At 40.1% G+C, this 72,089-nt stretch overlaps 2 protein-coding genes across 2 annotated transcripts; one reads left to right on the top strand and one right to left on the bottom strand.

Annotated features, from left to right (window-relative positions):
* The first annotated feature begins 26,043 nt into the window (after positions 1 to 26,043).
* LOC141623615 (uncharacterized) lies at positions 26,044 to 46,518 on the top strand. Its single transcript, XM_074439727.1, has 10 exons — positions 26,044 to 26,131; positions 26,497 to 26,684; positions 27,809 to 28,437; positions 43,415 to 43,483; positions 43,573 to 43,780; positions 44,067 to 44,295; positions 44,819 to 44,940; positions 45,049 to 45,108; positions 45,863 to 45,926; positions 46,064 to 46,518. Exons 6-10 carry the CDS (start codon positions 44,070 to 44,072, stop codon positions 46,264 to 46,266), a joined length of 675 nt encoding a protein of 224 aa, XP_074295828.1. The 5' UTR covers positions 26,044 to 26,131; positions 26,497 to 26,684; positions 27,809 to 28,437; positions 43,415 to 43,483; positions 43,573 to 43,780; positions 44,067 to 44,069; the 3' UTR covers positions 46,267 to 46,518.
* Positions 46,519 to 48,663: 2,145 nt separating this feature from the next.
* LOC141623614 (uncharacterized) lies at positions 48,664 to 51,919 on the bottom strand. Its single transcript, XM_074439726.1, has one exon. The coding sequence runs from the start codon at positions 51,622 to 51,624 to the stop codon at positions 48,952 to 48,954; it is 2,673 nt and encodes an 890-aa protein (XP_074295827.1). The 5' UTR covers positions 51,625 to 51,919; the 3' UTR covers positions 48,664 to 48,951.
* Positions 51,920 to 72,089: the final 20,170 nt, after the last annotated feature.

The following is a 72,089-nucleotide window of genomic DNA, read 5'->3' as shown; positions in this document are numbered from 1 at the left end:
TGCGGTAAAGGAATGGGAGGTACTGTCTTTATCTTCTGCTCGCAAAGATGGGTCAGCTTCATAATTGCTATCAAAATCCATGGTACTAACAGAACTAATCTCATCTCCTCGATGAGTATCAACAACCGCATTGCTAAGCATTGTCACATTACTACAAGATGCTATTTCACACTTGTCAACCGCAACAGCACTAAAAAGAGGTTTCTTACCTTTATTAGCAGTGTTCAACGGGTCAAAAACTGAAGCAACGCGATTTCCGTTAGGGTACACTACCAATCTGTCAACCACGGCAAGAAGCTCACGATTTGCTTCTTTATTGTTCGGGTTAAGACGAACAGCCTGCTCAAAGTCCTTCATAGCCTTCTTAAGGAAATTCGACTGTTTATAAGCAAAGCCTCTTCGATAATAAGCTTTAACATTGCAGGGATCAAATTTTAAGACAAAGTTGCAGTAAGAACATGCTTGATTATAATGAGAGAGTTTCAATTCGCAAGCTGCAAGATTAAGAATAAGAGAAAGGGCTAGGGAAGAGGTAGTATGTTGATCATGAAAAGGCGAAAAGCCAAGAAAACATAAAAGGTTAAGGGCTTGTTTGTAAAGGCTGACTGCTAGGGAGAAATTATATTCCTTGAACAGAGAATTGCCCCTATCTTTCATCATTTGAATACTGTATATAGATGGCTCCCCCATACTCATAATCCACCTAATTAAGTCCTCATCCTCCACATCATTGTCATCAAAAATAAACAACTCACTAAGATTGAGAAGAAACGATTGATAATCCATAGAAGCAAGAGCTTGAGAACAAGTACACAGAAGTGAACAAGGGATGACCAAACAGGCGAGAAACTAAAACGATAGCAGAAATTGACGAAAAGGACTACTACAACCAAACCAGTGCCACCACTACAAGGCCTGGCCAACCACCCAAAAGATGCTCGATCACGGGACCAAAGCTCAAACTAACAGCCACAACCAGAGAAACGAACCCTCTAACCTCCAGACAAGGATCAGAATTAGGCAGGAAAAACCCCAACCCAAAGATAAAAAACCAACAACCTCCTTGAACTACAGATAACAAACAGTCAACCGAACACTTGAGCCACTCAAAAATGAAAAGGATGGCCATTAAATCAACAACGAGAAAAGACCATGCCAACAAATCAGGCGAAGCCCAGAACATGAACAAAAAACTTGGACTCAGTCTGAACACACAGATTCATAAGAGCCCAAAAACATCCATCCCACTCAACTAGTTCATGAATCATCTAGTTCATGAATCAAAAACAAGCTTGAATTGAAATTATGAGCAAACAGAAAACCATTAACGGATAAAGATAAATCCAATTAGGTACATACCAACAAAGATCAGCGGACCCGAGACGATGGGGACCAACTGAAAATGGAGGCTGAGGTTGGGGCGGAGGCAGAAGGAGTCATAGACAGAGGTAAAAGGAGGAAATATAGTAGCTCCGATCAAATTAAAATTTTAAATGGAGATCGAGCGATGGAAACCGCCAGAGACCGGCTGTGAACAGCTAAACCCCTGGCGGAACCCGTATAGAAGGCAAGTATGGTAGGGGGCGGCGGTGGTAGCAGTTCAGATCCTTAGGGGTGAAGGAAAAAAAGAGAGAGAAAGAAGGAACGAGAAAGCGGTGATAAGATTGGTACGTGTGTACTGGTTTGGAGTTAATTAATATATATATTCACATTCCACAAAAAAACTTCCATTACATTTAAGAAAATAGACATGTAATTTTTAGCCTAATTAGTAAAACGGAAGTAAGTTGTATTTTAACAGAGCACTTTATACGTATTATTCATATCATCTCTAATTGACTAAAGGCAATATATAAAATTCAGTGATAAAATATTATTACTATGCATTCATTTAGAGACTTTACATGTTTTCATTATTTTATCTTTCTTTTCACTAGAAAGAGTTATGTATTAAGGAATAGATTTAGATGTCCACTATTTTATTCTTTTGCCCGATAAAAATAGGGTCAAGACATTTAGAACACACCAAAACAACACAAAATCTCATTGAAGACGGCGATATCCGTCACAAGCTTGTGACGGATACCATTTCCTCTTACAAAATACCCATGAGAGATGAGTGGGGAAGCACATGGGGGGTGCCCCACCTTGTCCCCTCTCCCTTTTTGTGAGAGGTCTTCAGCTTGTGACGGGATTAGCCCGTCACAAGCAAGACGCTTTGCCAAAACAATAACAAAAATAATACACAAATTGTTATATAAGACCATTTTATGTGTAAGACAAGTCTAATTACAAAAAGCCCAATAAAATTCTTTAATAAATTAGTAAAAAAATATTTTATTTTGATAATCTAATGTTTTATATTGATAACTTACTTATTTAAATGTGTCAATATTACTCATAAAATATCGAGTTATTAAAATAAAATTAAAATACAAATATAATCTAATGATAAGTTTGGGCTTTTCTCCTATTGGGCCAGTCCTATGCTATAGAACGGTCCTATAGGAGAGTTGCTGTAATAATAAATCAAATACTGAAATGTTGTGAAATAAAGGGAAGAGAGAAGCTAGAGAGTATAGAAGAGAGACAAACTGTATATTATTCCATTATGAGGGGGTATATATACACATGCAATGAGGGTAGGGTTTCCATAAGATAATACACTCTAGAATATTCTAAGATATGGACATCCATATAATATTATACTATAATATTTTATAACACTCCCCCTTGGATGTCCATCACTGAACAAGATGCCTCGTTAAAAACCTTCCTAGAAAACCTCGTGGGAAAAATACTAGTGAAGAAAAAGAGTAAACTAATCTTCAAACACGCATAACAAGCTGCCTCGTTAAAACCTTTCCATGGAAAACCCAGTGGGACAAAACCATGGCTAAGGAAAAAGAGTACAGCGCGTGTCAACTCCCCCTTATGATTACATAACTCGATGTATCTTGAAATGATCCATGCTTTGACATTGCTTCTTAATGGTCGTAGTAAAACTTGAATCTTCACTCAATAGAAATCCTTGACAGCTTCGATATCATATTTATTTGAGATTTCACAGTCTGGATATAATCATTTCATAATCTCTTGGATCTTCATTTCAATTGATACTTCCGCAATAGTGATATAGTTTCTCCTCAATAAACGACATAACATTATATGTCAAACAATTTGTCATCTCAATCAATAATGGCGCTCATGACTATAGCCTAATAATGCGCTTATAGTGCTACCTCGTTAAAAACCTTGCTAGGAAAAAACTCGTTGGGACAAAAAAAAACCTAGGTGAAGGGAAAAAGAGTGTAGCCGGCCATCATTCCTTAATCCTTGTCTTAAGAAAAATCAATCCAATAATTATTGAATAAATCATCCAATACCTTTGAGCGATTTTCTTTGTTAAACCATATATGTATGGATTAACATTTTCCATTGTAGATTTTCACTACATTATTCTAATCGTTATGGTGCTTCTGGACCATAAAATAATCTCACATGCTTAGCAAAAAACTCATTCAATATGCTCAAACTTTAGGTTTAGACAATAACTTCTCAAATAAACTCTATAGGAGTTTTGATGTTCCATTTTGGAACTAATCACGATATCTTTCAATCATATAGTAAAGGTTTATATGTCATGAGTTTTCAATAACTTAATTGATCAACCATTAATAATTGATGATCATGTACAAGAGGCTTCTACAGGGAGCTATCCTCATAGGAGTAAAATATATTTCTCCTTTCCATCATTATCCATTTAAAATTATATATTATGAAACATGTGCATGCATATGATATGAAACTAAGTTCTAAATAACATATTCTAATAACAATGCAATAATAATGTATATATTAAAATTTAAAACTAAGATGAAATGATGAACTTACTCTCTATATGCACATGATGATAACTCAAAATGCAAACTGATCAGTTTTCTACCCATTCATAATTTGGATTGACTTCAGGTCAATAAATGGATTTCTAGTCCATGCATTTATAATCATTGATTATATGTCGACAACCAAAATGGACTTAATTAAATTTACGATCCCCATTATAAAGTCCATAAAATATCGCGCGCAAATGTATGTAGGTTCCATAAATATATCGATATAATTTCATCACGTTTTGATGATATCAGTACTGTTTAATGATATCTGAATCTGAATATGTATGTGGTACCATTATATTCATTTAAGCCATCTATTATCCTTCATATATCGTGTCACTTCAGAAACACTTCAAATATAGCAATTATATGTCATACCAACTGCTTGAACTTGCTATTTCACATTCATTAGAACCGTCAATTCATCTTGACTTTTATTATAATACACTTCAAGTGTATATACTTGTGTTAATCTGGTAAAACATATGGTTATATCAAATTCAAAAACCTCTACTAAATGAATTTAACGTATAACCTTTTGAACTTTTGGTTCAGTATGGGAACAATTTTGTTTTTACAAGTTTTAACTCACTTTTCTCCCCCTAAAGTGGTAAAAACTATAACCAATGTATAGTCTAAATATTTATCATAACCACCTTAGATCTCAATTTCTCATATCATCGATGAGAATTTATATGGGCATCTTTGTACAATAACAAAATATTTCTGGGAGAAATGTGTAATGCAGTTGGATTTTTAATGTGCTGATTCACAATGCCCAGTTTAAGAGATCAACGATTTTAAATAAGAAACTGAATGTGATTTTTATTCACGGGAACTACTCAGAAAAATCATTATGTGACTACAAGTCACACAATATAGTGTCAATCCATACACGAACATTTAAGTTCTTTATTCAATATCGAGTAGTGTTTAGATCTCCAACATCATACATACTCAATCTCAGTGTAGTGTCTTGCCTTTAATAAAATTTCTACACGAGAGAATTTCAGCACTTATCTTTTCTTGAAGATAAACTCAAGGTTTATCAAAACGGGTATAGTATGAACCCGGATGGCTTTAATTTGTCACATCTGAATCATTTCATGTCAACTTTCCTAGTTTGCCAAAAATAAACGGCAATCTTTAATCAGAATTGGATGTATTTCAATAATTTCACTTATCACATGCCATAGTTTAGTTGACAATATTAATCATGCTAATCTTATAGCAATACTTGTATCAGTAAATCTCAACTTAAAATCTTATATCCGGCCAGATAAATGATGTAACATGTGACATAGGACACAATAAGTGTCTCATATATGTAAGCAAGACTCGTCAATATTCCAATAGGGAATATATTATTCTTTGAGTATTTTCATATGACCAAGAATTATAATCGTCAACATATACAATGATGACATATGCATGCTTATCACAACGCATGTTTCAATGTGCTATATAGCATGATAATACATGTAAGTTGATCAAAATTCAACTTACGAATCAATTATTCCCTTCAAGGATCAGAGATGATTCAACAACTTTCAAATTAGTTGTATTTTTCGACCATTTACTTCACAATATATTATATTTTGGTCACATTATCACTCGTATTTCAAATGTGAAGTAATGTCCACTTTTGGTGAGAATACCAGTGTTTTAAAAGAAACACATAAATCATGAATATATCCACGTCCTCATACTTAACCACTGCTAGTGGTATACTTTCATACTTTTATTAGATCAATAAAGCAATGCCATATTATCTCGGGGGAATAATGGCCTGTAATCAAATTTATTATGTAATGTGTCTATAGGACTACATTACTTGTATGAAAGATAAAATAATTTCATCCTCAAAACATGATATCTCATTCGCTCCAGGGAATGATTTGAATTAATTTGATATGATTCTGAATTTTCAAAATTGTCGCATAATTTGCAGACATCCATGTGTAAACACCGAGTTCATTCTTAATATTGATACTCAAAATAATACTCACTAAATGAAATGTGAGAATTTATAAACACTGTAAACTTCAAGTTACGGTTTTAATATCTGCAAGCATTATGAACTCCAGGTCATAATTCGGTAGATGTAAACTCTATGAACTTTCGTCATAGTATGAATATCAAATTTTCAGCTCGTATATAATTATTTTTCTTTTCTCATATCAAACTCTTGCATATACGAGTCTCATATTCTCACATAACTTTTCATGAGATATTCACTTTCATGAGATATTTTCATTTCTTTCAATGAACAAATTTGGCTCAATAAGGCCACATCATTAAGCTCAATTAAGGCTTCTTTACTTGGCTCATCAAATGCCATATTATTAGGCTCAATTAAGGCCGCAATGTTAGGCTTATCATAACGCCATATTCTTGATCTGTGTTACAAACAGAGTCTTTATGAGATGTCACATTCAACTTCAAATAATGGATCAAATTTCATATCTCATTATACTGTTCAACTTCAGGTGAACAAGAATCAAGTTGCAAATAATAAATTTGCCTTTCATAAAGACCGCTTTAAACTCAACAGCGGTTCATATTCTCATAGACGTGGACTTTTGGCCACTAGCATTTACACGTTGATTTCTGGCCACTTACACTTATACAATATGAATATATTGTGCTGATGAGATGGTGTTAAATTATTACACACCTTTTAAAACTTTGAACTTCAGGCAAAATTATAATCTGGACATATCTGCTCATCTTTTTTTAAAATAAACCTTTTAGAACTTCTGGTCCAAAATAATATATATCCTTGTAGATACCTCATTTCTGCACCTCTCGCAAACCACCCGGTGATGATTGGGCCGCATGTTTGCTACGCGGAATGATTTGCGACAGTTCGTAAGTTTATCGTCAAGTGATTGCTCAAATACTAATGTCTACCTCTTAGTTGTCATCTACGTGCCGATACGGTCGTTTTGACAGTAATTAAAGTACATTTGGAGTCTGGGCCTAAAACCGTCTTCATTTTTTGATAACCGTTAAATCCCGAGTCAAAATATTCTGGAATGTTCCGGATATTTCTATTCCATATTTTATAAATATTTCACAATCTTTATCCTTTGGTAAACAATTTCCCTTAATATTCACATAAGATATTAAGGAAAACCAAATTATTCCGTCCTACCATAACTTAATCACGGAAATCTTTCTTCCGCAGGAGGAAACCACTTGGGAACAGACGCAGCAGGTGTTGCGCCTCTTCCAAGAGACGCAGTGGCTGCTGCGCCTCTTCCCAGGTCCTTTTCTGCGTATTTTTCGTATCTTTTTCATATCTTTCCGAGATTCACTTCCAAAGACTCTCCGAAACCCTAAATTCCTTCACGTGATTAGTATAAATAGGAGCCTTCGCTCCTCATATTTCTCACGCGAGTGTCCGCCCTTCTCTTCTCCCTTTGCATTCTAGACCTTTGTTCTTACTTTTTGGCGTCTACGTGCTTGAACTTTCGACCACGTAAGCTCGGATCCTTCTGAGTACCAGCCTCGTTTGCATGACCGACCAATTTGACCAACTCCACAATCAATCAACTTAATTAATCTATTCGTTTTCCTCTTACGAGGGCACTTTCTTTACATTCGCGTCGAGCATCACTAATCGATATCTTAGTCCTCCTCGTTTCGTCAAACATGTAAGCCTGAGGGTGTAAATCTCTCTTTATTTATTGTTCTTTACCTTTTGTAATCATTAATGTAAGGTTTACGTCGAAAATACCTCTTAAAACCGATTTCTAAAACCGTGCTTTAAAACCTCTTTTTTACGGATTTCCAGAAGACAGACCTTCGAGAAAGGACGCAGCAACTGCTGCGCCTCTTCGTGAGGCTGCTGCAGTTCCTGCTTCCTTTCTTCTTCCTTCGTCCTCTGAAATTCGTCAAACTTTTATTTTGCTTTGTTTGTTCGTTAATTCTTTGACATAATAGTCTAACAATTCACCTGTATGTTATTTGTCATTCATTAGCATGTAATCTAATCGTTAATTCGACTTAAATCCCTTATAGTCTCATATTTGCGGGTTTTCGTCATTAAACTCAATCCGGATTGTAGGAATTCAATTCATCAATATTGAGTTTTTGGAATTCATCATTGACATATTTACGTCTGTCTATTGTCATATTCGTCGCATATTTGTCATTAATTCATCATATTTAGTTTATTTCGTTCACCCATGTCACTAATCAATCATCCTTTCATGTAATTAATTTGTTTGCATCCGTCTCATCCATGTTTTATTGTTTTATGACCATTAATCACATGTAATTAACCTATTAATCACTTTCATCCGAGTAAATAATTTAATCAATCATTAAATTTACTGATGAGTATTAACAACACGCAAATCCGGCTTCACAGCCAGAATTCAGGTCAAGAACAGACGCAGCAACTGCTGCGCCTATTCCAAAGGACGCAGCTCTGCTGCGCCTGTTCCGGGTTGAATTTTGTCTCTGAACTCCGTTGTTGCTTGACCTAGTTTATTTAGCTTACGTATAATTGACTATTAACCGTATTATCACCTTCTGTCTTGTTCGTTGATTTATTCTTTTATTCGTTTTCTCAAATTATCCGTTTTAAAGGTATTTTCGACATAAATCGCCTAATCCGTTGTAATTATTGTAATTCTCTTTTATTTTATTTATTATTATTCCTTGTATCATTTGTATGCTTCCACCTGTAATTGAACATTAAATCCTACTTCGACCCAATTGTATGTTAAACTAATTGTCAACCGACTTAGTTTAATTCTCACATGCTAGGATTAAAACTTGGATGTTGCATTGCATGCATATAGCCGACAATATATCAAGTATAGATGATGTCCCTAATCATTAGTAGAGGCCGCTATCGAGGTGGGCGGGATTAGGTGTTCGATCAAAAGAGCTTCCTAATACGTACCCTCACCCCTTACTCCAGATCTCCGTGAACACCCGTGTTCATTGGCATCCACGAGAGTCATTCTAGACATAGAATGCTAAGGGTAACGATTGCTTAGTGTTCATGTCTCTACTTTGTGTCTTGACATGGCACGAGGTATTCGAACGGTTCCAATTTCCCATAAAAATTGGTGGCGACTCCAACAAAAATGCAAACGCTTGTTCTCTTCCTCCCAAGCGCCCCCGTGGGCCCCCCGCTGTCCACAGTTTGGCGACTCCGCTGGGGATAATACACTTACGTGTAGCCAAGGGTGAAACTTGAACAAGGTTAGGGAATAGTTTGTACAAGACAATTGTCGGTTTTCATAACTCGGTCTTCCTAGACCGTTTTATTCGGCCTTCCTAGGCCTAACCCAACCCATTCGACCAATCGTCCCGTCTAAAAGGTCCTAATTCTTATTTGGGCCTAAGGATGGATAACGATTGACGTCATCCATACCATGATGCTTACTCTTGTTTGTATCAAGGGCCTTCACTACTTGAGGAAATGGACTAGGAATCGGCCTTACTCTTGTTTGGTACGAGCCTCTCCACAGACTTCGGGTTTGATGGTTCGGTATGGCAACCCACCCTTTAAACCAAAACCCTTTTAAATGCACTCAGCATCCCGTTATAATGCTTGTGTGTACCTTACGTGATCACCATTTCTAAACGAAACCATGACGATTTTTGTAAAAATCAAAATCCTTCTTTTAAATCAAAATTTCGAAAAAAGGCCATTTGATTAGCGCAAAACACAGTCGAAACTCTGTCCATTTGTCGAGTCAAAATCCAGGTCACAAGCCCATTTCAAAACCTCACTTCGAGTCCACTCCTACAACTACACTATAGTTGACTAGGATACACATTTTCAAAATTCTTGCCCTTTCTTCAAAGCTCACTCAACACAAGTGGCACACACCCACTTCGCGAGTCAAAACATTTCTTCTTTTAGCAAGTGTGTTAGAATGGTCGATCGTGTTTTGATTCGTCATCGGTCTCTTATCCAGTTTTCAAGATGCCTGGATCCAGCGAAACAAACCTCCACCAACTTCAAGATGGTAATGATCGAATCCTAGCCGCGCTAGCTCAAATTCAGGTTACCCAAGACCAAGTCCATGATCGCCTTGAGATCATCGAGGGCCGGATCTATGCCATAGAGGGGAGGTTGCCTCCTCATGAAAGTGAAGTAATAGGTGACTCCGCGGATGAATCCAGGGATGAAAATCCTCCCGTGGGACTAACTGTAGCCGAGAAAAGACTCCAATACTTAGAGGAGCAATTGATGTATCTTAAAGGGGATGATATTTATAGGGAGAATAACCGCAAATATGAGGCCGTCAATTCCAAATTGCCAACCAACTTCAATATGACGGATATCCCTAAATTCAAGGGGCACGAAAACCCTTTGAACCACATCCGTGCCTTCAAGGATTACATGTCTATCAAAGGCATCAAACCCGAGATGTTCTTAAGGATCTTTCCTTCATCTCTTGACACCATCCCGAAGCAATGGTTCTACTCCTTAGAACACAAGAAGGTCGCTACTTGGGAAGATGCCGCAATCGAGTTTTCTAAGCAATATGCGGATAACGCCGAGATCCAAGTTAACATGCGCACTCTAGAGGTTCTTACCCAAAATGACAAAGACGGATTCACCGACTTCCTAAGTAGGTGGAGGAAGACTAGTACCCAACTAGTTGAGCGCCCGGATGAGGCTACCCTTGTGGAGAAGTCCGTGGACAATCTCAAACCCATCTATGCCAATCATTTGAGATACCAAAACATCAAGAGTTTCAAGGACTTAACCGTACTAGGGACAAGGATTGAAGATGACATCCGTAAAGGACTCTTTTCCAAAACGGTAGGTCGAGGATATCAAGGCTCAACAAGACGTTCATACGGCTCCACTAGCAAGACCGATGAAGTTAACCTTCTCGAGCCATCCAAGAAAAGTACTCGACCAAGGAAATTCACAAATCTTGGGGACACTTACTCCAACGCTCTAAAAAGGTTAATAAAGCAAGGCAAACTCCAACCCATTGGACCTACTCCCGAACCCGAAAGGAAATCCAAATTCTGGGACGAGAACTCGTACTGTGAATACCATAGGGGTAAGGGGCACGACACAGAAAAATGCTACAAGTTGAAAAATGTGCTTCAAGACATGATTGAAGATGGTCGACTACCAATACCGTCGGGAGGTAAACCCAACAACACTCAGAATCCTCTTGGAGTTCTAGTGATTACAAGTGACGAATCTACCTTAGATTGTTCACACCTCATCTCTCCAATTGAAGATGAAATCCATGCAATCGGAAATGAAGGGAACTACTCCACCATTTCTCCAAACATCACCATGAATCTATTGTTCGGAGAAGATCGATTTGTTAGGGCCGCGCAGGATGAGATCATTACCATGATACTTCAAGACGATCGCTTCAACCCCACCGCGTTAATCACAGAAACCAACGCAAGTCAGCAGAAAGGATGGAGAAAATCAATCAAGTGGACCAACAATCAAGGAAGGCTCTTCAAGCTCACCACTGGAGAAGGAGAGATGTTCAAAGGAAAACCAGAAGACGATGAGTTCGAGTCGGAGTCGGAGTCAGAGTCGGAGTCTAGAGAAGTCATTAGAGAGTCTCCTCATGTCGTCATCCCCACTCCCTTTGTTTCTCCTAGCTTAGTCTCGAGTAGTCACAGTAGTTCGGGAAATGTCCCAACCACTGTCCCTTTGCCGCCACTGACCATGGATCAGATGGCTTCTTTGTTTCAACTTTACTCAAACCTTAATATGAATAAATCAGGTTCTGCTTACTCTTTGTGTTATCTTGAGTGCAATTCTGTTTACGATGATACTGAGGATGACCAGGACCCAGACTCGATCGAAATACCTCCCTACGTAGCCAAAGAAATACTACAGGAAGGGGAAGGGGGACCAGTAATAGAGGACACCGAACCCATCAACGTAGGAACCGAACTAAAACCCCAAGAACTTAGGATAGGGACTACCTTGAGCTCTACCGAAAGGGCCGATTTCATAGACCTCCTAAACGAGTTCAAAGATGTTTTCGCTTGGTCCTACAAAGACATGCCAGGGATCGACAGGGATATCGCCGAACATAGAATCCCAATTAAGCCAGGTTTCAAACCTGTAAAACAGAAGCTTCGACGAATGAGAACGGAATGGGCTCTCAAAATTATGGAAGAAGTTGACAAGCAATTCAAAGCCGGGTTCATCAAAGTTTCCGAGTATTCTGACTGGGTAGCCAACATAGTACCTGTACCCAAAAAGGATGGGAGAATCCGTGTTTGTGTTGATTTTAGGGACTTAAACAAAGCAAGCCCCAAAGATGACTTCCCTCTACCACACATCGACATATTGGTGGACAATACTGCAGACCATGCATTACTATCCTTCATGGATGGGTACGCGGGTTATAACCAAATCAAGATGGCCATAGAAGACATGCATAAGACCGCCTTTGTCACTCAATGAGGAACCTATTGCTATACGGTCATGCCGTTTGGATTAATCAACGCCGGAGCTACATATCAACGCACCGCAACTACACTCTTAAATGACATGATGCACAAAGAAGTTGAGGTATACGTAGATGACATGATTGTCAAATCCAAGGATAGAGAAGCGCATATTGCGAACCTTCGCAAATTTTTTGCAAGGCTACGAAAATACAACATGAGGCTCAATCCTCAGAAATGCACATTCGGAGTAACATCTGGCAAACTCCTGGGATACGTCGTTAGCCAACGAGGTATAGAAATAGACCCTTCCAAGATCAAGGCTCTGATCGAAATGCCACAACCTCAAACAAAAAAGAAGTCGAGGATTCCCGGAAAAGTGCAATATATAAGTCGATTCATATCGAAACTCACCATGATTTGCGAGCCTATCTTCAAAAAGCTCAAGAAAACAGACCACACCATGTGGGATGATGATTGTCAAAAGGCATTTGACCGAATCAAAGAGATATTGGCTAAACCACCAGTGCTCATGCCACCTCAACGAGATCAACCTCTTGGTTTATATCTCACAGTAACCGAAACAGCCATGGGTGCCATCTACTACCTTAGTAAGAAGTTCTTGGTGTACGAGTGCAAATACTCACAACTCGAAAAGACATGCCTCGCTCTTGTGTGGGCGACAAAGAAGCTACGCCATTACATGCTTAGCTACTCCGTCAAAATATACTCCAAAATGGATCCAGTCAAATACCTCTTCGAGAAACCCGTCCTCAACGGACTCCTAGCAAGATGGACCTTGATGCTCTCAGAATTTGATCTCAAATACGTTGTGCCGTTGCCGAATTCTTCGTAGAAAATCCCATCAATGATGCACAAACAATAGATACGTGGTCATTTCCGGATGAGGATATACTTCAAACTGATGTAGACTCCTGGGACCTTTACTTTGACGGGGCATCAAACTTAAGAGGATTTGGAATAGGAGTGTTGCTCATTTCTCCTGAAGGTGAGCATACACCAATCGCTATCAAACTCGACTTCGAGGTGACAAATAATGCTGCCGAATACGAAGCTTGTCTAATCGGATTACAAGCGGCAGTGAGCCTGGGTATTAAAAACCTCCGAGTACATGGGGATTCATCACTGATCATCAACCAAGTTACAGGATCTTGAAATATTCGAAGCGAAAGCCTAGCACCTTATCAAGCCAGAATAGACCAAGTTGCCCAATTCTTTGATCACGTGACATATCTACACCTACCTCGGGAAGAAAATCAATTTGCAGATGCTCTTGCAAAACTTGCATCTTTGATCAATATGCCAGATGACATGGTGGAAACGCCTTTGTGCATCGAATGACGGTCAGAGCCGGCTTATGTACACCAAATCACCGATGAAGAGGAAATCGCACAGGAACCATGGTTCCAAGCAATCCTAAATTTCAAGCTCAATGGTACCTATCCACCCGATATGGACAAGAGGGGACAACGTGCTATACGCCTATTAGCTTCCCAATACGTTCTCATGCAAGGAGAGTTATACAAAAGAACACCTCTTGGTGTAATCCTATGTTGTCTTGATCATTCACAGGCACGAAAGGTGATGGAAGAAGTCCACGATGGAGAATGCGGTCCTCACATGAGTGGGCCCATGATGGCAAAGAAAATCACACGTTTAGGATATTATTGGATCACAATGGAATCCGATTGCATCAAATACGTAAGACATTGCCACAATTACCAAATCTTCAGGAATGTACAACACGTCCCTCCTTCATTGCTCTATACGATGACCCCACCTTGGCCATTTTCTGCTTGGGGAATTGACATAATCGGAAGATAACCCCAAATAGAACAGAGGTCACTGTTTCATCCTAGTGGCAATCGACTATTTCACCAAATGGGTAGAAGCGGCTTCCTACACTAGTCTCACGGCTAAAAATGTGGCAAAGTTCATACAAAACAACATCATCATCAAATACGGTTGCCCACATGAGATCATTAGTGATAACGGATCACATTTCCAAGCTGAGACTGAGCAATTGCTAGCCAAGTATAAAATTAGGCATCACCACTCTTCGCCCTATAGGCCACAGACTAATGGCGCGGTAGAGGCAGCAAACAAGAACGTTGTCACAATTCTCAAGAAGATAATTGACAACTATCGAGATTGGCCAAGCAAGATACCCTTTTCTTTGTGGGGATACCGAACATCTGTTAGGACGCCTACTGGGGCTACTCCTTTCTATTTGACCTACGGCATGGAAGCTGTACAACCAGTCGAGCTAGAGATACCATCCTTGCGTATTTTACTCGAAAGTCAAATCCCAGAAGCCGATTGGAAGAGGGATAGATACGAAGAACAAATCCTCCTGGATGAACGTAGGCTACGCGCCTTGCATAATGTCCAAACGTATCAAGCACGTATCAAACGAGCTTTCAACAAAAGGGTTAGGCCAAGAAACATCAAGGAAGGAGACTTAGTACTCAAATCGGTTAGAGCTCTTTTGCAATCGACCACGGGAAAATTCAAACCTAATTGGGCCGGACCATTTCTAGTCAAGTCCATACTTTCAGGGGGTGCGGTTAGAATCACAGACCTAGACGGGAATGAGTTTACCAACCCAACAAACCTCGACCAACTAAAACGGTACTATGCCTAGAATAGGAACAAAAAAAGCGCCTCGCGTAACCTCACGTGTCGCTCTTGTGGCACTAAATAAACGACCCTTGGTCAAGCTGAAATAAGCTAATGTCACTTTGCTCTTGCACTTTGACAATTTTTGTCATCCTCATATCATCAAATAAACTAAATTTGTACCTTCAGAGTAAGCAAAAGCTCATGCTTATTTTCTAAGTTCACTACAAGCTCTTGCTTAGAACAATTATTCTTTTACATTTACTCGAACTACGCGCAGGGGTTTGATTTCATTTTTTTAAGTGAATACGTAGGCAATCCTTCACAGGATACAACCCATTATTTTTAAAATGTAAATAGAAGGACATTTGCATTGCATTTGGAATTCGACAAGAATAATAAATAGAAAATCACAACGGTTTCATAACCATTTAACCTTTTTATTTCATTCATTTTCTAATAATAATAGTACGCTACATAATAAAAATAGAATGGGCTAGGATTCTAAAAAACCCACCTTTTTATTACAATAATAATCATAATAATAAATAATACATAAAGACTCGGGCTATTCTTCCATCTTCCCTTTGCCCTTGTCGTTCTTATCATATTTCTTGTCACGACCTCGAGCCGGACGCTCTTGCGCCACTTCGGACCTAATTACCAAAGGTCTTTCTCGAGGCCTAGACTTCCCATTTTTGCCAATCACCATCTCTATGACAGGAGAAGTCTTCGGTTTCTTCGAAGGATGAACGACTCAAAACCCGGCTTCTTCCTCTCCCTCAGTCAAATGCTTTTCTTTCTCTTTCTCCACCTCACGCACCTTGTAGTCAACGGGCTCGCGCTTTCTCAATCTCTCGCGCTCTTCCGGAGTAGTAGCTTTCCTCCATCGCAGATAATAATCTGACACCCATAAGGCATTAGCAGAAGAGTTCAAGAACCATACATTTCTTTGAGCCCATTTAATGGCCCACTCCCTTCGGCTCTCTATAGTAAGCGCCACAGCAGTCTGCGGAACAGTATCAAGCTTCGGGATCGTCTGTTTTAGTCCAACTTGTCTCATCAGGATTTCCGGGAAAATGCACACCATAAATTCCAAGCCAGGAATGCGCACGGACCGAGTAGGATCCAAAGAAGACACTCCAGTGACATATTTGAGGTGCCACCACGGCACAATCTACCTAATCAACGGGCCATCATAGCTCTTCAGTTTGTTCTCCTAATAATTGCAGACTCGGGCGAAATCCACCATGTAAAGCCTGGTCCTTATCGCAATTGAACGAGCATGATAGGAAGGAACATTAACTGGGGGCTCGATCAATCGAAGCCGTTCCATAAGCCAAACCTACCAAAAGCGGTTATTAGACATCGAAAAAAACGAAAAAAAACGAAGAAAAAAGAAAAGAAAAAAAAAGCGAAAAAAAAAGAACGAAAAAAAAAAGAAAAAGGAACAAAAAAAAAAGAAAGAAATGTTCTTTTACCTGCAGAATGACGGGACTTCCCGAATACGGTAGGTCACGGTTGGCTTTCCTATTATCCAAGCCCAAAAGGATTTCTCCTAAGCATAAACAAGCTGGGCTCCTGCGAAGCACCATTTGCTCAACAAGGCCCAGAAGACGGGGATCACCTCTCAAGTCTTCATCAACATGCCCTTGGAAGACATACACATGCAACAAGCAAAACCCAAATGCCCTTCCCCTGGCAACATGAGAAACGGTGGGGTCAGCCCTGTTAATAAATCGGTCAATGAAGTCCAACATTCGCACTCCCTTCGAGGTCACTAAACGGTCCACCTCGAGTCTGGTCAACCCAAGCAAGTCTCTAAATTTGCTCTTGTACCCTTGCGAAGTAGAAGGAATGGCGGGCAAGTGTTCAGGGTCCCACCCACCAATAGCAGCAATTTCTTCAGGAAATGGGCAAATATCGCCTCCAGGGAACGCAAAAACATGGTAATTCGGGTCCCAATAGTCAAGACAAGCATCCAAGAACGGTTTAACAACCTTGATAAGCTTTAAACTCAACAATGATCCAAGATTATAGGCGCCCATATCATATTTCTCCATGTTTGAAAATTCGTTGGTCCATTCCTTTAAGCGAATCTCCAAAGAATTCATGATGAAAGATTATTTTGAGAGTTTTATGTAATAGGACGAAGAAGAGACGGAAAAATTGTGTGAATAAAAGCTCCATCGACGTCTCTATTTATACTAATTTCTGTTCCCAAAAATCCGCCAGAACGGAACAACCTGGGAACAGGCGCAGCACCTGCTGCGCCTCTTCAAAGGGACGCAGCTCATGCTGCGCCTCTTCCTCAGCTTAACTTCTGTGATTTTTCACGTTGGATCTTTCCTAATTCCTCGACGAATAATTTCCTATTCCTACGGGTTATTATTTTGGTAAATACGGGGAAGTTACCATATTTCGTGTTTCCTAACTCCGCGGGCACGCTTTTCGAGACGATATCGACATTTTCGTCATTTTCGCACACTTGTACATTTCATTTTAGGAAATAATTTTCATTTTTTAAAATCATTTTTCATTTTAGGAAATAATTTTCATTTTTATAATTCATTTTAGGAAATAAACTCTAAATTTAAATTTGTTCCATTTATTTCATTCTTTTAATCATCTCATTTCTAACTTATAGATTTCTTTTTTTTTCTTTTTTAGGGGGTAACTCTCCCTACCGTCCGGTCATTTCCGGCAAAATTTTTGCATTTTTGCATTCTTTTGAGTCGTTCGTTTTGCGCTAATCAAGGCCATGTATATATACAAATGTTTTGCGTGATTTCTATGTAAATTTCGGCGGCATGACGGCGTAAACCGTCATCTGCCAAACCTGTTCAAAGCTAACCTGCAGGTACAAGCAACACAGCCCAGCAACAAAGGCACTCAGGCCATCTTATATACAACCAAAAAGGGAAATGTACAACAAACTGGGGGCTCGAGCCCCAAACAAAGTCCAGAATGTTCAAAATAAAGGTCCAAATGTACAAATGTGCAAAATACAGCCAACAAACAAAGAAAAACTAAACAAAACTACTGCTGGTCACCCTCCAGCTCTGCAACCCTGGCCGCAAGAGCAGCAATCTCGGCGTCTCGAACCTCGAGCTCCCTCAACAAGCGAGTTGTCTCCTCCCAAGACTGGGTCAACTCTCGCTCTAGCTCGCGGTTCCCCTATAAACAACAAAATTGGCTCATGTCAAGCAATCGTTTCAAGAAAAGTTGGAAAATCGAAAGTCAAAAATGAAATAGGCACAAGGTTCATACCTGACGGCCTCGACCACCGACAAGTGCCTCGACGGCAGTAGCTCGCAGCTGGTTGGCCACCCTCTATAACGCCACGAACCGAGATGGCGCAACCTGCATTTTCAAAAAGAAGTTCTCAATAATTGAATAAACTCAATCAAATGTGTTCTTACACAAACATTACACAAAATTAGAGGTTTACCCTCCGAATCAGATGCTGGCAATCGTCCAGGCCAGCATCCATCACAGCCACGTCAAAGTCGCGTAGATCGGAGACCGTCGTCCTCCCGGTCACGTCAGTGTACTCGAGGGTCTCGGGGTACTCTGGGGGCTCGATGCCCGCCGCCTCAACCTCCTGCAAAACCAAATATTTTTCATTAATCGATGATCTTTCATCATAGTTCTCGAAAAATCAAGTAAAGAGGAAGAGTAAAGATGCTTACCACTACCGGCCAGTACGCCAACCTCCCGTAGAGGAACGCCGAGTAGTCCTTGCCAGGAAGAAGGAGGGCGTCACCACTAGCGCCAGCCAAGTCCGCCTCCCTCTCAGCCTCAGAAGGCTCCCTGAACATCGTCCTGGGAGGATCGACAGGAACCATCAACACGTCCCGATAGCACTGACGAGCCAAACGCTCGCCCAAGTACCACACAGGACCCATCGACGTCCTCAACAACAGCCGGCTCGAGCTCCTAGGTCGAAGGACCTCAGCCACAAAAGGAGGCGCGTCAGCGTACTCCACCCAAGGCCTGGGCACCCACTGGGACAAGATAAACAAAGGAATCATTCTTATGATCAATTTAAAGGCAATATAGAAGCAAATGAATATAAGTGAAATGCTTACGCTGTCTAGCTGAAGAGCGTTCACGTCTCGTCGGTAGACGCCGTGAGAAGAACGCTTGCTCTTCGTCCTGCACATCACCCAATCCCTCACCACGGGATAGGCCTTCTCCAGCGGCTCCGTCCTCTTGGGCGCGAGGCCCGGAAAGTAGGAGTACACCCACGCCTGTAAAGCAAGATAGTCAATAATTATCTTTCGTGATTTGATAAAGAAAGGAATTGATTTTGGTCTAAATGAAGGTTCATACCTCCAACAGTAGTCCAGGTCCGACAGCGCCAGGAGAAGTCCCCTTCTCCATCAACTCCGGACGAACCATGGCCCTCATGAAGTGGATGAGGACCGCAAAAACCAGCAGTGACCCAGTCCCAATGCCCTAGGGAGATCAGGTCAGAAAGGAAGGGAAGAAGCTTCGTCGACAGCCTCTCTCCCTTGTCTCCGAGGTAAACCAAAGACAGAAACTACCAGAGCCACAAACGGACCCTCTGCTCAGCTGTACAGGGAGGAGGAGCCGTCTCCCTCCCGTCAATCGTCACCAGCGCCGGGATCTTTCCCGCAAAGTAGTCTCGAACGTAGGAGCTGGACACCAAACCCGCACCGTGACAGCCCTCGGCGACAAGTTCCAGCCGATCAACCTCCTAGCCTCGGCCGAGTCCACCCTCATGGCGCTCCGGCCACTCCACGGCCTCAGACCCACACCGGACCAGAAATCATGCCGTAGTCCTCCAGAGTGACTCCCACCTCACCAAAAGGCATGTGAAACGTGGAAGTCGTATCCCAGAATCGGTCCAAGAAAGCGCGGACCAGGCTAAGGTTAGCCCGCAGCTTGCTCTTCGCGATATCCCTCCAGGCCTGCACCAAGGCACCGAACGCTCCGCGCTCGATCATGGCGCGCTCCTCTGCCGACAGCCGCTCGTAACACTCCATCCCTGTCGTGTAGCCCGAGAACGACCTGATGTTCCCGGCCTCCTATTATGATTTGAAACAAAAGCTATCTTTAGTTTTGAATGAAAATTGGAAGAGATATGAACAAATGAATGAAAGAAGATGAGTGATGAGTAGTGAATTCCTATTTACCAAGCTCTTCACCGTCCTGTAGGACAGGTGACCCTCTGCGGCCCACAGCAAGTTCCTACTCTCCTAGGTATCAGCCCACGTAGGAGCCCCTCTCAGCTGACGACCTCCTCGTCCAACGTTGTCCCGTCTCGAGGCCTCCTGCTCCTCAACAGCCTCCTCCTCATGGATCTCGTCCCCAGAAGCCATCACCGCGGCGGTGAAGGCCTGCTCTAAAGCCTTCTCAACAGTAGCAACGTCTATCTCCATGGGAGTCCTCCCATAAGTAGAAGCCTCATCACCTGCAACATTAAAGCAAATTTAGGCCGCGTCACGTGACGACGAGCATTGGTTAAGGGATTTTCGAGCTATTGGAAGCCCTGAAACCGCTCTTTTCTCGCCATCTTTGGCCATATTCTCACAAACCCGATCACTCATGTGGTAATTTGGGTCAAGTCAAGCCTAATTTGAAGTCTAGTTCTGGGTTCAAGTCGAAATTTCGGCAGCATTTCGTTATAACGGCGATTATGCCCTAGAAAAGTGTCCTGAAAGAGTTGTCACAAACCAAAATTCCGAGATGATAGGAAGTTTACCCATTATCCAAGGATCCCAAATATCAAGTTTCATCGCAAATGGACAATCCTAAGGCTATTTTCGAAGCAATTTACGGTTCAGCTGTGAAACCGTCTCAAAATCACTCAAATGCTCAAAACTCAACGAAAATTCGAGACAAATACATGGTTGTGTTCCTTATACTACCAATTACCCGTTTCTAATGTCAAATTCACAAGGCAAATGCATTTGGGGGAAAAGCCCCAAATTTTCGATCAAATTGGGTTGAAAACCCTAATTTTTCGATCCAAAATTAAGCAAATACGGAAGATTAATGCAAGAATGAAGCACATACCTCGATTAGTCATGATTAATGCAAGCTTTTGGATCAAACCTTGGCGGAAATGGTGAAGATTTGAGAGAGAAATGTGTGAATTATGTTTCGAACAAATGAACACAAACCCTTCTGATCATCGCGTTTTTACGCAGAAAAAACACTTTGGGGAATAGACGCAGCAGGCGCTGCGCCTCTTCCTTGTGTTCCCTCCATACGAATTTTCAAAAATTCGTTACGAGTTCGTTATTTGTGGGCCCATCCTTGGTGCGCCTCTTTCCTGATGCTATTTTATCCTTTTGATCCGTTTGACGATTTTCTTTCGTTCCGGCCCGCATTTTCTAAGCCAGCAGCAGACTATTGCATGCTATTTATTGCTTCCAAGACTTTGCTTGTCGTAACGAGCAAGTGTTTCTCGACAGGTGTTTCGACAAGCCTTCTCTTCATTATCTTGCCCCCAAGCGAGAGTAAGAGGATATACTTTCCCTCTCAAGGCACAGAGATAAAATTGCCGATTACGTTCCCCATACGAGAGTTCACGACCGACATGGAGATCAACATTGTTTTCTCTCAGCAGTTCCCGCCTGTGTTCTGCTACTCGCAATTATTTCTCGAAGACTACCCAAGCAGTTTTCTCTCAGCAGTTCCCGCCTGTGTCCTGCTACTCGCAATTATTTCTCGAAGACTACCCAAGCAGTTTTCTCTCAGCAGTTCCCGCCTGCGTCCTGCTACTCACCTTATTTAGCTCCCACGCTTAACCTTAGCTCCTACGCAACTCCGGAAGCGTCTCTCAAGAAGTTTCAGGTATGGTCTCTTCTTATGGCTGGCGAGCCTCCTTACGTAGTCTAATGGACTTTAAACGACCCTCCCCGATAGTCGACAGACTCTAAAATGTTCCCGACGACAGGTCCTTGGCTCAGACCCCTTGAGCCGCCTCGCGTCGCCATAGTCGTCAGGTTGTAATCTTCGATTGACCAGATGGCTATACTTTGACTTTCGCCTTGTCCAAGCCTCAGTCAAAGTGGGGGCTCTGTAGATACCTCATTTCTGCACCTCTCGCAAACCACCCGGTGATGATTAGGCCGCATGTTTGCTATGCGGAACGATTTACGACAGTTCGTAAGTTTATCGTCAAGTGATTGCTGAAATATTAATATCTACCTCTTAGTTGTCATCTACGTGCCGATACGGTCATTTTGACAGTAATTAGAGTACATTTGGAGTCCGGGCCTAAAACCGTCTTCATTTTCTGATTAACCGTTAAATCCCGAGTCAAAATGTTCGGAATGTTCCGGATATTTCTATTCCATATTTTATAAATATTTCACAATCTTTATCCTTTGGTAAACAATTTCCCGTAATATTCACATAAGATATTAAGGAAAACCAAATTATTCCGTCCTACCATAACTTAAACACGGAAATCTTTCTTCCGCAGAAGGAAACCACTTGGGAATAGACGCAGCAGGTGCTGCGCCTCTTCCAAGAGACGCAGTGGCTACTGCGCCTCTTCCGAGGTCCTTTTCTGCGTATTTTTCGTATCTTTTTCATATCTTTCCGAGATTCACTTCCAAAGACTCTCCGAAACCCTAAATTCCTTCACGTGATTAGTATAAATAGGAGCCTTCGCTCCTCATATTTCTCATGCGAGTGTCCGCCCTTCTCTTCTCCCTTTGCATTCTAGACCTTTGTTCTTACTTTTTGGCGTCTACGTGCTTGAACTTTCGACCACGTAAGCTCGGATCCTTCTGAGTACCAGCCTCGTTTGCATGACCGACCAATTTGACCAACTCCACAATCAATCAACTTAATTAATCTATTCATTTTCCTCTTACGAGGGCACTTTCTTTACATTCGCGTCGAGCATCACTAATCGATATCTTAGTCCTTCTCGTTTCGTCAAACATGTAAGTCTGAGGGTGTAAATCTCTCTTTATTTATTGTTCTTTACCTTTTGTAATCATTAATGTAAGGTTTACGTCGAAAATACCTCTTAAAACCGATTTCTAAAACCGTGCTTTAAAACCTCTTTTTACGGATTTCCAGAAGACAGACCGTCGAGAAAGGACGCATCAACTGCTGCGCCTCTTTGAAGGGACGCAACAACTGTTGCGCCTCTTCGTGAGGCTGCCGCAGTTCCTGCTTCCTTTCTTCTTCCTTCGTCCTCTGAAATTCGTCAAACTTTTATTTTGCTTTGTTTGTTCATTAATTCTTTGACATAATAGTCTAACAATTCACCTGTATGTTATTTGTCATTCATTAGCATGTAATCTAATCGTTAATTCGACTTAAATCCCTTATAATCTCATATTTGCGGGTTTTCGTCATTAAACTCAATCCGGGTTGTAGGAATTCAATTCATCAATATTGAGTTTCTGGAATTCATCATTGACATATTTACGTCTGTCTATTGTCATATTCGTCGCATATTTGTCATTAATTCATCATATTTAGTTTATTTCGTTCACCCATGTCCCTAATCAATCATCCTTTCATGTAATTAATTCGTTTGCATCCGTCTCATCCATGTTTTATTGTTTTATGACCATTAATCACATGTAATTAACCTATTAATCACTTTCATCCGAGTAAATAATTTAATCAATCATTAAATTTACCGACGAGTATTAACAACACGCAAATCCGGCTTCACAGCCAGAATTCAGGTCAAGAACAGACGCAGCAACTGCTGCGCCTATTCCAAAGGACGCAGCTCTGCTGCACCTGTTCCGGGTTGAATTCTGTCCCTGAACTCCGTTGTTGCTTGACCTAGTTTATTTAGCTTACGTATAATTGACTATTAACCGTATTATCACCTTCTGTCTTGTTCGTTGATTTATTCTTTTATTCGTTTTCTCAAATTATCCGTTTTAAAGGTATTTTCGACATAAATCGCCTAATCCGTTGTAATTATTGTAATTTTCTTTTATTGTATTTATTATTATTCCTTGTATCATTTGTATGCTTCCACCTGTAATTGAACATTAAATCCTACTTCGACCCAATTGTATGTTAAACTAATTGTCAACCGACTTAGTTTAATTCTCACATGCTAGGATTAAAACTTGGATGTTGCATTTCATGCATATAGCCGACAATATATCAAGTATAGATGATGTCCCTAATCATTAGTAGAGGCCGCTATCGAGGCGGGCGGGATTAGGTGTTCGATCAAAAGAGCTTCCTAATACGTACCCTCACCCCTTACTCCAGATCTCCGTGAACACCCGTGTTCATTGGCATCCACGAGAGTCATTCTAGACATAGAATGCTAAGGGTAACGATTGCTTAGTGTTCATGTCTCTACTTTGTGTCTTGACATGGCACGAGGTATTCGAACGGTTCCAATTTCCCATAAAAATTGGTGGCGACTCCAACAAAAATGCAAACGCTTGTTCTCTTCCTCCCAAGCGCCCCCGTGGGCCTCCCGCTGTCCACAATCCTTTTTCAAAACTTTTCCACCACATATATAGAATTTTAGGTCTAATAATATACGTAAATTTCATACTTCGTATATAATCGTCATAAATATCATTATATAAATAAAGTCGTCAATAAATATCACTTTTATCTCACCTCTGCTGCATGACTAATGACTAATGAGCTTGTAAAGTATAGATTATACTCGTAATATATAGTAGTTTGTATATACAAAAATTTGAGAAGACAAGCAATTTAGCTCAATGAATAATGTATTCACAATAAATCATTATCAACAACATGATCCAGTTATAAGGAGGTAGGGGCATGCATAAAATCCATACACGAGCGCGTGTTACTATAAGAAAATTGCCACACTTCAAAACACAAAATCCAATAATCATCATCAATCAATTCTATATTTCACATTATAGCAAAAGTTGGGCAGAACATATCATTATGTCGATTTGTCAACCTGATGAATTCTTAATAAATTTGCTTAAGAGCAAGTAATTCATGGACATGCATGTCATAATAAATTTCGGAGTTCGGTAATCCGGAAACAACAAAAATCTGTAATATATATTCTCAATTTATTTGTATATGATTAAAGGCAACCGGGAAAACTGTTCAAAATTTAGTCTAAAAACATGTTACCTTTTATCGAATTCATCAACAACCGTGATTTTTAATCGGTAATCAAACAATGATTGCACATACACAGTGAACAAATGCATAGATGAAAAGCAGTTTTCATGGGTTCGTGACTTTAGTGACTTACTCCATAGGATAGATGCACTCATTGATTTATCAAATACGCAATACTTTCATCAACATAACAATAAGGGAATTATAGCCGCAAAAATTGAAGTCCTCTTTGCTTAAACTAGATAACACGGTTTCAATTGGGTTTGATCAAGAAGCAATTGCTATGTTATTAAAACTCTCTTCCTGTTCGTTATTATCCATTAGGCTTGATCAAATTACATATTACGAATTAAACCAATGAGCATACCAATATGCATGAACATGTTTTAGCAATTTAAGAAGATCACGGTAGTTGCGTATGCTTTAATTAGATCATATAACATAATTACAAGTATAACGGAAACATACCTTAGTTAGCGTAATAAAATAATAAGATCTTATATGAACCTCCTGATTATCAGATCTTAATAATATATGAAGTATGAACAAAGTAAGACTATTAATAAAGGGTAGAGAGAAGCTAGAGAGTATAGAAGAGAGACAAACTGTATATTATTCCATTATGAGGGGTATATATACACATACAATGAGGGTAGAGTTTTCATAAGATAATACAGTCTAGAATATTCTAAGATATGGACATCCATATAATATTATACTATAATATTTTATAACATGAAATACCAACACTGCCCCATGCATTTGCAGGGGTGCATAAAATCTACACAAAATCTCATTGAAGACGGCACGTATCCGTCACTTTGGAGTGACGGATACCATTTTCTCTCACAAATGACCCAAATAGAGGAGAGGGGGAAGCACATGAGAGTGCCCCACCTTGTTCCTCCTATCCATTTTGTGAGTGACATTACCCGTCACTTGCTCCGACCCGTCTTTAGCAAGACTAACTGTAAAATCTATCACCTCGATCACTGTCGTTGTCTTTTCCACAAGTACCCTTGGCCGCCGCCACTCTGTGTCCTCCCTTCCATCTCCTCTCCCTTTCTCTCATTCATCTGGTGAAGGTAGCGTCTCCTTTCTTCTTATATTTTTTTTATTATATACACTCAATATGTTTTTCTCATATTTACTTCGTCTACTCTATTTTAAATATATATCATTGGACTGTTAAAATTAATTGGCAGTTTTTTTTGTCACTGTAAAAGCCCTGATTTTTTTTTATTAATGGATTTATTTTTATGTATCCGTCAATGTAATGTTTAAATTTTGATCTATTTCTCGCTTTTCCTTGTTGTTAGCCCTCTTAAAAATATTGTGTTTAGGGTTTGGATCTGGAGTTTTTCGCTTTTCCCATGTTAATTCAGTAATACTTGTTTAAGGCGGTTTTACACGAGCATTAATTCAAAACTCTTACATTCAATTGTGTCAGAGATGGCAACTCAAGCAGATGCCATTTCTCCAGAGATCAGTGCTGAAGTGGTAGGACATGCCTTTGTGTCTCAGTTTTACCATATATTGCACCATTCACCCGAGCTCGTCTATCGATTTTATAATGATCAGAGTACGATGAGCCGCTCTGATCCCACTGGCCAACTGGTGACTGCTACATCCATGGATGTAAGTCTTTGATGACAGACATATTGCGGATTGTTTTATAGCTTTGTACTACGAGCATTGCATTCACATGACTTAATAAATTTGAAATGTGCGTTTTAGTGTCAAGATCAATCGCCGACATGTTGTAGGTTAGGCTTGAACATTTTTTTGACAGTTTTAAGATATTATTTGATTTGATTAGTAATGTGAATATGTTTTCACTTATGACGCAATCACCTGACTCCTCGATCATTTTGGACATCAACTAGAATTGATTTTAATTGGTCAACTATGCCTGGATAAACGCAACAAACTTGGTCTCAACAGTGTGTTTCTAAGAAGCCCTAAAGTAAGTGGCTTGCTCAAGAATAGTAAGAATCCTTTTGGGATTATTTTTCAATATAGAAAGTGTAGAAAATATGTGAATTGAATCTACCTTATAAAGGTCTACACGTGAAGTATTTATTGAGTGCGCATCACATTTGTCAAGTAAAGGCTTGTCACGTGCGTAGGTGATGTCAGCCGGCTGGGGTTGTTCGGTGGCCGATCATTGCTCTTCTCTTATTCAACTATGGGCAGTCGACAGCCGCCCTCTACGGTCTGGGTAGACCGTTTGTCCTGATATCCCTAACCTATTGGACTTATTATGTATAGGGCCTGCTCTGTAGCGTGGCCCATCATGGACAAATGTGATGTGCCCCATCATGTTTTGTTTCTGAACTTGTATGATCATGAATGGAGTAAAGGCTTCTTCTTGACGATAAATACATGGTATTAAACTATCAGTAGCTTTAACACAAAACCTTACGTGAAACAAACTTACATGTGTTGACCAAACTATAGACCCCATATTCATATGTGGAATAAAATAAATATTTTGTCTCATATAAGACTTATGCAGTTTTAAACAGCCTAGGCTGCTGTCTTACTCTATTTAATCGAGCGCCTACTCTGCATCTATCTCACCTGGTCAAATCAGTTGTCTTCATGTTTTAATATGAGCTATAGTCCGATCCATGCTTGTCTTTGGAATGTTCTATCATAGAAATATAGAACCAAAATGATTTTTTTTACGTGATAACGTTGTTCCCATGTTTACTTTTTGTGGATTTGTTGAGTACTAGAATTCATTTGTCTTCATGCAGAAGATCAAGGACCTAATACACTCATTAGAATGCGCAAATTACAATGTTGAGATACTGACAGCAGACACGCAAGCTTCTTATACAAATGCGGTAACTGTCCTAGTGACCGGTTGCTTAACTGGACAGGATGGCGTGAGAAGGAAGTTCACTGAGTCATTCTTTTTAGCTCCTCAAGACAGTGGCTACTTTGTACGTAATTATACTTTCAGGTTTGTTGACGAAATCCCTGTCAAGGATTCGGTGGAACAGCACTGTAACAAAATTGCCCCCTGATAGGCTCGTATTTCTACTATATATTTAGCTTATTTTATGCATAATAAAGCGGCATTGGGACGTGGTTTCACATGATTTACGTCACATTTACCATATTCTCAATGTCGGGTTAGTAATGGAGTTTTGAGTAATGATCGGAAGCAAAGGCATGTCTTGAAGTCTACCGTGGTACAAAACATTTACAAGCAAGAAAGAAGACTAGCTAAGACATGAAGAAGTGAAAGGATGAAGCAATTGAAGATTTGAAGCGTCGTTTGCATAAGGATCGACTTCAAATGGGTATATCTTGAGTTCTAGAGCTCGTATCGATGCAAGGCCAAGTGGAGGTGAAAGCTTATGTTCTTAGCTTTCCAACGGTAGGTCACACGCCTCATTTGGCCAAGTAACGAGAGAGATATAACCTTTGGAAAAAATGCTGTCCAGCAGGGAACTCGCACCGTGCGAAATTCCAGGACCCATATTTCGCACGATGCGAAATATCTGGGTTTCAGCGTGTTTTATCATGTTTTGATTACGGGCTTGCACCATGTTATGGCCCATTAATCCCTTTCATACCTAGACTATATATAGATGATTGTCTCTAGGTTTTGAAGATCTTTTGTTCACTTTAATTAATCAAGGTTGTAATTTGGGAATATTTTCATCTTTTGAATTGGGTTTTAGATCTAATTATGGAGAACTAATCTCCTATCTTAATCCGACTCAAGGCTTAAACTTTGGTTGTAAGATCCTTTAATCCTTCTTTAATTTTAATTATCATTGTTAATCCTTTTGTGTTTATTGTTTGAATTTTGGAATCCTTGTTTATATTGAGTAATTAAGTGTGATTTCCTTGTTGCTTAATTAATCAAGTTCCTTAATTTATTGTTGTTGAGATTATTAAGTGTGATTTCCTTGTAATCTCATCTTTGCAACACCTTGTTATTATGCTAATGAATGTGATTTCTTCTTGGCTTAATTAGCAAGTAAAGGATTAACTTGTAATTGGGCATTAATTGTGATTTCATTGTGTCTAATTACCCCTATTGAATCTCTTGTGCTCATATCTTCTTATTAATTTGTCCAATGTATGTGATTTCTACTTGGTAGAATTGATAAGTTGGGTTATTTGATTAAGTGTGATTTCCTTGTCATTTGGCCATTATTAAGGAGATTTAGAAGATTTATCTTCACAATAGCGTGATAATATATAATTGAAGGATTGATTGAAGGGTTTTGTCAACTAAAGTGCCAAACTTTGAGTCGGGTTAAGTCTCTCTTAATATTGATTAATTTCCATCTTAAACTCTTGATTGTTTACTTGCTTTACACTCTTGTTTGAATTTGTCTTGCTTTTGTTACAATTAAAACCAAACCAACCCCCCCCCCCCCCCCCTTTTTACTTAATTGTTGTTACTTCTTTGCAATTGTTCTAATTACCCTTTTAATTTCACTTTCGCAAAACCCACCTTCTCTTGGGTTCGATCCCTTGCTTGCTATTGTACTAGTTTATAATTAGTGCTAATTAGTGTGTTTAGTGGTATATAAATTTTTAATTTGACCGTCTTTTAGTGCGACATTTTAGGCGTGCCAAATTTTGGCGCCGTTGCCGGGGAAGGTAACGGTTTTGCTAGTGTTTTTGTTGGTGTTTTTAGAGTAGTTGTGTGTTTTTGTAAATATTAGGATTAGTTTAACTAGTTTCTATTGCTCTCTTGTTTGTTTTAATGGCTTCTCTTGATTTTCCTCAATTTAAGGATGAACCATTTTACAAGTATTTTGATAGGTTGAGTGAGTATGTCTCTAGATGTCGATACCCATATCGAACTTGGGAGTTATGTCATGTGGTGTTTAATGGTTTGAATGATGAAACGGTGTTACATGTTTATCATTTGAGTGAGGGGAAATTTAGATATATGTTTAGCTATGAAGAGAAGTGGGAATTTTTTCTATACTTGGCTAATGAAACTTATCAATGGGAGTTTCAAAACTCTCAACAACCCCCTCCTAAAACTTCATCATCTTTAGAAGACATAATGAAAACACTTGCTATGAATCAAGTGACAATGCAAAAAGAAAGCCAAATCTTGCTAAATAATACCAAGGAATTCCAAACCGCCGTGCTTCAACAAAATCGGCTCACCAACTCTAGGTTTGTTAACCTTGAGACCCAAGTTGGTCAAATTCTCAACACCCTCAATTCTCAAACCACACAAGGAGGGAGCCTACCTTCTCACACAATTCCTCCACCCACCAAAGAACAAGCAAAAGCGGTCTCATTGAGGAATGGTAGAGAATTGGTAGAGGCACCCAAGGCTCCTAAGAAATCAAGACCACCTCCTATTGTTCATGAAGTGGAAGATGTGATTGAAGATGAAATTGAAGTGGTGGTAGAACATGGAGAAACATCTACACCCAAACAAGTGAGGATCAATGAACCTCTTCCGGAATATGAGCCACAAGCTCCACTTCCAAGTGCTTTGAATGATACAAGGATAATTGACAAGAAAACTTCAAGCCTTTACGATATCTTTCGTAAAGTGGAGGTAAACATTCCTCTTCTTGATCTTCTTAGTAGTGTGCCCAAGCATGCAAAATTTTTGAAAGAGTTGTGCACTACTAAGAGGACCAATAAGGCAAAAAGTATGAAAAAGGTAAGGGCTAGTGAACATGTGTCGGCTATGTTTCAAAAACGTTTGCCACGAAAATGTAGTGATCCGGGCCTGTTCACAATTCCTTGCAAAATTGGTGACTTGGATTGTCAACATGCTATGCTTGATTTAGGTGCATCTATTAATGTTTTGCCTAATTACCTTTATGAGTCTCTCAAGTTGGGGCCATTGAAATCGACTCATGTAGTCATTTCATTGGCCGATAGGTCCAACATCTACCCCAAAGGTATCATTGAGGATGTTTTGGTCAAGGTGGGTGACATGATGTTTCCCGCCGACTTTTATGTGATTGACATGGAGCCCGAAAAAGGCTCAACACTAATCTTGTTGGGAAGACCTTTCATGAAAACCTCCAACACTAAGATAGATGTGTCTAGTGGGTGTCTTACCATGGAGTTTGAGGGTCAAATGTTCAAACACAACATATATGAGGCAATAAAATACCCTCTCGAGACTTCTTCTCTATGTTTTCTTGAGATATTTGAACCTATTGTTCAAACCATTTATGAATTGTGTGGAGGTGACACTTTGGATGTTGACTTAACTAATGGAATGGTTGGAGAAGATTTGGGGTATGTTTTGTCTTGTGATTTAGAGACAACCTTACAAGATTTGGAGGCAAATCTACCCATGGAGGAATTGGAAGAAAACGAGAATGTTGTGGTTCTTGAGGATGTTGATTGTGATCCTTCTTTGGCTAAGAAGTTAGAGAGTATGAATTTTAAAGAGAATGTTAAGAGGGTAGAGAACTTGATGATTGTTGAATTTTTGCCACACAAAGAAGAACCTCCCCTAGTTTACATGGAAGAGCCACCCATTCTAGTTCCTAAAGAATCTCTTGTGTCTTTTCACTCTTACTTGGTTTTTACCAAGTCTAACCCTTCTTTTAAGGAGTCTTATCGTGACATTGAATTGTTTTTCGAACATTCTTCAATGAATCACTTGTCATATGCATATGTTCTCATCGTGAATGCTTGGTATGCCTTGACTTTCTACTATTATTGTCACTTCTCTTGTTTGTGGGCTAACATGTTTGATAGGTTACTAAGAGCATTGAATTGCTCCGCTCTTGACCATTGATAGAAGATGAAGCTTGAAAAGGCGTCGAGCAAACGACGGAAACCAAAAGCGCTTTACGGGAGGCAACCCATACTCCTTCTTTAATGCTTTTATTAGTTTTTTTTCCTACTAGTATTTGTACTTGTGTGTAAAACTCAACTATTTGAGTAGTGCACACAAGGTGTTTGTGAAATGGTGCAAGTGATTTATTAAAATGTTTTGATAAGTCCTTGCTTGAGAGTAAAAAGTATCATGCTTGACAATTCCACCAATGCTCCTTATCAAGCCTATTCAAGCAACCCTTGTGCCTCATTATTCCCAATCTCATTTTTTTGACACAATCTGTAACACCCCCATACTCCGAGTGCCTTACCAGGACCACTCAGGTATGAAGACATCACCATCTCGGTTGCCCGAGGTATGATAATCAAATAGACAAAACAGAAACAACATTTATTATAATAGTTTAATGAATAAGTACAATCCTCGAAACCAAACTGAAAGTATAATACATTATTCCAAACTGTCTGAGCTCAATCAAATGTAAATAAAACTAGACTACAAATGGAAGACTCTATCGTCATGTCGTGGCCATCCCAGGCTATCCCATATCATCTCTATACCTGCTCGATATCTGCTCACCATCCCCGAATGGATCACCGCAGTTTACAAAACAACACCGGGTCGATACTAATCACACAATCAATATAGATAACACAATAAGACAAACAGACAAAATGAACCGCCACACACACACACATCCAACCAACCGTCTCAATCACCGACGTCCACCTGGACCCGACCACGCCGGTGGGGGACCGCAGCCGTTCCCACCTAAGCCCCGCTCATCGTACGAGCGATAACCCTGCTCATTAATGTGCACATCCCTTCTGTGGCGGGTTCCACAGAAGGCGAAACTAGGGCGTGAGATCACTCCCGCAAGTGACCCCACTCGGTAGAACGCATCTCGAGAACCATCAACAAACACAACCACAATCACAATCACAATTACAATCATCATATCAATCAACTAACTACAGCACATCACCAATATCCCATTATGGGACTAATACTGAGTAGGAAATCCTACCTGGAAAGCACAACACGCAGACGGTATCTACAATTTGTCTCAAAACGCCTCTTCTATGAACTCTCCTCCTACCATACAACACATAGATACTACTATTCAATTACTATTCATAAAACCCCCAATTCCTAAATTAGGGTTTCACTAATCTTAACAAAACATTATATAAATTACATTAAAAGCTTACCCTCGACGCAAGGAATCCAACGACACGAACTACGATGCAAACCGACCGTCGAACTCAGGAATTGTCAAGAACGCGATTAGGAAGAAGACAAGTTGCTTTCTCTCTTAAACAGGTTTTAGGTTTTGTAAAAAGTGATTTAGAACAATGCCGAATATGTTTATATACCTTAATCGCGTAATTAACAAAACCCGAGAAAACTCCCCGATAAACCCTGGACACTCGATCGAGTACCCAGGTACTCGATCGAGTACCCTACTCGATCGAGTGCCCCACCACTCGATCGAGTGCCCAACAGTCGAAACTATTTATCTGCGCAACTTGCCCTTACTCGACAGAGTAAGGGCTACTCGATAGAGTACCCCAAGACTATAAATACGGAGTATTACAGTCTTCCCTCCTTAAAAAGAACTTCGTCCCCGAAGTTCAAACCACTACAAAAACAAAGGTACTCCCTCAACCTTCCCGACTCAAAAGCCAAACAAAACATGATACAAACCCAAGGCAAACATCCCGACGCAACATATAAAAGGTGTATAAAACTCTTAAAAACTCTCGCGATCATCTCCTACCCCCCCTAAAAGAAACAAGGTTACGTCCCCGTAACCATACATACCTGCTCAAAAAGGAAAGGGTAACGCTCTTTCATGATGTCCTCGGCCTCCCATGTAGCTTCCTCGGTCTCGTGGTTAGACCACAGGATCTTAAGTAAAACCGTCTCACCACTCCTAGTCTTTCTAACTTTTCGGTCTAGGATCTGCTTGGGTACCTCAAGATATGATAGGGACTCATCTAGCTCCAAACTCTCTGCCTCTAACACATGTGACGGGTCACTCACATACTTCCGCAGCTGCGATACATGAAACACATTATGCACTCTCTCCAAAGCAGCCGGTAAAGCCAAACGATAAGCAACCTCTCCAACTCGCTCTAAGATCTCATACGGCCCTATAAACTTCTGACTTAGCTTGCCTTTCTTCCCAAATCTCATAACTCCGCGCATAGGAGACACTTTCAGAAGAACCTTATCCCCAACCTGAAACTCTATATCCCGGCGATGTAGATCTGCATAACTCTTCTGTCGATCCTGAGCTGCTCTCATCCTTTCCCTGATCATCTTAATCTGTTCAACCATCTCATGCACCATCTCTGGTCCTAAAACCACTGCCTCAGCACTATCGTCCCAACAGATTGGACTCCTACATCTCCTCCCATACAAAGCCTCAAACGGTGCCATACCAATACTAGTGTGATAGCTGTTATTGTAAGAAAACTCTATCAAGTCCAACCTCTGCTCCCGCTACCACCAAAATCCATCACACAAGCTCGCAGATATCCTCAAGAGTCTTGATTGTTCTCTCGATCTGCCCATCTCATCGCGGGATGAAATCTTTGTACTCATCTTCAAAGTTGTTCCCAACGATTCCTGCAACTCCTTCCAAAACCTCGATATAAACCTCGCATCTCTGTCAGACACTATGTCCTTAGGGACTCCATGTAACTTAAGCACGTTCTTTCGATAGGCCATAGCCAATTGTGCCTTAGTCCATGTATCTTTCATTGGAACAAAGTGAGCTGACTTGGTCAAGCGATCCACTATCACCCAAATCATGTTGTTACCTTGCTGACTCTTTGGCAAACCCACAATAAAATCCTTGGAAATGGATTCCCACTTCCACTCAGGCACCTCTAAAGACTGAATCTTACCTTGTGGTCTTCTCTGTTCCCCTTTAACTCTCTGGCATGTCAAACAACGGGACACAAACTCAGCTGTCTCTTTCTTCATCCCAGGCCACCAAAACGTTTTCTTCAAATCTTTGTATAACTTGTCTCCACCGGATGAACCGAATATGGTGTGCACAATGCGCTTCGTCATGATAGTCCTTTTCAACTCCTCATCATTAGGAACACACCACCTACCATCAAACCTCAAACTACCATCTGTATGAACGGAAAATCGGGACACTGTCCCTTTCTCTACTCCCGCTCTCCACTCAACTATCTTAGGATCCAAAGCCTGTTTACCTCGAATGTCATCATAAAACTCCATATGTACTGTCATATCACCCATGGCATCTCCTTTCTGCATCATATGAATCCCAAAACTCGCTACCTCATCCCTCAACCTCATCAAAGATAGAGCTGTACACAAGGAATGTACACTCTTCCTACTCAAAGCATCAGCAACAACATTGGCCTTCCCTTCATGGTAGATGATTTCCATGTCATAATCGCCAATCAACTCCATCCACCTCCTCTGTCTCATGTTCAACTCCTTTTGAGTGAAGATGTACTTGAGACTCTTGTGATCAGAAAATACCTTAAAGATTGCTCCATAAAGGTAATGTCTCCAAATCTTGAGAGCAAACACCACCGCACCCAACTCCAGATCATGAGTAGGGTAATTCTCCTCATAAGGCTTCAACTGTCTAGAAGCATAGGCAATCACTTTACCATTCTGCATCAACACACAACCTAACCCATTCTTCGAAGCATCGGTATAAACCTCAAAATTCTCGCTCCCTTCAGGCAATGCTAAGACAGGGAGCCGTGGTCGACGCTCCTTTAATGTTTGGAACGCCGTCTCACAACTCTCATCCCAACGAAACCTGTTCTCTTTCCTCATCAACGCTGTCATCGGTCTAGCTATCTTGGAGAAATCTTTCACGAACCGTCTGTAGTATCCAGCTAAACCCAAGAAACTCCTAACCTCAAAGAACATTCTTTGGTGCTTCCCACTTTGTCACTTTGCCTCAATCTTCGCTTGTGGATCTCTGACTACCCCATCTTTAGATATCACATGCCCCAGAAAAGCCACTTTCTCTAACCGAACTCACACTTGGACACTTTAGCATACAACTCATGATCTCTCAACGTCTGCAACACGATCCTCAGATGCTCCTCATGCTCCTCCTTAGTCTTAGAATAGACTAAGATATCATCAATAAACACCACTACAAACTGGTCCAAGAACTGTCTAAAGATCCTATTCATCAAATCCATAAACACTGCCGGCGCATTAGACAACCCAAATGGCATCACCACATACTCATAATGGCCATACCTCGACGTGAAAGCTGTCTTCGGTATGTCCACATCTCTAATCTTCACCTGATGGTACCCCGACCTCAAATCGATCTTAGAAAAGACCGTTGCACCACTCAACTGATCAAACAGGTCATCTATCCTTGGCAAAGGGTACTTATTCTTTATCGTCACACGGTTCAACTCTCTGTAATCTATGCATAACCTCAAAGTTCCATCTTTCTTCTTCACAAACAGAACCGGTGCTCCCCACGGCGATACACTTGGTCTAATGTATCCCTTCTCTATCGATCATCCAACCGCTTCCTAAGCTCCTCCATCTCCTTAGGACCCATACGATACGGTGCCTTAGAGATTGGCCCCGTCCCCGGCTTCAATTCAACGGTGAAATCTATCTCTCTCTCGGTGGTAACCCCGGAATCTCATCGGGAAAAACGTCGAAAACTCTCCCACCACTGGTATCTCATCAACTATCGGACTCTCTATCCGGTCATCTCTCACATGGCATAAGATCAAAGGACATCCCTTCCTCGGATAAGACTTCAAGGTGACAATTGCAAATCAACTTAACTTTGGGTCTGACTAGAAACCCCCGGTAAGACACACTAACACCCTTAGGACCTCTCAAGGACACTTTCTTTTGATGACAGTCTATCTTAGCTTTATACTTTCCTAACCAATCCATCCCAACTATCATCTCAAAGCCGTTAAAAGGAAACTCTAGCAAGTCTACAGGGAAGTCAACTTGCCCAACTATCAAGGATACATCTCTAAACAACCTCCCACATGGTACGAGACTCACCCGACGGTATGAAAACTTGCTCATTAACGGACTCATATACTCTCAAACCCAACTGTTTTACATGACTCGAAGACACAAACGACCGAGAAGCCCCCGAATCAAACAAAACAAACGTAGGAATACCATTAACAAGGAATGTCCTGATAACATGCGCATCTTCCTCACCGCCTTCTTGTCCATCATGAATAACTTGCCCATCGGTCTTCGCCCACCTCCCTGGACAAGATTACTAGCGATGCGGTCGGCTTAGCACCCGACCCTTGATTGTTGTTGTTGTTCATCGGTGTCTTCTGATATGAATTACCGCCGTTGCGGTTGCCTCCACTCTGGTAGCTCTGACCTCCCCGGTTTGGCCATGATCCACCGGGTGCATTTGCTCGCGAAGCTCTGCGCGGGTCTCTGGAAAGATCCCGGTGCACTCGTGCACTCATGTCTCTTGTGGCCTACGCCACCACATCCAAAGCAAGTCACTCCCCAAAGTGTTACTCACACTCCCTCGGCCTCGCCCAAAGGAAGCCCCAAGACTAAATCCCGATCCGAGAAGAAAACCCCTTAGATTGATTGTGGTTGCCTTTCTTGTAGTTAGATTGGCCACCACCCTCGCTTCCGATTTCCTCTTCTCACCACCCGACCTCTCTGCGCCATCTCCACTAGTCTCTCGGCTCTCCCGCCCTCTCATACGCTTCCTTTACATCGCAAGGACTCCCACGGGTAACTTATCCATAATTTTCGTGGTTAGCCCGCTCTCAAACCTCAAAGCCGATTCTCATCACTCAAACCCATGTCCTCGGATATCTAGATTTCTCATTGAACTGCTGTAGTACTCACCACGACATCTCAGTAGTCATCTTAAACTTATCAAACTCCTCCCTCAACTTACTCCTCACATGTTCCGGCACAAACTCCTTCCTCACAGCCCTACGAAACTCCTCCCAAGGTATAGCAGGTAACCCTTGGTTGGTATACAACTCCTTAGCACTCACCTTCACCGAATCCCACCACTTGCCACCGCCTCCCTCGGATAAAATGCAGCTGATCCACTCTCATCTCATCGGACAAATAACTAAATCTAGTATGTTCTCCATCTCCCTCGGCCAACTATCAAGATGGTTAGGCTCCTCAACTCCCTTGTACTCCTTCGGGTTAAACCTCGCAATATAGAGGCTGACTTTAGCATGATCAACCTCCTTCTCCTTACTCTTATCCTTGTCCTCATTCACTCTCTTCAGGGTCTCTGTAAGAGCGTCCTGGTGTTCCAACATCTTAACGATGTCATCCGTAGTCATAACCTCAGCTCTCGCGTACAAAGCATTTCTCTTGGGCGGCATCTTGAAGCTATAGAAGAAAGGGATAAACATAAACACGCGTACTAAACCTCAAAACACGATAACGCGCTGCATAGGACCTACTCGATCGAGTATCCAAACCCACTCGATCGAGTAACGGGCTACTCGATCGAGTGCCCCCATGTACTCGATCGAGTACCCAAACTCCAGAACCAAACAGACCTTCTGATCTCTAACCCACTCGATCGAGTATCTAGGCTACTCGATCGAGTGACCCTTTCACTCGATCGAGTACCCCTAGCTACTCGATCGAGTGCCCCAAAACGCGATTCTGGACTCAAAATCGCCAGAAACCCACCCGATCGAGTTAGTCTCACTCGATCAAGTATCACCAATACGTAAAGGCTACCCGCATGTTACGTCATATACTAACATGCTAAACTTTATAAAAACCGCATGATATCATAAATTATATGCTACGCATTTATTCTATTTATCAGCAAAAATCAATTCATCATGCTATGAAAGCCACATTGTAAACACTCAACATGTTATTCCAACCATACACTACTTTTCTTTCACATGCTCAACCTCCTACTTCAACACCAAACAATCAACACATTTCATCACTTTGATAACAAGTTAACCAAGCACACATCTATTCGACAAACACTTTCCCCCGTGACCGGTTCAAAGTTGTAGGGCGACCCCCGCGACTTTAGGACGTCTCCCAAGCCTTTGCACTAGCTCCTACAACTTTTACCCCGGGTTCTTTTTAATTGACTCTCTCTATGTTCATTAAGTTCATTGGTTACAGGTTTCAGGATCGTCTCTCTGATACCATTTGTAACACCCCCATACTCCGAGTGCCTTACCAGGACCACTCAGGTATGAAGACATCACCATCTCGGTTGCCCGAGGTATGATAATCAAATAGACAAAACAGAAACAACATTTATTATAATAGTTTAATGAATAAGTACAATCCTCGAAACCAAACTGAAAGTATAATACATTATTCCAAACTGTCTGAGCTCAACTGAAATGTAAATAAAACTAGACTACAGCGGAAGACTCTATCGTCATGTCGTGGCCATCCCAGCTATCCCAAAGATCATCTCTATACCTGCGATATCTCCGCTCACCATCCCCGAATGGATCACCGCAGTTTACAAAACAACACCGGGGTCAGTACTAATCACACAATCAATATAGATAACACAATAAGACAAACAGATACCGAACGCCACACACACACACATCCAACCAACCGTCTCAATCACCGATCGTCCACCGGACCACCACGCCATGGGGGACCGCAGGCCGTTCCCACCTAAGCCCCGCTCATCGTACGAGCGATAACCCTGCTCATTAATGTGCACATCCCTTCTGTGGCGGGTTCCACAGAAGGCGAAACTAGGGCGTGAGATCACTCCCGCAAGTGACCCCACTCAGCCGAGAACGCATCTCGAGAACCATCAACAAACACAACCACAATCACAATCACAATTACAATCATCATATCAATCAACTAACTACAGCACATCACCAATATCCCATTATGGGACTAATACTGAGTAGGAAATCCTACCTGGAAAGCACAACACGCAGACGGTATCTACAGCTGTCTCAAAACGCCTCTTCTATGAACTCTCCTTCTACCATACAACACATAGATACTACTATTCAATTACTATTCATAAAAACCCCCAATTCCTAAATTAGGGTTTCACTAATCTTAACAAAACATTATATAAATTACATTAAAAGCTTACCCTCGACGCAAGGAATCCAACGACACGAACTACGATGCAAACCGACCGTCTGAACTCCGGGAATTGTCAAGAACGCGGTTAGGAAGAAGACAAGTTGCTTTCTCTCTTAAATAGGTTTTAGGTTTTGTAAAAAGTGATTTAGAACAATGCCGAATATGTTTATATACCTTAATCGCGTAATTAACAAAACCCGAGAAAACTCCCCCGATAAACCGGACACTCGATCGAGTACCCAAGGTACTCGATCGAGTACCCCCCTACTCGATCGAGTGCCCCAGCCACTCGATCGAGTGCCCAACAGGTCAGAAACTATTTATCTGCGCAACTTGCCCTTACTCGACAGAGTAAGGGCTACTCGATAGAGTACCCCCAAGACTATAAATACGGAGTATTACACAATCACTACATACATCACCATTCTTCTTTGCCTAATTGTCTAAAGACCTTATTTCCCTATCATTACCTCGATTATGTGGAATCACCTACAAAAGAATTCCCACTTTCACTTCCCCAAATCAAACAATGAAAAAGAAGCAATCAAAAGTTCAAATATGAAAGAGTTTTGTTGGAAAAATGGTGAAGTGTGTTGAGTTATCATTTTGCCCATGATTTGTGCTTGGTACACCATGATAATACCAAGTGAAGTAGATGAAGAGGAGGTGTAAGGTATGAATGTTTGAGCTCATCATCGAGAGTCGAGGGTGTTTGGTGGTGTAAGTTAGTGAGTTTGTGAGATGGAGTTGAACTTGTTCTAATTTGAAGAGAAAGTGGGTGCCTCAAGTCATTTCATTGAGGTTGATTGTGATGTTCACGTTCACTTTGGGGACAAAGTGAAAAACAAAGTGTGGGGTGGACATGTGTTGGTAATATCATGTATATATTGTAATATATTCATTTCATGCATCGTATTTCAATTCAAAAAAAAAAAAAAAAAAAAAAAAAAACGAAAAAAAAAAAAAAGAAAGACAAGAAAAACCCGGCTAGGATGAAAACCCGAAAGGGCATCCTAGGCAAAAGTGGGAAAGTGGCCGAGGTCGGAGTGAAAACCCGAAAGGGCACTCGGCAAAAATGAAAAGAGTGCGAGCCACGAGAGTAGAGGTGAGGAAAAGAGCTAAACCGAAAACCCGAGAGGGCGGTTTAGGCAAAATGAGAGAATTAGGAAAAAAATTGAAAAACCTTTTTGACTCTTTGAAGCCTTGAAATCAGTCACATACATGACTACTTCCATTTGGTGTTGGTGACATAAGTGGTGAAGCTCTAGAAGGCCGGAAGGGTAGACTAGTAGTGTGCCAAGACTAGGAGGGGGATTTGGAAGCTTATTTTGATACTAGTGCATAACATACTTGTTGTTTGGAGTTGGATTATTGCTTTGACTTGTCTTATGTATTGATAGTGTGGTTGAGTTATGGTTATTTGAGTTGTGAATTATTGGAGTTGTGTGAAATATGGAGGAATTTGAGTTTGCCTACTTGTTGAGCTAGGAGATGTTATGATGAATATGACGACCTTGTGTTGAACCAAGTGGAGTAATAAGGGGGGGGGGGGGGGGGGTAATAAGGAAAATGTTGATGAGTTGTGAGTGAAAAGTGAAGGTTGAATTGGTGGATTTAGGAACACTCTTAGAAAAAGGAAGGTATAAGGAGGGCGCGTGAGTGAAGAGCGACTCTTAATGGAGGATTTGGGTCATTTATCTTATTGAGGAACATATGGAGTTAGAATAGTGACCATGAGGTAAAATGACGAGGGAGATATAAGTAGGATGAGGTGTGAGAGAAGAGGGATGAATCGATTGAGCTTACCCATACTCATTTTGTGAGCCTTTTGTTGATTGATTGGTTCTATAATAGTTTGCTCGGGACGAGCAAAGGCTTAAGTGTGGGGTATTTGATAGGCTCGTATTTCTACTATATATTTAGCTTATTTTATGCATAATAAAGCGGCATTGGGACGTGGTTTCACATGATTTACGTCACATTTACCATATTCTCAATGCCGGGTTAGTAATGGAGTTTTGAGTAATGATCGGAAGCAAAGGCATGTCTTGAAGTCTACCGTGGTACAAAACATTTACAAGCAAGAAAGAAGACTAGCTAAGACATGAAGAAGTGAAAGGATGAAGCAATTGAAGATTTGAAGCGTCGTTTGCATAAGGATCGACTTCAAATGGGTATATCTTGAGTTCTAGAGCTCGTATCGATGCAAGGCCAAGTGGAGGTGAAAGCTTATGTTCTTAGCTTTCCAACGGTAGGTCACACGCCTCATTTGGCCAAGTAACGAGAGATATATGACCTTTGGAAAAAATGTTGTCCAAAGAGGAACTCGCACCGTGTCGAAATTCCGGAGACCCATATTTCGCACGATCGAAATATCCGGGTTTCAGCGTGTTTTATCATGTTTTGATTACGGGCTTGCACCATGTTATGGCTCATTAATCCCTTTCATACCTAGACTATATATAGATGATTGTCTCTAGGTTTTGAAGATCTTTTGTTCACTTTAATTAATCAAGGTTGTAATTTGGGAATATTTTCATCTTTTGAATTGGGTTTTAGATCTAATTATGGAGAACTAATCTCCTATCTTAATCCGACTCAAGGCTTAAACTTTGGTTGTAAGATCCTTTAATCCTTCTTTAATTTTAATTATCATTGTTAATCCTTTTGTGTTTATTGTTTGAATTTTGGAATCCTTGTTTATATTGAGTAATTAAGTGTGATTTCCTTGTTGCTTAATTAATCAAGTTCCTTAATTTATTGTTGTTGAGATTATTAAGTGTGATTTCCTTGTAATCTCATCTTTGCAACACCTTGTTATTATGCTAATGAATGTGATTTCTTCTTGGCTTAATTAGCAAGTAAAGGATTAACTTGTAATTGGGCATTAATTGTGATTTCTTTGTGTCTAATTACCCCTATTGAATCTCTTGTGCTCATATCTTCTTATTAATTTGTCCAATGTATGTGATTTCTACTTGGTAGAATTGATAAGTTGGGTTATTTGATTAAGTGTGATTTCCTTGTCATTTGGTCATTATTAAGGAGATTTAGAAGATTTATCTTCACAATAGGGTGATAATATATAATTGAAGGATTGATTGAAGGGTTTTGTCAACTAAAGTGCCAAACTTTGAGTCGGGTTAAGTCTCTCTTAATATTGATTAATTTCCATCTTAAACTCTTGATTGTTTACTTTGCTTTCTGTTCTTTGTTTGAATTTGTCTTGCTTTTATTCAACTAAAACCAAACCAAACACCTTCCCCCCCCCCCCCCCCTTTTTACTTAATTGTTGTTACTTCTTTGCAATTGTTCTAATTACCCTTTTAATTTCACTTTCGCAAAACCCACCTTCTCTTGGGTTCGATCCCTTGCTTGCTATTGTACTAGTTTATAATTAGTGCTAATTAGTGTGTTTAGTGGTATATAAATTGTTAATTTGGCCGTCTTTTAGTGCGACATTTTAGGCGTGCCACCCCCACAGCACCAATCTCTCCCATGAGTGTCGTTGCTCTTCTTCAAGGTAAGCTTTATTTGCCTTCCTGAACTACATTGAATACCTAGTCTAATTGTGAATTCGTCACAATCTTTTTTTGTGTTCTTTTTTTGCAGAGATGGCTGAAATCCCAGATGATTCTCTTGGGAACCATACTGGCTTGGTGGAGGACATAGAAGAAATAGCTGAAGTTCCTGTAAATCAACAGAAATCATCTTTTATGGGAGAGGTTGTTTCTCAGTCCTCTACTGATCTGTTCAACAGGATGTGAAGGCGTCATCCAATGGCAATGTGGATGCTCCTAAGAAGTCATATGCGTCACTTGTAAGTTCATGTGTGCAGGGATTTAACTTACTGTGAAACTTTTGAGAGACAATTCATATTATTATTATGTGGTGCGATCATCTAACTAAAATTATCTCCCACATACCCACTAAATATCTAAAGCTTGAAATAAAGAAATAATTATCTAATAATTTGTGCCACGCTGCCAGCCCCATTTTGAGTTTATCACGAGAGTGTCTCTTGTGGAAAATTGAGTTGCGTTTATAAGACTGACGCTTTACTTGATAATTAGTGAATTTATTGTTTTCATGGGTCTTCTCTCCAGCTTATGAATGGTAAACAAGGTACTGGTGTATTACCGGGCCGCGCACTTGCTAAACCTGTTAAGCGAAACATAGCCCCCAAATCTGTGCGTCCTGCCGGACAACAGACTCAGGCAGCAACTCTGCCTACAATAGCTACTTCTACTGCTGCTACTGATTTTTCTGCCGCCAATGGCAACAATGGCAATGCCAGTGGCAATGGTCATGCAAGTAGTAATGGCCATGTGGCAGGTACTCCAATCATACGTTCATTTTCATTTTATATTATGTGTATAATTCAAACTTTACATGGGAAGTTACCAAGAAGATATCCTATGTTACAATTAGGCGGTATTTGGTTGGGGCATTTTGGAATGGAGTTAGAAACATAATGGATTCTAATTCCACCCCAACCCCTTGGAATCTCATACCCACCTCCCCCGTCAAGTTTCAAACTCCATTGCCCCCTCCATAAAAATTTAGAGTGAACCAAACAAGAATTGATATGTATGGGATTCTAAATCCATTCCCCATTGTATCTCATTCCATTTCAATCCATTTTGACTTATTGAATTTGAACAAAACTCCCCTTTAGTGTCATATAAAATAGTGTCACATGTGAGATCCAGCCAAAATAATTGTGATTTTCTCATGTAAATCTATAGTTAGTGGGTTATCTCATGTGTAAGACTATCTCATATCAAATTTTGTGCCTATATTAATGATATTTGATTCACTTTGTATATATATCTCAATTTTTTTGGACATTTCGTAGGTAAGGGTTATTCCATATACATTGGACACTTGCCTTACGATGCCACACCCAAACTTGTTGAACAAGAATTCAAAAAGTTTGGGTGCATAAAGAAGAATGGCATTCAAGTGCGATCAAATAAGGTACACACTGCACAGTAAAAAATTATCTGTATCTAATTTTAGTTTTAATGGCTCTTTTACCTTTCATTATACCCGATTTAGAACTCTGTTACCTTTCATTGATGTCAGGGTTATGTTTTTGGTTTTGTCGAGTACGAGGATGCTAGTGCTCAAGAGAATGCACTTAAAGTATGAATTTCAATTTACTCTTTTTTTACATTCGCGTACAAAAACCTGTTACTGGCAACTTAACCTTTTAATCAAATGTTCCCTGAAGTCTATATTACTGTCACTAGTTTCTTTTAAACATCCATTGCATTGATGGCTAGCTGCGCTGAGTTATTTGCAGCCATTACCTTGAATCTGTGCATATCTTCATTATAACTCACTCTTGAATGATATTCTATAAAAAAATTACTTTACTCGGTGTGGCTAGGCCTTGGTCTACGAAGCTGATATTGAGGTAACATAACACATCTTCATGTTTGACTTGGAATCTGCTTATTGTTGTCAAAAAAAAAGACATGGAATCGGCTGTCACCTCCTGATCTCCGTTGTTTTGCTACAAATGCAGCCTGATCTTAGTCTATATTCTAAAAGGTGATCTCAGTTTGAGACTTGATATGCGAATGATCTTGGTGATTTCGCTATATATTAGGCCAGTAAACTTCCATACCTTATAGGTGTTAGCCTAGATAGGAAGAATGTTGCCTTGTGCTTATGTGTGACTGGCAACTCTTCAGAAGACAGGTCCTTTTTATATATGGATTCTCTTTATAAAATATCATGTTATCAAAATAAAATTAAAAAACATAAGTTATATGGAGTATATTTGAGCTTATTTCTACTGGATTTATCATATCTTATACTCCATATATAACAATTTAGTAATCTGTCAATCTATACACAACAATTATTTAGCATCCTTGTTTCTATCGTTCAGATGGGGACAATCCAAATTGGTGATAGAGAGGTTCAGATTGAGGAGAAAAAAACGGATGCTCGAGGCAAGTACTCTTATACTAAACCTTTATTCATTCGTTGTGTCTGAAAATTGTCCTGCTTCTTTCTAAATGGTGTCTGTCACTGAAATTTAGCACATTTATGTATTTCCCTCAATTTCTTATTCTGTAAATAAATTCAGTTGATAATTATACCGCGAGACGTGGTGGCTATCGCAATAATGGTTACCGACGGGGCAACTATTCCAATGGCCGTGGCTATGCAAGAAACGATTATGGGAAGGGCAGTATAGAAGGTCCACCCCATGGAAGAGGTAATGGCAATAGATATGTTCACCAGAACGGTGGTGGAAGAGGGGCCTGTCAAGGGGGAGGCCCCAAGTAGAAGTGGGTTTTACCCCAAGTAAAGATAGTTTTTGTAGGAAGTAGGCAGGTTCTTTTTTGCATTTTCGACAAACTTCAGCGGAGTACGTTCTCCGGAAGTAGGTAGAAGAGTTATTGTTAGTAATTTCTTTCAAGTCTAGCTAGGGAGTTGATTATTTAAGTTCCGGAGGAATACTTCAGATGGGTGTGTCTAGGTGTGTTTGGCTTATCTATGAACGGTGTTTGTTCATGCCATCTTGGGATGACATCATTATTTTGCGGCGGTGTTTGTTCATGCCATCTTGGGATGACATCATTATTTTGCGGCGATTGTTGTTTTATGAAAATGAGGTTCTTTAATCCTGATTCACGATACTTTTAATTTTTCCTGTGGGAAGCAACTTTGATAAAACGTTACTGGTTTAGCATGAAGCTTCAAAATATCCGACTTTATCTATGAACCGTGTTTGGTCACGGAGTTATGCCATCTTGGGCACGACAACATTATTTTGCGGCAATTGTTGTTTTATGAAAATGAGGTTCTTAAATCTTGATTCATGAGACTTCAATTTTTTCTGTGGGAACCAACTTTGATGAAAATTTACTGGCTTAATATGAAGCTTCATAATATCGTACTTTATCATTATCAGCATCAGAAACCAGGAGAGTTTGAGAGGGAAATGCAATTCCTTCGATTTATACCCTCCGACCTCCCGTTTATCATTACCCAAGAGGCTCCATTCTCCGTGGAATTCAGGAGTCGGATTGTACACATCAATGTTGTTAGGATCGAGATTCTACTTTGAATCGATGGGGAGGGTAGGACCGAATCGGTAGAATCAGATCGTAGAATTGTAAGATTCTACAAATTCACTAAATATAGTTTTTTATTTGGTAAAAATATATAATTGAAGTTCGAAACACTTATTTATACACAAAATGTTGATAGTTAATGAGTTTAGTATCGTTTCGTGAATATATTTCTACAAATTACACAAAATTTGGGTTTTACGATGTCATTATATAAAAATATATTTTATTATGTTTACTATGGAGTCGGATCGAAGGATCGTATTATGATCCTACTTCTTGAAAATTTCAAATAAATAGAATCGTAAGATTCTGCAAACATGATAGAATCGTAGGATCCGGGATCGGTTAAACATTTTTGAATCGTAAAATCGTAGAATCATAGGATCAAATCGGGATTCTGACAACAATGGTACACATTTTCCCTCTAATTGTAAATCACAAATTCTTGTTTTAGAAGAGCACTATCTGTCTTAAGCTTAATACAGGTCAAATATACCCAAGTAAGATGAATAAGACAAAAGTAGAATGCATTGGAAAAGGTAAAAGGTTTGTCCTATATACATACCCATGTGGTGTGATATTTGACCCGTCTTAAACTTTAGACGGATAGCGCCCGTCTTAAACAAGACTAGCTGATTGTAAAGCACAAATATGCCATCTCCAAGTGATACATAACTACATAAGTACATAACTGAAGACAATACTATCATCTAATATTTCGTAGTGATACATACATACATCAATAACTCTCCAATTTGTGAATAATTTATTTAGTTCATTGATGTAGTTACATGATTAACGGAGGATGTCGTTGGGCTGGCTTGGGGCCGGGCTGGGAGGTTATTGCCCCAACACAGGTCGAACATGAGACTGGGCTGGGTCGGGCCAGTGCCATGCTAGCTTACTCCAGCTCGAGCCTAGCCCACTAAATAGCGGGCCAGGGCCTCTTATTTTTGTGTGTGCTGGAACTGGGCTGGACGAAAAAAATTTGAGCACTAGCCCGGCCTAAGGGCCATGCCAAGCTGGCTAGGCGGGAGTTTCATGGCCTAGAGGTGCAGGTTGGGTCGGGCAGAGCTTGTCCGCGCGGTTGTACAACTCTAGTCATATTTATAGACCTAGCAAAGGGGTCAATAGACAGGTCTATAGAGCTAGGTTTGACTTAGTTGTGGTGGTTTGGGTCACGTCTTTTCATGTTTGCAAAAGTTTGGGTCGAATCGTGTGGGTTAGGGTCATTTTCCGATAGTTGTTATCGAGTTATTTAAGGATTATGCCTAATATACGATAATAAACATTCGGGCCATGTCAGCTTCACCACCCTAGTCCCTAACGTCATTGGCTGCCTGAGTTTCGCTTTCCCATCAGCCGAATCAGTTATCATCCCTGCTTGGAGAAAACAAGACCAAACAGCTTCCCACACTTTTCAATCGATCAAACACAATCCTGAAGTTGGTATTAAACCTGTATTATTGCCTTGAAAATAAGACAGCCGGACCATCCATGACGACTATCTTAGAACTTGGAAGGAATTGAAGTTGTCAGCTTGTCACACGTCAAAGCTTTAGATCTACTGTTGCCTTTAGAAACACTGGAAAGTTGAGACACTAAATACAATACTAAATTTATAACTATTTATCCATCTCAAGTTATCATTTCAATTCTGAAAGAACCAAGGTACACCACTCTAAAATTATGACCTACTAATAACTTTTACCTTGGACAGACTATCATATCTACATTCTAGGACATTCACAACTTACCTTTCCTCCACAAATGACCCAGAAAATACACCAAGGAAAGATATACTGTACTACACTGAGCACCTATTGGCTGATGCAAAAACTAGGTACAACACCACAGGACTACAAATGAAACACACTTGCAATGAGCATGCATATCAAAGCGGCCGAAACTGCTTCAAAAGTTGGACTACTTGCTTCATTGTAGGCCTTATTGTGAGGGAATCCACGGTGCACTTTACAGCCAGGTGAAGCACGTCCACTAGATCGTCATGTGGGCCACTCTCCCAGATACCTGCTGTGAAGACCTCTTTTGCACGACCTTGTCGTAGTAGCATGTGGGCCCAAGAAACTATGTTGAACCCATTACCATGTGAGGAAAACGATGGGTCCAGTGCTTTCTTGTCAGAGATCAACTCTAGAAGAACAACACCGTAGCTATACACGTCAGCTTTTTCAGACACACGGCATGTCATGGCATACTCCGGGGCAAGATACCCAAAAGTCCCGGCAACTCCAGTCGTAGCATGGGTTTCCGAATTCTCCAACAACCTTGATAAGCCAAAGTCGGATAAATAAGCATTGTATTCATTGTCCAATAAAATGTTACTTGGCTTTACGTCCCTGTGTATAACCCTGGGATTGCATTCATCATGCAGGTAGGCAATTGCATGGGCTACATCTAAAGCAATCTTGTGGATTCCTTTCCACTTTATGGACTTTGTTGATCTTTCTTGAATGAACTTCTCCAAATTACCCCCAGGAAGGTAATTATAAATGAGAAACATCTCAGTTTCACTGGCATGGTACCCAATTAGCGTTACCAAATTAGGATGCCTAATCCTTCCAAGGGTCTTAATCTCAGCATGGAACTGTTGAATGCAATGGAACCTACCAACTGCAAGCCTTTTTACAGCAACAGTAACACTTGGAGATATTTCAGCCTTATAAGTGGCCCCAAAGCCTCCACAGCCAATGCAGTTGCCGGAGCTGAAACAGTCGGTGGCTCTGACAACATTCTGGAATGTAAGTGGGACCCCAATGTCAGTGAACACCCTAATCTCCTTTCTTTCATACACTTGAACCCTAGAACCGTCTCTAGGAGCACACTTCCGTGTGTAAATAAAAAGGACGACAAGGGCCAATAAAACAAGGACAATAACAGAAGCAGATACAATTGATGCAATCTCTATAGAATTGAATTTGTTTCCATAATTAGCCTCACTCCCAGAAGGAGATTCTGCAGCTGGCAGTTCGTCAGCACTGTCCTGCCCGTTTGAAGATGAGACCATATCATTTGAGGTTGGGTTGAATTCGGAAAGCAGCCTTGCTTTTGAGGGCAAAGAAGAGGTACTCTGGCAAGATCTAGCAATGAAGAAGAACTGATATGCAGCTGAAGCCTTGTTTGACACAGAAGATTTTGAAATACAGGAATGCAATGACTCACATGTACAAAAAGCAAATCTCCAAACTCCCCCAACGCGACAATTCTTAAGAAACTCCCTAGTTTGTTTGGAAAGAAACTTCCTAGTTTGTTTGTTTGGGCAAAGAGACTGCTTTAGAATTTTCAAGGATTCACAAGTTTTCCAACTGAGAGGGATCTCATCGTTAAGACCCGTTTCTGGTGCCCAAACAATGGTCAGCTTTGGCAGTGTCTTGAGTTTCACAGGGATCGAACCTTGGAAGAGATTACCTTCCCCATGAGCAGATTCAATCAATGATTTCTCAATAACCATAAAAGGGTCGTACAGATTTGACAACACAAGAACAGACAGGTGCCGACAATTCCCAAGCTCGGATGGAATGTAACCGCCAAGCCTATTTCTCGACACATCCAACACATGGAGATTCCTTAGTAGGCCAATCTCACTAGGAATACTCCCTTGCAACGTGTTAGAATACAACAAAAGTGCCCTTAATTCCCGACAATTCCCCAAACTAACCGGTATCCTCCGATTTAATGCATTACCCGACAAATCAAGAAATCTTAGATTCCGACAATTTCTATCCCACGTATCTGGTATTTCACCCTTAAACCGATTCAACGACAAATAAAGTCCCCACAACCTCGGAAACCCACCAAAAAAGTCAGGAATCAACCCCTCCAACTGATTTCCACTCAAATTAATCATCTCCATATCCACAGCCCTCGACAACCAACTCGGAATCTCTCCACCAATCCTATTCAATCCTAAATTCAAAACCCGCAACCTCCTAAGCCCATTTACATTAACCTCAACTGGGAATAACCCAGTGAACAAATTCCCTTCTAGATCAAGAACTTCCAAATCCTCCAAAGCCCAGATCTCGTTTGGAATAAAACCAGTAAAGTGATGAAATGGGAGTGACAAAACCCTAATATTTCTTAATTTAGCAACAACATTAGGTAAAGCACCAATCAATTTACCATTTGTAACATGACAACTTCTCCTAATACCAAAACCATAGAGAGGTAAGTTTGTAGCATTAAAGCAAGCAACTTTTTGAATAAACTTACTATTACTAGAGACTACATTACCTTGTCCTGGACCACCGACGATGTTGAGCTTTGAAACCCTAGATTTATGGTCGCAAACGACACCTAACCATGAACAATGCTCAAAAATGGAATCATTGACTGAAACCCAGGTTGATAAAACTCCAGACGGATCAGAAATTGAAGACTTAAAATCCAACAAAACTTGTTTCTCTGAAATGAGTTTACAATTCACTTGAAACCCAAATAAACCCACAAAAATCATCACCACCAAAAACATCATAACTGAATTAGGGTTTCTAATTAAGTGCAAATTATTATTATTATTATTATTATTATTATTATTATTATGCATCTTAATCTTAAGAAAGAGAAACAAATAGGGGAATTTTTTTATTTTTTATTACTACTTTTTTATGTATGTGATGTTCTTCTCTCTCTATAGTATTTTCCTTGTAGAAATAAATATATTATTATTATTGTTATTATTATTATTATTATTATTATTATTATTATTATTATTATTATTATATTACTTCTTAAATAACATTAAATTTTAAAGGGAAGGGAAGGGGTGGGGGTTTGTGTTTGTATGGTTTTGATTGAGTTTTCTGTGTGGAGGAAGAAATGAAAGGAAAGATTAAGGGAAAGGAGGCTGCGTTTAAGCTGTGTGGGTCCCATTAGACAAGAGGGAGGTTGGACATTATTTAATGTAGTATCCATTTGAGATACGCCACCTGCCATTTTAACCCCTCAAATAACACAAATTTTCATTTGTAACACCAAGTTTGCGACGGGTCAAATACATATTAAATAATAAGAAAATGAGGCGGGTAATTTGTGCAAGTGGATTGAGTAGAAGATTGAGTAGTCATATTATGTCTTTCGAAGTGACATTGGAGAATAAAAAAATTAATATTTGTTTATTATTCCAAGGAGGCGAGGACATTGAATCAGACTCATTTCATTTACTATGTTCTCAATTTCTCATTTCTATCACAAAAGCTTAATAACAAAACCTCTCTATGCTCATTTTCATCCAAAAATACAAAATCTAAAAAAGACATCATATCAAAATCCAACAAAAAAATCAGAAACACATATCATCTTCATAACCGAATAAAGCAAAATCTGAGCAAACAGACGAGATTAAAGGTAAATATTAGGTTTTTCTTTTTATTATCCTTGAATGTTTAGTTAATTTGATCTAATATGTTGAAATTTGAAGGTAAACATTGGGTTTGCCTTAGCTTTTGATTTTAGTTTATGTGTTGTTGTTTTGGAGGCCATTTTAGGGTTTGTTGTTAATTTTTTGTTAAGTACAGTTGAAATTTTGCTTGAATGTGCATAGGAGTCATAATAGGATTTGTTGTTAATTTTTGTTAATCTTTTGGTGTTTTAATTTTGGTTTTTTCATTTTTACGGATTTTTTGTTGTTTTAATTTTGGTCTGTTCCATATCATATTACATTTCAACTTAGTTTAATATGGTTCGTTATGTTTATAAACTTGGACATTTTGTTACTACTTGTGGATAAAACTTAGGCGCTGTTTGGTAAACGACACATTGACAAATTTTTAGCATATTTAAGGGTTTTAACATGTTTGACCAATCAATATGCTAATTTTAGTGTTTGGTAAACAACATATTTGGGGTCAATATGTTGTTTTACAATATGCTGCTTACCCCGGCATATTGTAAAATAGGGGATTTTTCTCCATTTTACAAAGAAAACTAGCAATCTACTAATCGTAATCTGCCAATTATCAAACACTCAAATTAATTCTGCTAATTATAATATGCTAGTCAAACCTTCTGATAAAATCTGCCACTTGTAATCTGCTTTTGCTGAAATTAATCCGTTGTTTACCAAACAGGGCCTTAGTTTAATCGATCATTATTAATGAACTAACTGAGAATGGTAACATATAGAATTAAACTGTCAACATGGTGACCGGCTTAGGAAAGTTCTTGAGTATTATAAAATGTAACAACTGATTGTGACTGTTTTTTACTTATGCATATAGGTAACATATTGTATAGATATGATGACAACTTATATTTGTAAAGTGTATTTATGAAGTATATTTTGTGACAAATTTCTTTGAAAATGTCGTTAAACTGAGATGGTTCCATATTTTGTTACAAAAGGTACATTTGTTACTACTTGTGGGTATAACTTAGTTTTATTGATTATTTATTAATGAACATATTACTAAGGATGATATAGATGTTAAACTGTCAACATGGTAAACTGTTTAGTAAAGTTGTGGTGTACTATAAAATGTCACCAATTATCAACTGTTTGTGACCATTTCTTCCATTTGTACTATGGTAACATTGTTCTCTTGACGTGGTGACAGAATGTATATTTCGATATTTTCTGTGCAAATGAGTCCACAGCTGAAACTGAACCTGCCACCGAGGATCTCAAGTACAGCCAACACTACACACGCATGACAATCAGAAGAGGTCAAAAGGCCGTGGGTGATGCTGCAAAAGGTGGAGGTTGTAATACCCGCCCTGTTAGGGGCCTGTTGACTAACCTTTTGACCAAAGGAGAGCCTTAGCAAGGGATACGGGAGAGAGTAGTTGACCAACGTAATTGGTTACTCAACCTAGCTAGGGTTACTTGGCCGAGTAGTTAAGATACTCGACCGAGTAGGGCATACTCGGCCGAGTATGTCCATACTCGACCGAGTACCTCGTAAGTAAGCGCATTATTATAAAACGGGGAGTCTTAAACGTAATTCATTTTCGACGGTTCCTTTCTCTTTCTAAACCTAATCTCTCTCTCTCCCAATCCTCTCATCTAACCCTATACTTCTTGTATGGCCTTGAACATTAATCCAGGAAGGGTGACGGTCTAGGCGTGGAGTCACCGAGTCAAGTTGTCGCCATCGTTCCGCGTCTCAAGGTGAGTTTGTGATTTGTTATTGTCTTTCTGTAGATCTTATATAGTTTAGTGATAGGACATGATTGCTACTTGTAGGATTTATCATGGATTGGCTTGTTTGATAGACGCACTTTCATGTAATAGCGAAAAGGCAGGGTTTCCCTACTCAGTTGTCTATTTAATTGATTTAAGACGATGTTGATTGATGTACTGGCATGATTAGTATTGTTGTTGAAATTGTCATTCTTGGATGTTTTTCTTAGTTGTTTGTTTGTCTATGGTTCTCGAGGTGCGCCCTCGGCCGAGTGGAGTCATCATCGGGAATGGCTTCACGCCCTTGATTCGCCCCTTGTGGTTCCCGTCACAAGGAGGATGTGCACATTAATGGACATGGGTTATTCGCTCGTTGCGATTAGCGGGGCTTAGGTGGGCAAGGCTGATGCGGTCCCCCCGCTGGCGGTGTGGGTCTCCTGTTGCGATGGGAACCCCGCAGGGCTACACACTTCGGTGTGTAGTCGGTTACTGGTACTGGTAGATTTTGGAGGAATGTGTATTATGTGACTTGGATGTTGCCTTGTTATTTTTCTTACTTGGTTATATAGGTGACTGACCCCCTGCTATGTCTTCAAAACTGTGGTAATCCATTCGGGGATGGTGAGCAGTTGGTTTAGCAGGTGTCGGTTGATATGTTGCTTACGGGACATGTAAGGGAATCGAGTCATCACGCTGTTTAGCAAGTTGCCGTTGTCACTCATGTTTAGTAGTTTTTTCAGTTGTTAAAGTTTTAATCTTTGTCACGATGGTTTAATTTGTAAGGGGACACTTAATAAACGTTCTGTTATTGTTTATTTGCTATACTTACCTCGGGCAACCGAGATGGTAACGCCCTTACTTACTGGGAAAGGTCTTGTTAAGACTCCTTGGTAAGTGGAGGTGTTACAGAGGTCGTGTAATACTCCGTATTTATAAGTCTTGGGGTACTCTATCGAGTAGGCCTTACTCTGTCGAGTAAGGGTAAGTTGCATTTTAGAAAAGTTTCTGACCTGTTGGGTACTCGATCGAGTAGCTGGGGCACTCGATCGAGTAAGGGGGTACTCGATCGAGTACCTCCTGGTACTCGATCGAGTAGCGGTTTTTTTTAGGAGTTTTCTCGGGTTTTGTTAATTATGCGATTAAGGTATATAAGCTTTGTCGTCATTATTCTAAATCACTTTTGCAAAACCTAAATTACTGTTTAAGAGAGAAAGCAAGCAAGTTCTTCATCCTAATCGCATTATTAGAAATACCCGGAGTTTGGAAGGTCAGTTCTTTGCGTTGATTATACCGTTGAGTTCCTTGCATCGAGGGTAAGATCTATGTACCCTTTTTATTGTCTTTCCTTTAATTTGGTTAAACCCTAATTTAGAGATTTGAGGGTTTATGTGTAGTATGTGATTTGGTAGCCTTTATGTGTTGTATGATAGGAGGAGGGTTCATAGAGGAAGCTTTTGATTCAAAGAAGAGAGACCGTCGATTGTGTGCTTACCCGGTAGGATTTCCTACTCAGTATTAGTCCCATAATGGGATATTGGTTGATGTATTGTGTTTGGTTGTTTGATATAGTAATTGTATTGTGATTGTGGTTGTGATCGTTGTTGATGGTTCGCGAGGCGTGTCCTCGGCCGAGTGGGGTCACTTGCGGGAGTGGCTTCACGCCCTAGTTTCGCCTTACATGGAACCCGCCACGAAGGGATGTGCACATTAATGGACAGGGTTATCGCTCACTATGTGGAGTGGGGATTTGGTGGGTACGGCCGCGGTCCCCCATCGCGAGGCTGGTCCAGTGGACGATCGATGATTGAGATGATTGGATTTGGCGTGATTGTGTGTGTGTGACGTTAAGTTAAAGTATCTGTTTATCTTATCGTTGGTATATATTGGATTGTGTGATTAGTACGACCCGGTGTTGTTTTGTAAACTGCGGTGATCCATTCGGGGATGGTGAGCGATATTGAGCGGTATTGAGATGAGTATTGGGATAGCTGGGATGGCCACGACATGATGATAGGAGTCTTCCATTGTAGCTTATTAGTTATTTACATTTCGTTAGAACGGCCGGTTTGAGAACATGTATCGTACTTTTGGTTTGGTTTTGAGAATTGTAACTCTTCGCTAAGTATTTATAATTAAACGTTGTTTCTTCATTGTTATTTGATTATCATTGCCTCGGGTAACCGAGATGGTAATGTCTTCATACCTGAGTGGTCCTGGTAAGGCACTTGGAGTATGGGGGTGTTACAAATGGTATCAGAGAGACGATCCTAAAACCTGTAACCAATGAACCTAATGAACATAGGGAGTCAACTAAAATGAACCCGGGGTAAAAGTTGTAGGAGCTAATGCAAAGGCTTGGGAGACGTCCTAAAGTCGCGAAGTCGCCCTACAATTTTGAACCGGTCACATGGGGGGAGTGTTTATCGAGTCGTATGTGTGTTTGGTTAACTTGTGTAAGAATGTGATGAAATGTGTTAATTGTTGGATGTTTGAAGTAGAAGGTTGAGAATGTGAAAGAAAGGTTAGTGAAATATGTAGACTTATTGTTGGAGTGATAACATGTTGGATGTTTATAAGGTGGCATTTAATCACATGATATAGTGATCTCGTAGATCGTACGAAAAGATGCGTAACGTGTTTAGTTATGATATCATGTGGTTTTATAAAGTTTAGCATGTTAGCATATGATATAGCATGCGGGTAGCGTTTCTGAATTGGCATGACTCGATCGAGTGGGACTGACTTGATCGGGTGGGTTTTTGATGATTTTGAGTCCAGAATCGTGTTTTTGGGTACTCGATCGAGTAACTAGGGGTACTCGATCGAGTAGGGGGTCACTCGACTACTCGGTCGAGTATGTAAGAGATCAGAAGGTCTGTTTTGGGTCTGATGTTTGGGTACTCGATCGAGTATGTTGGGCACTCGATCGAGTAGCCCGTTACTCGATCGAGTGTGTGTGGGAACTCGATCGAGTAGGTTCTGGGCAGCGTGTTTTCATGTTTTGAGGTTTAGTACGTGTGTTTATGTCTACCCTTTCTTATATATAGTTTCAAGATGCCGCCCAAGAAGACTGCTTTGTACGCGAGAGTTGAGCTTATGAACATAGATGACATCGTTAAGATGTTGGAGCATCAGGATGCTCTCACTGAGGCTTTAAAGACTGTGGGGAAGGATAAGGATAAGGATAAGGATAAGGAGAAGGAGGTTGATCATTCTAAAATCAGCCTTTATATTGCGAGGTTTAACTCGAAAGAGTACAAGGGAGTTGAGGAGCCTAACCTTCTTGATAGTTGGCTGAGAGAGATGGAGAACATATTAGATTTGGTTCACTGTCCCATGAGATGAGAGTGGAACAGTGCGTTCTATCCGAGGGAGGCAAAACAAGGCAAGTGGTGGGATACAGTGAAAGTGAGTGCTAAGGAGATATATACAAACCAAGGGTTACCCGCTATACCTTGGGAGGAGTTTCGTAGGGCCGTGTGAGAAAGGAGTTTGTCCGGAACATGTGAGGAGTAAGTTGAGGAAGAGTTTGACGATTTTAAGATGACCGAGAGATGTCCGTGGCCGAGTACTACAGGCAATTCAATGAGAAGTCTAGGTATCTTTGAGGATATGGGTTTGAGTGAGGAGAACCCGGCGTTGAGGTTTGAGAGGGGGTTGACCCCTAAGGTTATGGATAAGTTACCCGTGGGAGTCCTTACGATGTTAAGGAAGCTTATGAGAGGGGGCCGGAGAGCCGAGAGGTTGGTGGAGATGGCTCAGGAGAGGTCAGGTGGTGAGAAGAGAAAGTCCGAGAGCGAGGGTGGTGGCCAATCTAATCACAAGAAAGGCAACCACAATCGCCTAAGGGATTTTCTTCTGGGTCGTGGTTCGATCTTTGGGGCTTCCTTTGGGCGCGGCCGTGGAAGTGTTAGTAGTAGTTGGGGAGTGACCTGCTATAGCTGTGGTGGTGTAGGCCACAAGAGACATGAGTGCACAAGTGCACCAGGATCTTTCCGAGACTGCGCAGAGCTTCATGAGCAACATGACCCGGCTGGATCATGGCCAAACCGGGAAGTCGAGTTACCAGAGGGAGGCAACCACAACGGCGGTAATTCTTATCAGAAACCACCAACGAACAACAACAACAACAATCAAGGGTCGGGTGCTAAGCCGACCACATCGCCAAGATCTTGTCCGGGGAGGTGGGCGAAGACCGATGGGCAAGTTATTCATGATGGAGAAGAAAGTAGATGAGGAAGATGCGCACGTTATCACCGGTACTTTTCTTGTAAATGGTATTCCTACCTTTGTTTTGTTTGATTCGGGGGCTTCTCAGTCGTTTGTGTCTTCGAGTCATGTTAAACAGTTGGGTTTGAGGGTATATGAGTCTGTTAGTGAGCGAGTTTTTATACCTTCGGGTGAGTCTGTTTCATGTGGGAGATTGTTTAGAGATGTATCTATGATAGTTGGGCAAGTTGATCTACCTGTAGACTTGCTAGAGTTTCCTTTTGACGGTTTTGAGATGATAGTCGGGATGGATTGGTTAGGAAAGTATAAAGCTAAGATAGACTGTCATCAAAAGAAAGTGTCTTTAAGAGGTCCTAAGGATGTTAGTGTGTCTTATCGTGGGTTTCTAGTCAAACCCAAAGTTAAGTTGATTGCAGCTGTCACCTTGAAGTCTTATCTGTGGAAGGGATGTCCTTTGATCTTGTGCCATGTGAGAGATGACCGGATGGAGAGTCCGACAGTTGATGAGATACCAGTGGTGGGGGAGTTTGCCGATGTTTTTCCTGACGAGATTCCGGGGTTGCCACCAAAGAGGGAGATAGATTTCACCGTTGAGTTGAAACCAGGGACGGGGCCAATCTCTAAGGCACCGTACCGTATGGGTCCTAAGGAGATGGAGGAGCTTAGGAAGCAGTTGGATGATTTGATAGAGAAGGGATACATTAGACCAAGTGTATCGCCGTGGGGAGCACCAGTTCTTTTCGTGAAGAAGAAAGATGGGAGTTTGAGGTTATGCATAGATTACAGGGAGCTGAACCGAGTGACGATAAAGAACAAGTATCCTTTGCCAAGGATAGATGACCCGTTTGATCGGTTGAGTGGTGCATCGCCTCTTTTCTAAGATTGATTTGAGGTCGGGGTACCATCCGGTGAAGATTAGAGAGGTGGACATACCAAAGACAGCTTTCACGTCGAGGTATGGCCATTATGAGTATGTGGTGATGCCGTTTGGGCTGTCTAATGCACCTAGTGTTTATGGATTTGATGAATAGAATCTTCGAGACGCTTCTTGACCATTTGTAGTGGTATTTATCGATGATATCTTAGTCTACTCTAAGACTAAGGAGGAGCATGAGGAGCATCTGAGGATCGTGTTGCAAACTTTGAGGGATCATGAGTTGTATGCTAAGCTATCCAAGTGTGAGTTCTGGTTAGAGAAAGTTGCTTTTCTGGGGCATGTGATCTCTAAAGATGGGGTAGCTGTGGATTCGGCGAAGATAGAAGCGAAAGACAAAGTGGGAAGCACCAAAGAATGTTGCCGAGGTTAGGAGTTTCTTGGGTTTAGCTGGATACTACGGACGGTTCGTGAAAGATTTCTCCAAGATAGCTAGACCTATGACAGCGTTGATGAGGAAAGAGAACAGTTTTCGTTGGGATGAGAGTTGTGAGACGGCGTTCCAAACATTAAAGGAGCGTTTGACCACACTCTGTCTTAGCATTGCTGAAGGGACCGAGAACTTTGAGGTTTATACAGATGCCTCAAAGAATGGGGTGGGATGTGTGTTGATGGAGAATGGTAAAGTGATTGCCTATGCTTCTAGGCAATTGAAGCCTTATGAGGAGAACTACCCTACTCATGATCCGGAGTTGGGGGCGTGGTGTTTGCTCTCAAGATTTGGAGACATTACCTTTATGGAGCAATCTTTAAGGTATTTTCCGATCACAAGAGTCTCAAGTACATCTTCACTCAGAAGGAGTTGAACATGAGACAGAGGAGGTGGATGGAGCCGATTGGCGATTATGACATGGAAATCATCTACCATGAAGGGAAGGCCAATGTTGTAGCTGATGCTTTGAGTAGGAAGAGTGTACATTCTTCGTATGTACACTCTATCTTTGATGAGGCCGAGAGATGAGGTAGCGAGCTTTGGGATACATATGATGCGAAAGGAGATGACATGGGTGATATGACAAGACAACTTGAGTTTTATGATGATATTCGAGGTAAGCGGGCGTTGGACCCTAAGATAGTGGAGTGGAGAGTCGAGTAGAGAAAGGGACAAAGTCCCGGTTTTCTATTCATACGGATGGTAGTTTGAGGTTTGATGGTAGGTGGTGTATTCCTAATGATGAGGAGTTGAAAAAGACTATCATGACAGAGGCACATTGCACACCATATTCGACATCCGAGTGGTGACAAGCTATACAAGGATTTGAAGAAAACGTTTTGGTGGCCTGGGATGAAGAAAGAGACAAATGAGTTTGTGTCCCGTTGTTTGACATGCCGTAGAGTTAAAGGGGAACAAATGACGACCACAAGGTAAGATTCATCTTTAGAGGTACCGAGTGGAAGTGGAATCCATTTCCATGGATTTCATTGTGGGTTTGCCAAAGAGTCAACAAGGTAACAACATGATTTAGGTAATAGTAGATCGATCGACCAAGTCACTCACTTTGTTCCAATGAAAGATACATGGACTAAGGCACAATTGGCTATGGCCTATCGAAAGAACGTGCTTAAGTTACATGGAGTCCCTAAGGACATAGTGTCCGACAGAGATGCGAGGTTTATATCGAGGTTTTGGAAGGAGTTGCGGAATCGTTGGGAATAACTTTGAAGATGAGTACACATTTCATCCTGCGACAGGGCACGGCGACGAGAGAACAATCAAGACTCTTGAGGATATGTTGCGAGCTTGTGTGATGGATTTTGGTGGTATATGGGAGCAGAGGTTGGACTTGATAGAATTTTCTTACAACAACAGCTATCACACTAGTATTGGTATGGCACCGTTTGAGGCTTTGTATGGGAGAAGATGTAGGAGTCCAATCTGTTGGGACGATAGTCTTTGGCGCATGGTTTTAGGACCAGAGATGGTGCATGAGATGGTGGAACAGATTAATATGATCGGGAACGGATGAGAGCGGCTCGGATCGACAAAAGAGTTATGCGATCTACATCGCGGGATATAGAGTTTCAGGTTGGGGATAAGGTTCTTCCGAAAGTGTCTCCTATGCGTGGGGTTATGAGATTTGGGAAGAAAGGCAAGCTAAGTCAGAAGTTTATAGGGCCGTATGAGATCTTAGAGCGGGTTGGGAAGTTGCATATCGTCTGGCTTTACCAAATTGCATTAGAGAGAGTGCATAATGTGTTTCATGTATCGCAGCTGCGGAAGTATGTGAGTGACCCGTCACATGTGTTAGAGGCCGAGAACTTAGAATTAGATGAGTCCTTATCATATCTTGAGGTGCCTAAACAGATTCTAGACCGAAAGGTTAGAAAGACTAGGAATGGTGAGACAGCTTCGCTCAAGATCCTTTGGTCTAACCACGAGACCGAGGAAGCTACATGGGAGCCGAGGGAGGCTATGAAAGAGCGTTACCCTTTCCTTTTTGATCTGGTATGTATGGTTACGGGGACGTAACCTTGTTTCTTTTAGGGGGGTAGGAGATGATCGCGAACAGTTTTTAAGAGTTTTATACCCCTTTTATATGTTGTGTCGGGATGTTTGTCGGGATGAGTTGGGTTAGTAACATGTTTTATGTTGAATTTTGTTTGATTGTTGAGTCGGGAATGTTATGGGAGTACCTTTGTTTAGTAGTGGTTTGAACTTCGGGGACGAAGTTCCTTTTAAGGAGGGAAGACTGTAATACTCCGTATTTATAAGTCTTGGGGTACTCTATCGAGTAGGCCTTACTCTGTCGAGTAAGGGTAAGTTGCGTTTTAGAAAAGTTTCTGACCTGTTGGGTACTCGATCGAGTAGCTGGGGCACTCGATCGAGTAAGGGGGTACTCGATCGAGTACCTCGGGTACTCGATCGAGTAAGCCTGGTTTTACTGGGAGTTTTCTCGGGTTTTGTTAATTATGCGATTAAGGTATATAAGCTTTGTCGTCATTATTCTAAATCACTTTTGCAAAACCTAAATTACTGTTTAAGAGAGAAAGCAAGCAAGTTCTTCATCCTAATCGCATTATTAGCAATACCCGGAGTTTGGAAGGTCGGTTCTTAGCATTGATTATACCGTTGAGTTCCTTGCGTCGAGGGTAAGATCTATGTACCCTTTTTATTGTCTTTCCTTTAATTTGGTTAAACCCTAATTTAGAGATTTGGGGGTTTATGTGTAGTATGTGATTTGGTAGCCTTTATGTGTTGTATGATAGGAGGAGGGTTCATAGAGGAAGCTTTTTGATTCAAAGAGAGAGATCGTCGATTGTGTGCTTACCAGGTAGGATTTCCTACTCAGTATTAGTCCCATAATGGGATATTGGTTGATGTATTGTGTTTGGTTGTTTGATATAGTAATTGTATTGTGATTGTGGTTGTGATCGTTGTTGATGGTTCGCGAGGCGTGGCCTCGGCTGAGTGGGGTCACTTGCGGGAGTGGCTTCACGCCCTAGTTTCGCCTTCTGTGGAACCCGCCACAGAAGGGATGTGCACATTAATGGACAGGGTTATCGCTCACTATGTGGAGTGGGGATTTGGTGGGTACGGCTGCGGTCCCCCATCGCGAGGTTGGTCCAATGGACAGTCAGTGATTGAGATGATTGGATTTGGCGTGATTGTGTGTGTGTGACGCTTAAAACGTCTCTTTATCTTATCGTTGGTATATATTGGATTGTGTGATTAGTACGACCCCGATGTTGTTTTGTAAACTGCGGTGATCCATTCGGGGATGGTGAGCGGATATTGAGCGGTATTGAGATGAGTACGGGATAGCCGGGATGGCCACGACATGATGATAGGAGTCTTCCGCTGTAGCTTATTAGTTATTTACATTTCGTTAGAACATCGGTTTGAGAACATGTATCGTACTTTTGGTTTGGTTTTGAGAATTGTAACTCTTCGCTAAGTATTTATAATTAAACGTTGTTTCTTCATTGTTATTTGATTATCATTGCCTCGGGTAACCGAGATGGTAATGTCTTCATACCTGAGTGGTCCTGGTAAGGCACTTGGAGTATGGGGGTGTTACAGGTCGTGCCAAGAAACAGTAGTTTGGTGTTTTGGGGCACTTATTTTGGACATGCTTGATGGTTGTGTTAAAACAGTTGTTAACTAAGTTGTATGTAAAACTATGACTTGCGTTTCGTGTTTTGGGGAACTTATTTTAAAAATGTTACCATTTAAATCAGTATATTACCTATGACATTGTATATGTTATCATTTTTGCACAAACTGTTACCTTATTGTAATTGATAACATAATGAATAAATATGTAAACAAGTTGTTATTCTTTGTGTATTACTTATACGAGTGTATTTTACAAATTATGTTTATATCTTTTATCAATATGTTATCATTAAAAAAGGAATTAGATATAGCATTCTATATGTTAAGTAATGTTCCGAAGTGTATAATCTGTTATCATTTTGAAATTGTTAACCAATGGCAATGTATATGCTTATAATGTTCACATCCTTATCGAATATGTTACCATTCTGAAATAGATAACATATTGGCAAATTGTGCGAACATTTTTTAGGGACTATGTCGCCCAAAAGAACATGTCCAAAAATGATAACATATGGCTACATCCACTACGCCAAATCTGGCCATCAATAACGAGCGTATCACAACGGTTTAATGCATATAATAACGACAATTAGATTACCGTTTTCCAAATATTGACGAAAACCTAGACCGCGCTAATAAGAATAACGGTTTCCCTCGAAAACCATTGTTATTATAATGTGACAACGGCTATTTAAGAAACCGTTATAAAAAACGTTTAACGGTTTCCAAAAAGTCGTTATAGAATCACCTTTATCAACGGTTGTTAGACAACCGTTACCAGTTTAAGAAAACGGTGTTTCGAAAACCGTTACTAAATTAACACCAGCAACGGATTTTGCTACCCGTTGTTATGTTATAGCTACGGGTTTCTTGTAACCGTTATCATTTTCTATTATGAAAGAACGGTTCCTCTGTACTCGCTGTTATTTATCATTTACGGGTTAAAAATAACCGTTGTAAACTTTTTTTCAATGTTTAATATTTAACCAATGCATTTATGATAAATAATGAACTGTTGCATTCATTGTTTTGTTTGACCATTATTACTATCGTCCATTATTATATTCACACATGCATACATATTTTCCTATAAATATCACTTATAATGTGATCAATTAACCATATCCACCAATTCAAAGTTCAATTAATTATTGCCTATAATTCAATTAAAAATATTACACTTCGATCACCATGTCGTCGTCGTCTTCTGCACCCGCCGAATCACAATCAAATACCTGCTATGTCCATCCTTATTATACACAACCTTCCATTCAAATATGATGACAATGGTAAGGATTTTTTGAGAAGTTTTACTTGGATGAGAGATATGCTTCGTCAAGGTGGTTATACGAACGTCAAAAAGGTCCACCCAGCTTGGACTAAAGATCATGGTTTTCTTGGTTACGCAATGATCGAGTTTGAAGGTTTTGGGAAGAAGCTGGATTCTTTTCGTCAAGCGAGAAAACTCCAGGCAAGATACAAGGATCATGATGCTGGGAAGAAAAATTATTATACGGATGATGTGTTACAAGCGCAATATTTATGGATTGCAACCGATTGTGACATTAATCTATTAAGAACATATCGACACTATATTAACACCGTGCCTCGTTCATGGGAGGCGGAACAAGTGCCTCCTAATAATCCACATATTGAATTCCCAATATTTATCTCAATCGCAGAGGAATTACAAGATGATTCTGTTGATTAATTATTATTATTCTAATTAATGTTGTTGAAACCGCGCGTCTTTTAATTTCTTGTTATGTATGTATTTTTATTGAATATATGCGTGGTACAGTATTTTATTTTCTAATTATTTATTGCAAATTACGTAGGTTTAAAATATTTGTTAATAAGTCAACTTTTACATTAATTAAGTAATTAATGTTTAGGAATTAATTACCAACAGTTTTGAAATTTTTTTATAAATGTGACTATAAATGTTAAAGCATCCTTTATTAACATCCATTAATCAAATCACAATATTTCACCCCCATTACACAAATTTGAAACAACATGGCAATGAACCCTAATTTTATCAACAAGGAAGAATGACTTACACAAACGATTGCAGATGATGGGAAGGTTCTCGCCGGGCTTCCTGCCGATCAACACCCATTAATCAAAGCATCCCTTGAACATCAACCGAATTATTGGATTAAGAGGTGTGAAGCAGTCCGACTTGTCAACCAAGCCCCCTCCTTCTCCTCATCATCGTCATCATCTTCATACCCTCGTCGGCCTATTACTCTCAACTTGGATGCAGCGAGAGATATGTTGAGTTGTACTCTTCCAACCTTATCTCCACATGCAAGTCGTGTCCTTGCATATATTCAATCTGTTATTGCAAAATATGAAGCCAATGACCCGGAAGTTAGCGGTATACCAGAGTGGCGTAGTTGGTGGCAGGTTGAGAAGCGCATTTTACTCTTAACCGGTGTTGTTCCGGCTTATTATACATTGAATTCTGATAAATGCTGTAATGTATTTGGCTTAAAATTAAATGAAATGATCATTTTGAAAGTGTTGAGTTATGCTTGTTTGATTTGCTTCTATTTTTTAAACTCCATAGATCAGTCAGTAATCAAGATTGCTACTACATAATACTCATTAACAACGGATTTCCTATAACCGTTGTGGATTGTTCATCAATAACGGTTCTCCAACAACCGTTGTCAATTTGTTCATTAACAACGGTTCTTCTACAACCGTTGTCAACTGTGACGTCTAACTTCAATGTGGACCGTTCATTATTGTTTGACAATACGTCTCAATATATTAAAAAAATAAATAAATGTAAGATATGACCATATGACTCAATATATTAAAAATAATAAGTACATGATATGACAACGGGATTTTTTAAGCCGTGGTGAATATTTCTCATTATTCTTGATTTGACCAATGCACGGACTGTTCATTTATTTTTTATTGAATCAACATTGCATTATTGGTAGGTTTGAATCAACACTGCATCTTAACAATAATTTTAAATTATGGTCGTGAACCAAGGTACAAATATTGCGAGTCCATGGGTGCAGAAGGATCGTAAGTTGTTAGAAGAAGCATAAAATAAAAGATTAAGGGAATTGCATAGTCAACCGAGCTATATTGAAAGCGAGAAGAAAATGGATGCGTTACGAGAAAGGTTAAAGGAACAATGTCCTTTCCATTTCATTAAGTTCCCCCCATAAACATATAATTCTTGAAGGTACAGATGAGAATTCATCGGCTTTCGAAGTTGGTTCTTCTGAGGATTTGATGGTGGAGTATAAATTACCCAGATGCGATTGGTATGTATCTACCATGAGTGAAGCAACAAAAGCTTGGCGTCAATGGCGATTGGTAGCACTTCCATGCCTTAAGTGGTCCTGGTAAGGCACTTGGAGTATAGGGGTGTTACAAAGTGGTATCAGAGCGACGATCTTGAAACCTATAACCAATGAACCTAATGAACATAGGGAGTCAAACTAAAATGAACCCGGGTAGGAGTTGTTAGGAGCTACTGCAAAGACTTGGGAGACATCCTAAAGTCGCGAACTCGCCCTACAACTTTGAACCGGTCACCATGGGATGTGAGTCGGGATCGCTATGTGTTTACCTTGTGTGTTATGAATCTATATAGTAATGTGGTGTGAATTGGTGGATGCATGCATGTGGAGGACAGGAGATGTGTGGTGAAATATGGTGATGGTATGATTATATATGTCATTGATTGAATACATGAATTGCATGATAGTTGATTTATAACATGGCTTATTAGAAACATGGAAGGGAAGTTAATGTTGTTTGCGTATATAAAGAGATATCGTATATATATGTTTGTTTTTCGTTTTGCACAAAGTATAGTTGGTTGGAAAGTGTTGAGATAAGCATGCGGGTAGTATACGAGTCAGCATGACTCGATCGAGTAGGTGAGTGACTCGATCGAGTGGGGGTAACTTGATCGAGTAGGTAGTTCTTCGTTTCTGGACAGTAGTCTGTTTTTGGGAACTCGATCGAGTAGGATGGGCACTCGATCGAGTGGGGGCAACTCGATCAAGTAAGGAGGTGGCTCGATCGAGTACGTCTTTGGGTGCATTCTGATCAGATTCTGGAGTCGAGACACTCGATCGAGTAAGTGGGCAACTCGATCGAGTGGGTTGAGGCACTCAATCGAGTAGGTGTTGTACAGGTCGTTTTCGTGTTTTGAGATATGGGATGTGTGTTCATGTTTACCTTTTCTTATATAGTTTCAAGATGTCGCCAAAGAGAACCGCGTTGTATGCCAGGGCAGAGAACATGAGTATAGATGAGATTGTTAAGATGTTGGAGCACCAAGATGCTCTTACTGAGGCTTTGAAGAAAGTGGGGAAATATAAAGAGGCGGGGACAGATCACTCCAAAATAAGTATACCTATAGCGAGGTTTAATCCTAAGGAGTACATGGGAATAGGGGCGCCAATTCTGCTGGATAATTGGCATAGAGAGATGGAGAATATACTCAATCTGGTGCATTGCCCAGAGAAACTTCGAGTGGAACAAGCTGCGTTCTACTTGAGGGAAGCGGCTGGAGAGTGGTGGGATAAGGTTAAGGTGAGTGCTCTAGACTTATATAAGAAACAGGGGTTACCTGCTATACCATGGGATGAGTTTAAGAGAGCGATGAGGTGAGAGTTTGTGCTGGAGCATGTGCGTAGTAAGCTGAGGGAGGAGTTTGATGACTTTAAGATAACTTCTAACATGACAGTTGCGAAGTACTACCATAAGTTTAATGAGAAATCTAGGTACACAGAGGACATGAGGCTGAGCCAAGAGAACTTGGCATTGATATTTGAGAAGGGGTTGACACCCAAGATTATAGAGAAGTTGTCGGTAGAGGTCCTGACAGACGTTAAGGAAGTGTATGAGCGTGCCGGGAGAGCGGAGAGGTTAGTACAGATGACCAAGGAGAACCGGGAGAGAGCTTCTGAGAAGGGGAAGGCTGAGAGTGAGGGTGGTGGTCAGTCTAGTTACAAGAGGGGCGGCCAAAACCAGGTGAGAGCTTACTCTTCAGGGTCGGGGTTTATTGGTGGAGCTTCTTACGGGCGTGGCCGTGGTGGTGTTAGAAATCTATATCTCTTTACTCAACATATTCATATATGTTATAATTTTAATTTAGTCATAAAATTAAAAGATGATCTTATGCATGCAAACAATAATATAATTAGGGAAGAAATCATCATCTCACATTGATATTTCGGTTTATATGGGCACAAGTGAGTTCACCTACTCACATGTTCTTGAGCTTCCTTAAGTGGATGAACAAGGATTCAAGTAGAGAATCCCTCCCAAGGTTTTATACCCAAAGTAACAACTTAATAAAATTAATATTATTATTACTAGAACAATATTAATTTTGTATAAAAATTGACCCAAAATATTATTTGGTCTCTCAATAATTCGGTTAAGAGAGAGGGAGGAGAAGGAAGATTTTTATCTCACTAAAACCTTATTTTTAGATGATGAATGAATGAATAATACACAATGCTATTTGATAGTGTATATTAGGTAAAATAATAAGAAAAACCCATGGTTTTTCTTATCACAAAACCGGGTGGAAGGGGGGGAGGTTTTTATGCCCAATGCATGATCAAAGTGTTCTTCACAATAACCACTAGGTTTGCATGGCTAGTATTAGGTAAATCATTATGCTTACCACTCACATAATTAACATAATATTTTCCTAATCCTCCCATTATTCTGGTTAACATGGATAAAATGGACTCCATTTTATCTTTGTCAAATTGTCAATTTGTCATATGTCACATGTCACATAAAATTGTTATGTATTTTTAACATATTAAAAATCAACGCATTAAAAATACGTCATATACAAAATCGACTTAGTAATTCATAATTACTTGTACCAAAATATTTTACCAATTATAAATCACAATATTTTGTATTTATAATAATTTATTCATTCAAATGCAATTGTTTCCTTAAACAATAATTTCATCTAAATAATTAAAACAATTCGATTACTTAGACCGTATCTTATTTAATCAAATTACAATGAGATACGTAAATATTACTTCCAAAATCGTCCGTCAATTTTAAGTAATTTAATTAACCCGTATCGTCATACGATCAATTAAATGATCAATTAAGAGTGTTACCCTTTAGGTATGACCTAAGGGGATCAATCGATCACCACGTCGCACGACAATAATGTCAAACTCTAGTCAGCCAATCATTACCGATATGTGTGGACCAGTTGACAGTAAAATATTACTTCCCAATTGTATTCTTTAAAATGAGACTTAAACATGTGATCATCATGATCAACAGTTGTGATCGCATTATTGTCGGAGGACACATATTCCAACAATCTCCCACTTGTCCTCGACAAGTGTGCGTCACCAATTCTCTTGTCCTATTACTATCTCCCACTCAATGCAAGGTGTCTTTCAGGTCGTACTTGCAAGTGATCATATCGAGAGTGGTTTCCTCGATCTGGAGAATAACTGATTGACCGGATTTATCTACCATAGATATCTTCCGAGCGTGGCCACGCATTTCCAGTTCATTACTCCTCGAGTGGCCCTGAGATATTGTTATAACCCTGACTAGGGGTGGACAATTCCTATCGCACTCATTCCCTTCGACTAGCCACAGCCATCATAACCCAAAATATGCCCATTTGACCCCATTTACGAAGGTCGTAGTAACACAAATCAAAGTTAATCTGAAACTGTGCCATCTTAGGTGAACAGTCTTTAGTCAAAATAATCGACTCATTAGAATACTATAGTAGCTCTCGCCATGACCAGGCTATATAAATTTGCCAGAACTCTATAAGCGGTCATTAGGCCCGACAAAGTGTTCCTAACAGTCTGCCTATGTGATCGACTAGTCATTCTCATATGACTCTATGGCACTTGAACTTGCCATCAATCACATCACATTCTAGTCACTTCGAGACGTCACCTCATGTAAGTAACTATGGGCGAATACAATGCTAATCCTTGTTCACTTTAACGGGGTTCAATTGTCTCTACAACCCGTTTGGATGTAACAAAGTATAAGGTGAGTTAATAATAACTCAAACGACAAATGTCGACATCACATTCGGGTAGTCAATACCATATTACAACCTTGTGATGCATATCGTAAGTGTGTAAACACTTGTTGATTGCAATAGAAGTTTAACATGCCATGTGTCCATGTGTTCAAACTTCTTGTAATCGTATTTTCCTTTACGTTCATGTTATCTTCTCATAGCATGAACCTCACCAAGTACACATATAGGTTCCCAACCTCTGTTTGGGATCTTTATCTTGAAAGAACTTCCTGTCGATTATCACATAACCAATGAATTTGCGGTGAATGATATAACTTGCACTGATCAAGTACTCCACCCACTCATAATGCACTAGGTAAATGTTTTGCAGAGTCTTGCAACAATTGTCAAGATGATTAGCCTAGCACTCCTCATAAGTCCTAGAATATTAGGAAATATTAGTTTTGAGTAACTTCTTACTTCAACTAAGTACATTTCCAAACCTTTTATTTCTCCTTTTAGCTTTCAAGGCTTAGGATTTATCATAAATCCTTACGCGTGTTCGGATTTTAATATGTGCAACCTCTTGACACATAACAGAGTCTTTTGTCCAACACTGAAATCGCTCATCGGTTCTCCTCGAGAATTCATGTCGATTCTTCTATGGCTTGCCAATGATTCATCATGCTCTTATGCATATGATTCATTATTGGACATGTGCATGATTATTCTAATGGCGGAAACATTAGTAACTAATAATCATGAGATCAATCATTCTTAGGTTCAATGAACGACCATGACTGCTAATGGCAATTCCATTTTCATTGACATAAATAACCTATATTGCTCGTTGATTCGATGTGTATATCTCAATACTTATCCAACATCTCATGATGTAATTGGATTCATCATAGTCCATTTTCATCCAGAATTGAAAACTCAAATACTCCTTTGTGAAGGAAAGTATTAGCTCGTCATTCTTAATGAGTAGTGAGTTATAAATTTTACAAGATGATAGCTCCCACTAAATTCCATGTCTTCACATGATAATTTCCTACTCCCACTTAATTCCACATGTTTCGTAATTGACTACTCAATTGAAACATTTCAAGAATTGAAATATATTTTGCTTTGCTAAGTTATTAAGATAAAACCATATATGTTCCCATCATATCCTTTCAAAATACCTATTTTGAAGAGGTCTCATCTTAACCTTATGGAAAGAGATTTTAATCTCTAACTCATTCATTTTATAATGATGCGTAGCAATGTCATGATTTTAAATATGAATAATATCTAATACACGTCCTTCAAAATACCCTTTTCGGAAGGAGGTTTAACCATTTCATTTTCATAATGAGGTTAAGTAATGACATTAGCGTGGTTAATACTTAACTTAGCTCTTGTGGATATCGGTATATCAATATTTGATTTATATAGGCTCTTAAGTAAATATCAATATTGAAACTATTGGTCAAAATTTATCATAAACTAGTCAAAAACTCTTGTTAAGACTTTATATTAGTCATTCTTATTCCAAAACTTTCTTTTGGTCTCCTCGTGTAGTTATCTTGAGAACGTATTCTTTTGATTACTTCACTTGGTCTCTTTTGTCTTGTAGATCTATTCGAGACTATAGA

This window comes from Silene latifolia, chromosome X (assembly GCF_048544455.1).
Source record: "Silene latifolia isolate original U9 population chromosome X, ASM4854445v1, whole genome shotgun sequence".
In the NCBI taxonomy this organism is placed as follows: Eukaryota; Viridiplantae; Streptophyta; class Magnoliopsida; order Caryophyllales; family Caryophyllaceae; genus Silene; species Silene latifolia.
The sequence above is the reverse complement of the archived record's forward strand: the minus strand, read 5'-3'. Positions and strand labels throughout refer to the sequence as shown.

What these genes read in the sequence shown, in the direction of transcription:
- LOC141623615 (XM_074439727.1), top strand. Translation starts at nt 44,070, where the DNA reads ATGAATGGTAAACAAGGTACTGGTGTATTACCGGGCCGCGCACTTGCT. An exon ending in TAGTAATGGCCATGTGGCAG is followed by an intron (nt 44,296 to 44,818) that starts GTACTCCAATCA and finishes GACATTTCGTAG; the next exon opens with GTAAGGGTTATTCCATATAC. An exon ending in GAAAAAAACGGATGCTCGAG is followed by an intron (nt 45,927 to 46,063) that starts GCAAGTACTCTT and finishes AAATAAATTCAG; the next exon opens with TTGATAATTATACCGCGAGA.
- LOC141623614 (XM_074439726.1), bottom strand. Translation starts at nt 51,624, where the DNA reads ATGCATAATAATAATAATAATAATAATAATAATAATAATAATTTGCAC.